Genomic DNA, 61,487 nt, shown 5'->3' on the forward strand with positions numbered 1-61,487 from the left:
CTAAGTTCTTTTAATCTATGATTGGTCTAGTTGTTCTCACATTTAAGTTCTCTAGATGGTCATGAAGTTCTAATCTAATGTTGTGGGTCCAATTAAATAGGTTCTAATGCTTTCTTCCTGATTGTTCAGGTGGTGCTCAGAGTCGGCTCGTTGGTTGATTTTAAATGGTCAACCTGATGAGGCATTAAAGACTCTTCAACGTGTTGCTCGAGTCAATGGAAAACCAGAGATGATTGATAAATTGACAAGAGAGGTAACTTGTCTTTCTAACTACCTGCCTACCATATATATATATATAAACATGGATGATAAACACCAGAAACTAACATCAATCCAATGTAACCTGCAGATTTTAGACTTTCACATGAAAAAAGAGATCGAGATGAGCCGTTTGTCGTTCACAGCGTACGACCTGATGAGGACCAGAGGAATGAGACGAATCTCCCTTTGTCTGCTTGTCATCTGGTCTGAGAATCCACCTTTTTTTTAAACTTAACTGCACTTCATAATACATACATGTAGCTGCACACAGAGGTGTGATATCTCTCTCTGCGCACCAGTCTACCTGTCCTTATTCATTATGTCTTCTTCTGCAGGTTTTCCACCGGTTTTGCATATTATGGACTTGCAATGGATCTTCAGCAGTTTGGAGTGAGTGTATCAAAGGATCCCCTTGTAAACCCTGAAATAAAATTGTTTCAGTGCTTCCAGGGTCTCCCCTGGTTTCCCCACACATGACTGGGTCTGCTATTCAAAGACCTTTAACTTTAAACAACAGGCTAGTACACTTTCTCCATTTTACCTTTACTTTGAAACAAGGACCCCAAGCATGTGAAATCCTGCACTTGGGACAGCCGTTCATTTATATCCTGGAGAAAGCGATCGTCTATTTTCCAACTCAGACCCAAATCCTCAGTCGTGGAAGTGCTGATTCCTTCCAATCAGTTCCAACCTGGAATAGTGTTCAGCCTAATCCTTTCAAGGAGCAGAGTTCCAGAACCTATCCCATGCATCAAGTTGAGCCCAATGCTGTCAAGCCAGTATTTTCCAACCTAATACACCTGCTTTGGTTATTTCCCAATAAAAGAGATTACATTTCATGTCCCCCCAAGCCATGAGGCAGCTCATGATCAGTCCAGCAAGGCAACGTCTACTACTCTTTGCTATTGAAGCCACATCACATCAGACTCCAATGGTAACATGGTTCTCTATGGCAGCGGGCCCACTGGTCAATGGATCCTGCCAGGGAAAATCTTCAGGTTCTATGGGAATTACTAATTCTCTGAATTGTTTTACTTTTCAGAATACAATCAAAGAAAGGGCAGGTTATGAACCACTAACCCTAACCCAAATTATTATTCATTATTATGAAGCTGCTTTCTGTCTTTGATTATTCCAGGTGAGCACCTACCTGATACAGCTCATCTTTGGAGCAGTCGATATTTTGTCCAAATTGACAGTTTTGGTCGTACTTTCCTACCTGGGGAGGAGGATATCTCAGTCCTCTTGTCTTCTGCTGGCATCTATCATGATCTTTGCAAATACCTTCATCTCCAGGGGTGAGAAAAGCACCGACGATGATAAACGTCATTCCAACAACTCACTCAGTTTTTAAGACAAGGATCTGAACACAGTCAAAGCAAATCCTCATCGCACCTGAACCCTCAAACAGTACTGAAGTGCAGAGCAGAAAGACCACATGTTTGATTCATAACTCTGCCCACAGATTTGAAGGCCATCAGGACGACTTTAGCATGTCTGGGTAAAGCGTTTACTGCATCAGCCTTCAGCACGGCCTTCTTGTTCAGCGGAGAGCTCTACCCCACCGTCATCAGGTGAAACTGCAGGTTCAAACCCATATACCCATTTAAGACTATTTATTCAGTGCAGGACTGTTCTGGCTTTATTTTTATGTATGTATATTATAAACCTAAATTTTCTTTAAATCTGGGCAACGGAATGAGAATCTTCTTAGACTCAGAACAGAGGATAAGATGAGTCTAATGTAAGATGCAATACAAAAACAAATTGTGTTGACTTTTATCTATTCATTTTTTTACTGTGTGCTTCAAGCCACATTTGTAAAACACTACACGGAACACAGACGCTGCTATGTTTAACATATTTTGTTTGCTTTAGGACAAAACCACCCCATATATGAGAGAGGATGTCTTTATATAAAAGGACCCTCCAACAGAACATATCTGTGCAGGTCTGCGCATTTAAGGCCGACAACGGAAGTGTTGTCATCTGATAGTTGCGTGATTGGTAAAGCTGGGGTCATCGCTATTAGCGTGAAAGCTCTGACTTATTGAGTCAGTGAGTGATGAGGTTAACATTATTGGTTTGTTGAGTGATCTATTTTAGTTAACTAGATCACTGGAGATATTCCTTATCTGTCAGACTTGTCTCATAATGTGTGTTGATGTCTTTTCAGGCAGACAGGAATGGGGTTCGTCTCGACTATGGCAAGGGTCGGCAGCATGGCAGCCCCTGTCATCCTAATCCTGGGCGAGGTGACATTCCTCTTGTTTATAAAATTAAAAGTATAAAAATAATTTGACAATTTAAGTTATTTCATACTGTTTAGATTCAATCCAAAAAACTTTATTTGTCCCCAAGGGGACAATTACCCCTCTTGGTGTGATATGCTTCCCATGGATACAAGGCATACGTATGGGACCATCAATGTGGTATTAAAGAACCGGGCCTCCTTCTTCTGTTGCTCTATGGTCCAGTTGTGATGCTCACATGCCCTTTGGAAACCTTCTCAGTCATCCAGCATCACAATTTGACCCAAACACACTCAAATCCTTACGCTCATTTTTCGTGCTTCTAACATAACAACATTGAAGATCTGGATACTGAGACTATTTGTGTTATTGTCTTCACTTGTCAGTTACGTTATGGCTGTTTGGTGTATGTGCCTTCAGGATAATCGAATTTGAAGTCATCAAAACAAAACTAAAAAATCTTAGTCCATCAGTCTGTCGGCTTCTGTCAATGTCTGGTTAACTGATGTCTTGACCAGAAACCAGATAACAAATCCATGCTGACATTATTGGTGACTCCATCTCCCAGGTTCTCCCTGCTCTGCCTGGTTTAGTGTATGGAGGGTCAGCGATGGTGGCCGGATTCGTTGCCTGCATCCTGCCGGAGACGCTGAACATGCCACTGCCAGACACCATAGATGATGTGGAGCAGAAATGGTGAGCCAATAACCAGCATTCAGCTTTAGGACCACTGGTATATTACAGCTGTACTGTGTTTTCAATGTTAGCGTCATTAGCAGCTGTAGTTTCATGAACAGAATTAGCTGAGGGTGCGACCCTCGTGCGCGACCCGTCACTCCGCCTCCCTTGTACCTCTGTATGTCTGCTCTGTCTACTAATTGCATGCCCACAGGCCCCTAGTGTGCCCTGTGCTCAGGGGCCTGTGACCTGTAACCCCCGTGTGTAATTAATAAGGGTAAAGGGTAAAAAGAATTTCCCCAAGAGGGACAAATAAAGTACTGGTTATTATTATTACATTTGGAGTTTTAGGAATATGTGTAGTGTTAACGTTTTTGACAGTCCATTCCCCTGCTGTCTTCCTTCATTTATGTGTCCAAAGCTTCAGTCATAACTCACTGAAATATTTGTGTAATGTACCTAAAAGCCCCTGTCATGGCTGGTATGTGGTAATGTTAACAGCACCCTCAATCACTACTCATTCAATCCCTACGGCCATGGTCATGGTTATCAACAACCTGGTCATTAATAATTTCTTTCATTTTAATAACTGAAAACTATCTACCTTTAGGTTTCGGGGGAAGGCTGGCCCCCAGGGGAACACATCATTATGTGAAGGAGGAGCTTCTGAGTGTGGGGGCGTGGTCTCAGCAGAGGATCTGCCTCTAAAAGTACTGAACGATGTAGAAGAAGCTGGACGCAATGCCTTCAGTCCAATCAGTCCCCTCAGAGACACTGAATGATCAACTGATGGCTGGATTGTATTTTGGCTCAAGTCTTTGATGAACAAAATAATGAACCAACGACAATCCAAAAAGTATTTCAATGAGAAAATGTATTTTCAATGATTTGTCAAGTACTGTACTTGACAAACTAATTTTGTGAGTTACATGTAAATGATTCAAAACTTAAAAACATCAGTCAAGCTTGATTAAACCTCCCACGTTTAGAATTATCACAATTCTGTGCTCCGTAAAAGATTCAGGTTAGTCCAAAAACTTTGTCATGCTTTTTCATATCTCTTCAACCAAAATTTCTTCAGTGTTTCTTTGTTTTTCACAAACTGGCAAACAAAAAATTAAATGTTTAAGGCTTTCTTAAAGATGTCCATTTAATATTTAACAGGAAACATTTTGTATGGTTAATCTGCTGTTGCCTGAGGTTCTGTCCTTCCATAGCAGGTCCCAGGATTGTGTATTAGCATCAACGAATTACAGGTTGACTTTGTTCTGTTAAGGTTCACCATCTCAGACAACAACTTTCTCTGTTCTACATGATCATTCTCATATTTCAGACACATAAACTGACAAATTGAACAGCAAACATCAGTCTCTCTTTAGATTCCCAGGAGTGTATATATTTTCAAATATCAAGTTCTTTTTAGTTCCTAATAAATGGTTGGAGAAGTTTTTGTTTTTAGTAATTGTTTTTTATGCAAAAAGAAAATACCTATACGTGGGTCTCAACAGGTTCTGTGACATAGTTCAGATGAACACAAGAGTGCTCATTCCACTGCTTCTTTTTCAAGTGACACAGGCCCTTCAATAATTTGAACATGTGGAATTTTTTCACTTTAGTGTAAATGTACTTGTTTGCTCCTGTTTACGTTGTGTGAGTAAAAGATCATAGTGTTAAATTACCTTGCAGGAATCAAATATAAGGTAGAGTTGCTTTTGGGCAAGTTTTGTTTGAGAACATGATGCAATGATTACCAAAGGATTTATTACTGTGTAAATATTATTCAAAGTACTACTAAAATGTAGATCTCCTTTCTTTGTCTTCTTTCCATTGTAGATTACCACTTTCGTCTGTGTAATATTACGTTTTGAGTTTACTATAGTGGCTGAGTCACATCAATACGACAGTTGGTATTTGGTATCAAATTGCGGCTATTTAGGTAGGAATAAGAAATAAATGTAAAACCAAGGCTTCAGCACTTCGGAATAAATGAGGAAGCAACCAAGGACATTTTAAAAGACAAATTGTGAGTGTTTCCTCAAGAGAAGGGAACCAACACAAGCAGTTCTTGAAAAACTAGTCATGGGTTTGTTTGTTTTGTTTTTTTAATTTTATAATCTGATTATGATCCCCACAAGGGAAATTAGTGAAACACTCCAGTTAGTATCTAAATCATGCATATAAATACAGGCCCTGAACACACACATACGGGGGAGGTAGAGTGACGGGCAGCTCCTTCGTGGTACGACCAAATGAGCAACTTGTAAGGGGGGACGACACCTCCCACTGTCAGCTCACCTCTGGGTGGTTTTTTGTTTTGTTTTTTGGCGTCAGCGGGAATCAAACCGCCGATCTTGAATCATAGGATGACAGTTTTAAAATTTAAATGTTAAGGACAAACACAAAATACACAAGTAAGGCTAGAAGCCATTGATGCCCTGAGGAGCATCAATGATTCAAGGAGCATCTTTTTCTGGCAGGCTGAAGATCTGAAGATTACCTTTTATGACTCCCCTCTCTCAAGGGGGCAAAGAATGGAGACACTGATTTGCAAGTCTGCAAAGAGGACCTTGGTCTGTTGGGATGCCCTTGTTGCATCAACATGGGAAAATCATTGTGACTGAGAAAGTGCAAGAACAAGAATAGAGAAGTGTGCAAGAATTGGCAGGGCAAGAAAGGCAGGGCTGATGGAAACGATGTCCTGGGAGCCAGCCTTACATTAAAGGAACTTTGGGATGGAAATGGATGCATTCTGTACCAGCAATATATTTATATAGATGTATAGAGGTGGGCTGTAGGGATGGCAGATGGACATCAGAATACCAAGGATTCAATTCAAAGATGCTGATGAGGGGACTCTATTGTGGCCTGATGGCCTGGATCTGACCAACTTCAGTGTAGAGAAGAAAGGCGGAGACCTGAGCACAAGAAAAACTGAGGGTCGGTGCAAACTTTCATTTTTTTTACTGGAGTTTTTCAACTGCCCCACCCACTTTCCCACCCATTTCCATGATTCTAAACACATATTTTACACATGTGCATATGTCATCAGCTCTCCAGTCATTGATCACGCAACAAACTGTAAGTATGTTTTCACTGATATTCAGAGAAAATTCTCTTCTGTTTTTGTTGTGGCCACATCAATCCTATGTGTGTCTTTAGGAGGTTAAATATATTGAAATGTGCATGAAGTGAGAGTTTGAATAATTTGAACAGCTTTGGAAAATATTTTGGGTAAATTGTTGGAGGTTGTGACTGACCAAGAAAAACTGCAGAAATGTGTTCAAATTAATGCATTAATATTAAGTAATGTACAAATTTTACTTGTTCAACTTTAAAAAATTTTATACATTTGTTCTCAGGTTCATTTGGGTGGCAGAGAATCTCAAATTTTATAGCAATAACAACAATGACATAATTGTTATTAATATAACTAAGATTACATCAGCTTTGATGTAGGACCTAAAACATTTAAATTCAGTTCTAAAGAAAAGAGTATCTCATTAAAAAAAACAAAAAAGAGCAACACAGAACTCAATAAATCAACAGAAGACATGGGTTTCTCTGAGCTCCTGGACGAGGTGAGTGATGTATTATGAAAGCATTATTATGAATGTAGTTCAAGTCACCATTCCAGTTAAACCAAGAGTGATTCAGATATGTAACACACATTTTCTTTTTCTGCCGTATTTTTTTTGATGAGGCTGGTGGTTTCGGGAGATACCAGTGGATCCACATGACTATAATCATCTTTCCTAGTTTTCTATTAATGAGTCAAAACCTACAGAACAACTTTGCTTCAGGAGTTCCTGCCCATCACTGCAGCCTACCGGCCAATCACAGCCTCATAAATCTGTCACATGTCCAGGTAAAATCTGTAATGCTGCAAAGTTAACTTTCCAGCACTACAAGGAAGACGCTTACCTTAAAGCATGTTTCTAACACCCCCAGGACACCTGTGTGACTTCTTTACATGTCTCATTAACTCGCAACATGCCTGATGTTACCAGGTAAACTTGGTAACCAGGTAACCATGCCAGGAAATCCATTTCACAATCAGAATACTGGTGTGAAACTGTCACATAACCTGTCTACTACCAATAACCTGTTTGATACAACCACATAGCCTTTCTAAATTTCATCCAGATGAACTGAATAACAACATTCCTTTGATGAATGTTATTGGTTTTACATGATCTGATGACTGGTTGAATTTAGGTGGATGAGAAGCAGCTCCTGAAAGCTTTCATCCCTCTGGACTCAGGAAATAGACTAGACCGCTGCATGAGGTAAAGATTGTTTTTTGTCCGGCTCTGTGTTCATTGATAAAATACTCTGGTGTAATATCCTGCTTGATCTGTTACTGCTGTTGCTAAGGTATGTGGAACCTCAATGGCATCTAACTACTGCAAATAGTTCAACCAATGTTAGCCAGCAAAGGACTGAAGAATGTTTGGATGGATGGACGTTCGATCACTCTGAGTTCCTCTCTACCACCATTTCTGAGGTATGATATATGTTCGCTAATACCCACCTTGATATTAATTACTGTACTTTAAAAGATATAAAGTATGTCATAAAGCAGTTTCAGTGATCATCAATATGGTTATCACTGATCAGTTTTGACTTACATGGTACCAGAGACTGACTGAATGGTCTATGAAATGATCCTAATATCATTGTGAACCTTCAGACAAGTTTTTTAAAAAAAAAAGTGAGATCACTGTTCTTTGGGCAAAGTGGAGATAAGAGGAGTTCCTGTGGTTTGTTAATTTAATAGAAAAGGATACTCCGCCCACTCAAGCCAGTGTCAGCACAATAACCAGCAGTTCTCCGTTTTCCACTTAATAGTTTCTCTTGGCCAGGGATAATCTTTGAGGAAAGAAAGAACAGGAATGTAGCTTGTGGTCTCAAGTTGAGTGCTGGTACAATAAAGCCCCCACCCCAGAGTCTGATGCATCAAACTCCTCTGCTCCAGGTGAGCCAACACAGGAGCCGAGGAGAGTAAGGCCTTTAATTTGGTGAATGCAGCTTCAATGACAGCGGGTATTAATTTCTAAGGGTAATGTCATTTAAACTTCTGCAATCAATACAAGCAAACCTTGGTTTTCTAACGCTTTAGACATCGAACGAATCGGAATTCTACCAAAAAAATTTGGAATTCTTTTTGTCTTGGAAGTCGAACAAAATTTGAAAGTCGAACGCGAAATAATCGCAGTAACATCCATCCTCCTCCTCTCCCTATCCAACATTCTCATATACCAACTGCTCACCACAACAAAGGGAAAAATTCTTATCTTTATTGTTCTCATGCTTTAACTGTAATGTGCTTTTTATTTTAGTTTACTGTATTCAATAATTTTTCACTTAATTTGCGTTCCATTGCCAATTGTACGAGTTACGGTACCGACAACAGTAACTCGTACTTTAGGCTAACCTGATTACGATGAGTTTTTTTTTTCTTTCTTTCTTTATCGTGTTTGCTTCTTTCTTTTACATTTCTTTGATATGTTTCATTACTATACAATTTGATGTATAAATGATATTATGAAATAACATATAGTACGCGGATACAGCGGCAGAAAATGGATGGATATTATGTTGAAAAAAGGTAGTTTTCTAGCGTCCTGGAACAGATTAAGACCATTTACGTTATTTGTAATGGGAAAAATGTATTTGGAATTTGAACAAATCAGTATTCGAACAGCCTCCCGGAACGAATTGTGGTTGGAAACCGAGGTTTGCCTGTACATGGTCGAAGAGTCTTATCCTTCTTGTCGACGAAGACGAAACTTGCACCTAGGATGGATGGATCATGCCTGAAACCGAAGAGTCTGAAATTTAACTCTCCATAGCCTCCTTTTGTGGTTTGGACAGGTTGTAAAGCCTACTACTGGGTAGAGTCATATGGTCGGTGTGGAGGTAGAAAGAGACTTATCCTTACAAAAAACTTCCTGCAGACCATGATATTCAGGGGGGCACCGAAGATCTATTGGTTTAGGTGAATCTGTGATGGAAGAGCTTGTAGATTGGACAGAAGAATGTAGGTAATGAGAATGGCAGAATAGACTTGTAATACAAACTGTTTACCAGTCAACAACTTGGTTGTGTAATTTTAACCAAGGTAAACCCGAAACTAATGGTGAAGTTGTGGCAAACGGAGAACGATAGACTCGTGATGGTTAATAATAATGAAACCCGGACTGTGCATAGGGACACCTTTTGGTTGATGAAAACAGACCTGTAGGTGAAAACAGGCTGCAGAAAATGTATTTAAGGACCTGCATGATGTTCTCTGTAAATTGATCTCTCTACCAGGATGTCTTGGTGAAATCTTCCTGAAAAAATAGGAATTGCATAGTGGATCATACGCACTGTGCATGATGTGGTATAGGTCACAGTTATTTTCTATGATAAATGGCTTAAACGTCATTCTGTCCTTGTGATCTCTTTTTTCTTGACTAAACCTATTGACCAAAAATTTGAAAGTAAATAAAAATTACAGACCATCTGCTTATGTCATCTGATCAAATTTTTTTGGTGGGTCTCAATGAGGCCTGAAAAAAATGTCCAGGGGAAACGCTACTGCAATAAGATTTATATAGAGCTCATTTCGGCTTTTATCTAACCTTGTCCTTCAGTGGGAGCTGGTATGTTCACGGCGTCCTCTCAAACAGATGATTCAGACCATCTATATGGGTGGAATTTTAGCAGGAGCCATCATCTTCGGAAGTCTGTCAGACAGGTGACCTGTAAAAAGTATACACATGTATTTATCACTAGAGCTTTAAACCTGTGAAAGTCTGAATAGCTGGCAGTGTTCACATGATTGTGTCCATGTTTTTTCTTCGTCTGCTGTTGGAGATGAAGTATAAAATCAAACCAGTCTGGAGTTTATCTCTGTCCTTTGTCTCTCTCTCTCTTTCAGATTTGGAAGACGCACCATTATTCTTTGGTCTCACCTTCAGCTGGCTATCATTGGTTGTGTCTCGGCCCTCTCTCCTTCTTACGTCGTCTACTGCATTTTTAGATTCCTCTGTGGAACGGCGGTGTCCGGACTACTGATCAATACAGTGTCACTGAGTACCCATCTTTCTTTCTTTTTTTTTTGCTATAAACTGCAGTTGTAATTTTTAACAAGACTATTGACTTATTACTTCTCTTTGCAAACAGACACTTACATTTTCATAGATGCACCAACCCATGTTTACCTGTCTGATTGTTTTTCTGTCTGTCTCCAGATATGGAGTGGATCCCGAGTAAGGCGAGGGCAATAATATGCACAATAAATTCTTCCAATATTGCATTTGGTCAGGTGGTCTTGGCAGGCATTGCCTATTTACTGAGAGACTGGAGGAAGCTGCAAGTTGCCCTCGCTGCCCCACATTTCATATTCTTTGCTCTGACTTGGTTAGTACATAATTTAAAAATAAGTTTCTCTAATCCTTTTACTCTAAAGCTGGCATTGTAGTCCTGATCTTTGTTGTCATGAAGTTATAATCTGATGTTTCGAGTCCTAATTAAATAGGTTCTAATGCTTTCGACCTGATTGTTCAGGTGGTGCTCAGAGTCAGCTCGTTGGTTGATTCTAAATGGCCGATCTGATGAGGCATTAAAGAATCTTCAACGTGTTGCTCGAATCAATGGAAGACCAGAGATCATTGATAAATTGACAAAAGAGGTAACTTGTCTTTCTAACTACCTGCCTACCATGTTTATGTATACCATATACCATGTTTATATATATATATAAACATGGATGACAAACACCAGAAACTAACGTCAGTCCAATGTAACCTGCAGGTTTTAGTCTCTCACATGAAAAAAGAGATCGAGATGAGCCGTTTCTCGTTCACAGCGTACGACCTGATTAGGACCAGAGGAATAAGATGTATCTCCATTTGTCTGCTTGCTGTCTGGTTCGGACAATTAATCTGTTTCAACTTAACTCTTCTTGTGTTACTTTTCCTTCGTAAGATACACATGCCACTGCACACAGAGGTGTGGTACCTGTACATCTGTTCATCAGTCTACCTGTCATTATTCAGTTTGTTTCCTTGTGCAGGTTTTCCACCAGTTTTGCATTTTATGGACTGGCGACGGATCTGCAGGAGTTTGGAGTGAGTACATCAAATCATCCCCAAGTCGAGCTTGAGAAACCATCCCTCCAGTACAAAGGAAGCTCTTCAAACAAAGTTTAGATTATTGTTGATATTATGATGCTATTTTGCTATTTACTATTCCAGGTGAACATCTATCTGATGCAGCTCATCTACGGGGGAGTCGATTTGATTGCCAAATGTTCTTCGTTGGGCATTCTTTCTTTTCTGGGGAGGAGGATATCTCAGTCATCTTTTCTCATTGTGGCTTCATTCATCATCTTCACAAAAATCTTAATCTCCAGGGGTAAAAAAAAACACCAAGATCAGATTATCACCAAGATCATATCAGTTGGTCTTTAAGACTGAACATAGTCAAAACTAATCCTCACTGCATTTAACCTGAACCATCAAGCAAAACTGAGGGACAGAATAGACAGACCACATGTTTGCTATATCAAAGTCAAAAGTCAAAGTCAACTTTATTGCCAAACGTACCATATATGCGCGACATAAAGCACAGATTCATTTTGTAGTCCTCTCTGACCTTCGGTAAACAGGCAGTACAACAAAGACAGTACAACACAGGTAGAACAACAGGAAGTACAACACAGACAGTACAACAGGCAGTACAACACAGACAGTACAACAGGTAGTACAACACAGACAGTACAACAGGCAGTACAACACAGACAGTACAACAGGTAGTACAACACAGGCAGTACAACACAGGTAGAACAACAGGAAGTACAACACAGGCAGTACAACACAGGCAGTACAACACAGGTAGAACAACAGGAAGTACAACACAGGCAGTACAACACTGGCAGTACAACACAGGCAGGCCAACTCCTATAACTTTCCCACAGATATGCAGACCATTAGGACCACGTTAGCATGTCTGGGTAAAGGTTTCATGGCAGCCGCCTTCAGCACTAGTTACCTGTATACCGGAGAGCTCTACCCCACTGTCATCAGGTAAGACTGCTATTTCAAACCCATTAACCCATTTAAGACAGCCGATTCACAGCAGGACTGTTGACTGTCCTTTGTAAGCATTACAATATAGTAGTACTTTGAGATTCGAGTTTAATTTGTTCTAAGACTGACCTGCTAAGTCAAAGTACTTGTAACTGAAATGAATTATGTGAGAAAACACATTTTTTAAAATCAATATAGTATGTGCATACTGTTCCTGTGCATAGCTAATTATTTGTAAGTTATGTAAACAATGATAAAATATGAAAAGAAATGTAAAAGTCATGAGCAAATATGAGCTACGTCTCGACTTCGTGGATATGTGGGAAAGAACAAGATATGGTTTGAGCTGATGTTGTATCCATCCGCCAACTAGCAATGGCGGATGGATATTTCGCATTTTCGCTCGTATATCAAACACAAATATGGACCGAGCGACTGCTTGTATCTCTAAAAACTTGTATGTGAAGTCGCTCGTATGTCAAGGTGCTTCTGTATGTAATGTACAGACCTTTTCTGAGCATTTGAGCTGGCGGTGGAGGGAATATTAGAACAGAATCACCCTCTGTAGAAACAGTGAGCTGGTGAGGTGGCAGAGCAGGAGGAGGGAATAAAGTTTTGAATGTGTTTTATCTATGTTACCCAAAGCTAAGAGATTAAAAACATGTATTAGCAGTAACTGAGAGAAGAAAACAATAAAATAAAATTGTTTTGAATTTTCATTTTAGTCATAGAGTTGCTCTCTCTTGCTGGATTGTTATTGTGTAAGCACCTATCTATCAGGTTTGTTAACTCCTGATGTGTGTTGATGTGTTTTCAGACAGACAGGAATGGGGTTTGTCTCCACCATGGCGAGAGTCGGAAGCATGGCAGCCCCCGCCATCCTAATCCTGGATGAGGTGACGTTCAACTTCCTGAACCTTGTTGAAGAAGTTTTTTGTTTTTTTTTAGCAAATAATCATACACATTTATTTCATCATGAGCAGCTTTTTAAGTTTCTCTGCGTACAAATTCAGCTAACAAATTAATACTAAAACTGTTGATGAACTACATCTCCCAGGTACTCCCTGCTCTGCCCAGTTTGGTGTATGGGGGGTCAGCAATGGTGGCCGGCTGCTTTGCCTGCTTTCTGCCAGAGACACTGAACATGCCACTGCCAGAAACCATAGATGACGTGGAAATGAAAAGATGAGCTGAGAGTTCCTATTTGCACCATTCTTTGCAGAAATCCCACCAAAATTTTTATTAGCCCTTAAAGAAACAAAACAAAACAAAACAGAAAAACTCCCAAAATTTTCACTTTTCCAGCAATACCCATATCATGTTTCCATTCCTAATTAAACCAAAGATACGCATCTTCAGAGATACGTATGTTCAGTTACATATGAGATGTTTTAAAATGCACAGGACCAACATGGCAGACGAAACAAACTCACCCACATCCAGTCAATAGAAATACAAATTACTGCCATGTGCTTTTGCTTTTAACAATGAAAGTGTGTTGAACATGTCGTCTCGTAAGTAGGTCAACACAAAGGCTCATGAGACTGTTAATGTCCCAGTTAAAAGATGACGTTTTAATGCTGTCGCGTTAATGTTCAAGTCTGACATGTGGGTTTCTAGGTTTGTGTGGCTGGAACAGTGTTTTATTAGTAATGCGGTCACCGTGACTAAGACTGCTGGTAGGTCAGGGTAGATCTTGGCTGGTTTAAATTCAGTCTTTACACCCCTAGTTATGGTAATCACCACCGTGAATTTTATCACACATAATCACATTTCAATAACTGAAAACTTGTCTGCCTTAAGGACTGGAAGGAACCCTGCCCCCCAGGAGAGCACGTTATTATGTGAAGGAGTGGCTTCTGGGTCTGGGGCCATTGTCTGAAGAGATGTGCCTCCAAAGGAGTCAAAAGATGTTGAAAGGGCTGGACTCATGCTTTCGGTCCAATCAGATAAGTTAGAAGCACTTTCAGTTTAATTAATCGATTCACCAATCAAATGGCTGGACTGTACAGAAGTATCTTGAGATACAAGTTTAATTTGTTCTGTAAGTGAGGGAGTTTTTCCCCACCGCTGCTTGCTCTGGAGGGTTCTGTTGGGTTTCTCTGTCTATTAAAGCACTTTGAAATGTCTGTTGCTATGATTAAGCACTTTATAGATAAAACTTGATTGATTGATTGATTGATTGATTGATTGATTGATTGATTGATTGATTGATTGATTACTTGACAGCCAATAGACATGCATAGTTTGCTTTTACATAATTAATTACACATAAGTTATGTAAACAATGACGTATGAAACGAAACGCAAAAGTCACAAGAGCACACGAGCTACATCTTTACCCCACCAACGAGAAGGAGATCTGCACAGCTGATGTTGTATCCATCCGCCAAAAAGCGCTGGTGTCCCGAAACACGACTTGTACCGTATCTCAGATTTTCACTTGTATGTCTAACTAAAATAAGGACTGAGCAACAGCATATAACTCAAATAACTCATATGTTTAGCAGCTCATATCTCAAGGTACTACTGTAGTTTGACCAACCAGACAGCTCGGGTCTTTGATAACCAAAACAATCATCCAACGAAAATGAGAGTGATAAAAATTATAGCACTGCGTTTCAGTGACTCTCATTATATCTTAAGTCCCTTAAGCCATTCAGGACTGAGCAACAGTCTGAATGAGAGCTGAAATGTCTTCCAGCTTTTCCTGACTTAACTTAAAACACGTATCCAGACGTTAATAAATTAATGGGTTACATGTGACTAAAGTAAAAACAGTGATGAGATTCATGTGACTTCCTGTACATTCTCACAATAAATCTTGAATCAATATCACATGACGTGTCAAAGTCTTTTTTGAGTGGATATTGTGCGTGAGGCAAAAATGTGGACTAGGGTCCAGGACAAGAAATTAGACAAAAATGATAAATGTGAACACTGCTCTCTTGTAGTCCGTGGTTTAGAACAGACCAAATTGTTACAAACATCTTAGACAAATGATGCACGACTCATACGGTATACATACAAAAGTGTTGATTAATTAATACAACGTAACAACATATGAACATTCTGATACAAATGACAAATATTCTTGGACTCCATATGCCAAATGTATTTAGATGCACCTGCACATGGGTGAGTTCCGGTGGATTTGTGCCCAAAGTCACATGATTTCTTTTGTACCGGTATGACATGCTGAAATTCTGACTGAAACATACTGAAGTAGAAATGTGGTAAAACATGTTCACTTATTTGGTAGACACTTTTTGTATTTTGTAAACACACTAGTGTGTGAATTCTTTTGTATTTTATAAGACAGATTATAGGTGAATTTAACTCCATATCCATCACCAAGCATTCCAACATGCAGTACATGCGGAATACATGAGGGCTCATAATCAGCGCAATGATCAACAAACACAAAGCTTCGAAACAAAACTACAACCTTGACTGTAACCACTGACCACTGTCACACTTTTCAGCCATACAATAAGTGAAGTGTGTTGTATGTGTTCAACTTCCAGCAGTAATTTACCTCATCTTGTTTGCTGGTAGCGGGACAGAACCTGTTTCTGAGGCGCAGCAGGTGTAGAGTTTAACCCCTATAGTGATCTGAGTTGTGACACAGGTTTGGCCAGTATGCAATTATTGTTTTCTCATCGCTAACAAGAAAGAGGTCATTTGGGATTAATACAGCAAAGATATTGTGTTTAACTTCAACCATTTTGAATGGTTAATCTACTGTTGCAGGAGTTTCCGGACCCAAAGCAGGTCACAGAATTGGGTAATTACAGCTATTGTAGATTGACTATGTCCTGTTAATGTTCACCATCATAGGACATCTTTCTCTGTTCATCATGACTCATCATCATATTTAAGAAGTGCAATAGTATCGTCTTGATCCACTCCGATTTTTAGGTTTGACTTGATTTGACTCAGCAGACAAACAAGATGCTGAATGACAGAAACACACATACCACATACTGAACTGAGCACTCGTATTGGCTCAAATGGATGTCTGCTTCAGAGGTTTGTGTGGTTGTGTGAAATTGCACTAGTGAAGCGCTCCAAGCAAAAATGTGGAAGGCTGAAACCCTTGGAGAAAGTTAGGATCCTCCTCAAGACCTCGCAACAGATCCAGGCAAAAAGATGACCACAACAAGAAAGCCCCATGTAATTACGTAGTTACGTCATTTTCTTCGGGATTAATAAAGCACTTATCTATCTATATATCTAACCCACCTCTGGCCTGTAGACAGCTGGTAAAGGCTCCAGCAGAACTTCTAAACCGTCACCTCAAGACAGCAGCTGAGGACAAAATGATAATGATCATCAGATGAATGGATGAATGAAAAAATGTGCTGGATAAGAAAATCTAGTCAGATTGAACATTAAACAGATGGGGGGGGTGGACAAATCTTTTCCCCTCCCACATACCCCACCCATCTACAAGATTCTACTCAAATGTTCCCATCTTATCAGTCCACCAGTCATCTATCAGGCTGCAAACTGTAAGTACATTTCCAGTGATTTTCAGAGAAAATCCTCTTCATTCTATTTTCATTCAGTTGATAGTAATCCTCCAATCATCTTTTTGGATTTCATTGGAAAATTATTTATTTAAAATTATTTGCTTTGATAAGGGTATAGCAACCACATTGCAATGCTTTTAAGACGTAAAATGTGTAGTGAAACGGTATTTGGAATAATTTTGAAAAGGTGTGTATAATGTTTTTGTCTGGAGGTCATTAAGTTGGATGGACATTGTGACCTTTCACAATCTGATCATCAAGCAATCAATCATTCAATCAACCTTTATTTGTATAGCGCTTAATCACATCAGCAGTACATCTTCTGAAAACCTCAGACTGTATAAAAGTACATAATTGTGTGCCATGACTGTGCCCTTTATCTACAGATTACTTAATGCCATGTTTAAGTGACATAGCGATGTTATTACGTTGACATCCTAATATTGCTTTTTTGTTCTATTACTGTACTTACATATTTATGCTATATTTATTCCCTATCAATAGGTTGATGCTACTACTACTGTGTCTGACTACCAAATCCACTGGTCTATCTACCCACCTACCAACAAATTTGTTCAAATGATCAGATTAATATGATCAGATGATCAGATTAAAAACTTTTTTTTTTTAAATATTTGTCTTCTCAGGTCCATTACACTGGAACAGGACTTTAAATACCGAAACACAAGTTTTAAATAAAAACAATAATGATGCAATGATGCTAATAATTGATAATTAATATTATTATTAATGCTAAGTTAACACCAGTGTTAATATAGGAGTTAAAACATGTAAATTCAGTTTGAAAGTAAATAAATAGGGCAAATTTGTTTGATTGAAACAAATCCCAGAATTCAATCAAGCACACAGAAGAGATGGTTTTCTCCGACCTGCTGGAGGAGGTGAGTGATTTTACTGTTATACTGTTTTACTGTTTGTTACTGTTACAGTATAATATAGAATTTAGGTCAGCTGAAGTCACCTGTTCAGGTAAACTAGATGTAATGCAGGTGTGTAACACATATTTACTTTTTTGCATGATTGCCCGATGAGATTGGTGGTTTTGGGAGATACCAGTGGATCCATGTGACGATAATCAGTGCTTCTGGTTTGCTACTGTTATGTGAAAATGTAGTGAATAACTTTGCCTCTGGAGTTCCCACCCACCACTGCAGCTTGCCAGCCAATCACAGCCTGTATAATGTGTCACATGTCCAGGTAACCCAAAAACACTCTCAAAACAGGTAACCTGCCCTAGTAGTAGGATATGTGATACCACCAGACAATCTGTCTCACTACCAAAAACCTGTCTACCACTACTAGAAAGCCTTTCCAAATAGAAATAACTTAAATGCAGCTGTTTTACTACCGCACATCCTGTCCAGACTAAATGAATTAAAACTTTCCTGTCATGATTGTCATCTGTTTCAATGTCTGTGTTTGGTTGATTTTAGGTGGATGACAAGCAGCTCCTGAAAGCTTTCATCCCTCTAGACTTCTCAGGAACTAGACTAGACCAGTGCAGAAGGTAAAGATTCCTTTTATTTGGTCTGTTCTTCATTACTGTCCTTAGTATGTGTCAAGGCTAGAACACAACTAGCAAGGGGAACCCAAAAGCACGACAGAGCAGCGGGCAAGTTAAGTCTTAGAACAGGTTTAATAATACAGGTAGGGGTCAGGTACCGAGTAATCAGTCCAACAAACCAAACGACAGACGAAGAGGCAGAGTCCAAAAACCAGACAAGGTCATACACAGGAAGGCAATACAAAACCAGGCAGACAAATCCAAAGAGGGGTCGACGGAAGGCAGGGTCCGGGAAACAGGCTGGGACAAAAACAGGAATCAGAACACTAAACAATCTGGTAGAGAGCAGAATTTTGAGCTGGCATTTGAAGGGTGACGACAGATTGGGGAGAGGCTGCAGGTGTGTGGAGGAAGGCAGGTGCAGGGAATGAACTGATTCTAGATGAGGCAGGATCTGGAATGATATGACATGTTAGGAAAAGAAAACAAAGAAAAGGAAAGCTTAATTGTCCGGAGACATGACAGTATGATTAGCATATGATAAAAACATTGCGAATTGTGTGATAAAATTAAACGTACCACCATTTTCCCCACCTGAGGCACCGGACGATTTGCCAGAATTTCTTCAAGACTGACTGATAGTCTTCCTCCCTAGCCTCCAGTAACTCCTGCCAGACCCAAGTATTTTCCTTGGGCTGCAGTATGCCTGGCCTGCCAGTACCTGTTGACTGCCTCCAGAGTGTCATAAGTCAACAGAGCTTGATGACTCCTTCAACATGACAGCATCCCTGGGTTTGGGGGTTGCCACTGTGACAAGCACTGGAGAACTTGTGACCAGAGCTCAGGGTAGCTGTTTCAACAACGGAGATGGAGAACATTGGGAGGCCATTCTTCCGGGTCACCCCCACCACATCTTACCGTCACTTTCCACTTTAGCCTTCTTGTTTAGTAGCCCAAGAAGTCCGGGTCTCTGCACCGCCATTCAGCTCGTAGGCCAAAATAAGGCACATGGATGCGACCCTCTCATTCATCAGAGTAAATTCCCACACATGGTGGCTGAGCTGTGGGGCTATAAGCAACATTATACCAGCCTGCCGCCTCTCACCGCGGGCAACACCAGAGAACGCGAGAGCCCAGCCCTTCTCAAGGAGCCGAGTTTCACAGCTCTGGCTTTCCAGTTGTGCTGGCAGGTGGTGAGTCCACCAGAAGATGGGCTCATTTTGTCCTTTCGGGCTAAGTCCAGACGCCCAACCACCAGAGCAAAGATAAAATACAGTAACATGAATAAAAAAGCCATAGCAGGTCTATATGAACCGTTACCAAGCACTTCACAAAGGGCTTATCAGGACAGATTGGAGTTGGGACATCTATTAGCTAAAGAAGGTGATGTATGTGCAGTGTGGTCAGGAATGCGTTTTTCCTAACGATACAGGTCTAGATGGCTCTGTAATCAGAGTCCTCAATGGCCTTAAGGCTCTTTCTGAATACCTGGCTGAAAATTCCAGTGTTAACAATTCTTTACGTAATTGGATTAACAAAATGTTTGGTAAATGGAAAACTCTGATACTTTCTACATTGATTTCTATCGTGATAGCGCCTCCAAAACTATCTTTGTGATGCATGACAATTTTCAATTGACACCATGACTGGTGAAATACCCCCGCTTCATTTGTTGCTTTTATGCAGGTATGTGGAACCTCAATGGCATTTGATTGCCACAAACTCTTCAGACAATATTAGCCAGCAACAGACAGAAGAATGTTTGGATGGATGGACATTCAATCGCTTGGACTTCTACTCCACCACTGTCTCTGAGGTACTGTGTTGTGAGAGGATATTTGGTCACTAACCTGATTAATTGCTCTCTGTCTCTCTAGAGATTCTCTACATTCTCACTGAAAGCAACAAAACTTTGAATGAACAGATATGGAATTATGTAGTAAATAAAAATGTGGAATAACTCAAAGTCATATTCTATATTTTACATTCTTAAAAATCGCCACCCTTTGCTTAGATGACTGTTTTGCACACTCGGCATTCTCTCAATGAGTATCTGTCAATGAGTATCATGAGGTAGTCACCTGAAACGGTTTTTCTAACAATCAGGATGGACTTACCAGAGGTGCTCAGAGGTGTTGTCTTAACTCAGCCGTCCAACTCATCCCGAACCATTTTGATTGGGTTTAAGTCAGGTCTTCCGTTTCTAGGGACTGTCATTTCTCTGTGCTTAGGTGATTCATTCTTGCCATAATATGGATTCTAACAGTTGTGAAATAGGGCGATGAACTCTGCAAATAACTTGACTTCTATACAACACAACTAATGGTCCCAAACCCATTAAGAAGAAGACAGGGAAATCCACCAATCAACCTTGACAAGGCACACCTACTGTAGTTCTTTACTCAGTTCAGTGTGTGTCAAGAAAAATTGCTACATAGAGCAAGAAAGCGTAGCAATTTACAAATACACACACAAATAATTATATACCCATAATTGTTGAATACTGTTAAATACCTAGCATTGACAAAACTCTGAGTTACAAGTTCATGAACAGGCCAATTTACTAATCACATCTTCTATCTTCCAATATACGCCAACATCAACATTATGGAATTACTGTCCTACAGTGGGAGCTGGTGTGTTCACTGCATCCTCTCAAACGGATGATTCAGACCATCTACATGGGTGGAGTTTTAACCGGAGCCATCGTCTTTGGCAGTCTGTCAGATAGGTGACTAAACTGCCAACATACATTTAACCACTAGAGCCATGAACTTCTGAAATTGGCAGTGTTTATATGACGTGCAAATGTTTCAGTCTGATCTTCTATCTTCATTGTCTCTTGTAGCTGTATTCTAAAATCAAATTCCTTTCTCTCTGTGTCAGATTTGGAAGACGGACCATTATTCTCTGGTCGCATCTTCAGCTGGCCGTGTTTGGTTGTGCTTCAGCCCTCTCTCCTTCCTACATTGTCTATTGCATTTTTAGATTCCTCTGTGGAATGGCAGTGTCTGGACTTCTAATTAATGGGTTTTCTCTGAGTGAGTCCCTCCATCCCTTAAACTGTTGGTACAGTCAGGTGGCTCATTGATTTTCTGCTAGCCATTTCTCAGATATCCATTAACCTATCTGTCTACCTATTTTTCTGTCTACCTGACTGTCTCCAGATGCAGAGTGGGTCCCAAGCAAAAATAGGGCAATAGTGAGCTCAGTTCTTTCCACTAGCATATCATTTGGTCAGGTAATCCTGGCAGGGTTAGCCTATATTCTAAGAGACTGGAGGAAGTTGCACATAGCTCTCGCCATCCCGCAGTTCCTGTTCTTTGTCAACACCTGGTTAGTGCTGAATTTAAAAATAAATGTTTTATGTACTAATCTCAATTTATAGTTGGCCAACTGGTTGTGGTGTTTATGTTCTCTAAATCAGTGGTCCTCAAACTTTTTTGCACCACAGACCGGTTTACCGTTAGACAAAACTTTCATGGACCGGCCTTTAAGGTGTGGCAGATAAATACAGCAAAATAAAAACATTATTAGAAGGCAGTCATGTGACCGAGCAGTCATGTAACCGAGGCAAGCATGTTGACATAGGTGAGTGAGTCATAGACAGATGTGGTGGAGAGAGTACGATAATTTTCCAAAACAAGACATCGTTCAGAATCATATAATAAATAAAGATGAAATACTGTAAATTATGTCTTCTTTCTGTGCGGTCCGGTATCAACTGAGTCGTAGACCGGTACCGGTCCGCGGCCTGGGGGTTGGGGACCACTGCTCTAGATGATCATGAAGTTATGATCTAATGTTTGGGCTTGTAATAAAGTTGTAAAGTGCTTGCTTGCTGATTGGTCAGGTGGTGTGCAGAGTCGGCTCGTTGGTTGATTCTGAATGGCCGATCTGATGTGGCACTAAAACATCTTCATAGAGTTGCACGAATCAATGGAAAACCAGAAATGATTGATAAATTAACACGTGAGGTAACTTGTGTTATCTAACAATCTGTTATATGTACAAAAATGTGTGACAAATATCAGAAGCTGAGACCAATTCCATGCAATCTGCAGGTTTTAGACTCTCACATGAAAAAGGAGATCGAGACGAGTCGTTTGTCGTTCACAGTGTACGACCTGATAAGGACCAGAGGAATGAGACGCATCTCCATTTGTTTGCTTGTCATCTGGTCTGAGAATCCATCTGTTTCAACTTAACTCTTCTTGTGTTACTACATAAGACACATGTGTAACTTCACACAGAGGTGTGATATCTGTCCATCTGTGCACTAGTAAACCTGTCCTTATTCAGTGTGTCTACTTCTGTAGGTTTTCCACCAGCTTTGCATATTATGGACTGGCGATGGATCTGCAGCAGTTTGGAGTGAGTGTATCAACCCTTGAGATAAAATTCCTTCAGTGCTTCCTAGGCTTACACCGTGGGTGTCCTCCCAGTGGGACATACATGGAATAACTTCCTGGAGTTTCTTAACCATAATGCCTAAACTGCCTCAGCTGATTCCCCTTGATGTGGAGGAGTAAATGTATCACTCTGAGTGCAAGGGTGAACCCATTTGTGGTTTTATTCTTTCGATGACCACAAGTGAGGGTAAGAAGGTAGATCGACCATTAACTAAAGGTCTTTGCCTTATACATTATCTCCCATTTCACTGCAACAGACAAATTTACCATCTCCATTCTTCCCTTACTTAAAGACCCAGGCTCAGAGACAAATGAAGTCCACCACTTGGGGCAGCAACTCATTTTTTAAATTTTAATTTAATATACTGGTTTGATCCCCGAAGGGAAATTAAGAACACACACTCTAGCTACTGATTACAAATGCATGCATACATATATATTTGTGAGTACAGGCCCCTGTATCACACACATACACAAAGGGGCCTGTAGGCATGCAGGGGAGGTAGAGTGGCAGGCAGCTCCTTCTTGGTGCGCCTCAAATGAGCAATTTGTAAAGGGGACGGCACCTTGCTCAAGGGTGCCTCAGCAGTGCTCCGGAGATGAGCTGACACCTCCCACTGTCAGCTCACCTCCGGGTATTTTTGGGGGGGTGGGAGCGGGAATCGAACCGCCGATCTTAAATCATAGGACGACCCACTCTACCGCCCGCTTTACCACTGAGCCACTGCCGCCCCTCATATTAAGTAATTCCCCATATTTCAATTCAGAACCAAGACTCCCAACTAAATCCCTCAAATTCCAACCTGGAATATGATTTAACGCTATATTAAGGAGCATAGCTTGAGAATCATAACAAGTTGAGCACAACTACATCAAGCCAGGGTGTGATCTAAGTGAGTAAGTCAAACTCACTATTAATTGCACGTCTTAGTAGTTTGCTCAATCTTATTTTCCTCTCCATCTCATCTGATTTTACTTCAGTTTACTTCATTGTACTATACATAATGTGCTGCTGGATACTGGATAAAAAATTGGGATCTTTCTGCATAGGCAATTGTGGTATCTCGTATTTAGGTTTGTACAGTAAGAGAATCTTTGGCTTGTTTCTTTGAATTCCTTTTGTGTGAAGCACTTGGTGCAATTTATATCATTGTTGTGAAGCACTTTAACCAGAATGTTTTATCTAGTATGAAAGAAACATACTGGATAAAATAAAAGTATATTTTATTCTATTATGTTATTATTTTTGATTTTATTCTACATTTTATTATTCCAGGTGAGCATCTACCTGATACAGCTCATATTTGGAGGAGTGGATATTTTTTTTAAAAGTTTGGCTCAGATTGTTTTTACTTTTCTGGGAAGAAGAACAGCTCAGTCTTCTTGTCTGCTGCTGTCAGCCATTATCATCTTCGCAAACATCTTCATCCCCAGGGGTAAAAAAAACCAAAAACCACCAAGACAATAACACACAATTCATCACCACATATCAGCTGGTCTTTCAGACTAAACACAGTCAAAGCAAATCCTCACTGCATTTAACCTGAACCATCAAACAAAACTGAAGGGCAGAACAGAAAGACCACATCACGTTTACTATATTACTGCTGCACAGATATGAAGACCCTAAGAAGCGCTTTGGCATGTCTGGGTAAAGGTTGTACTGCAGCCTCCTTTTCTGCTGCCTACCTGTACACTGCAGAGCTCTACCCCACTGTCATCAGGTGAGACTGCTGGTTCAAATTCATTAATTTAGCCCATTAATATAAACAACCAATAAGCCCTATGAGCTTAAATTCTGACCAGTTTAACATTCATATTTTATACAACTTTTAATATAAACCTAATTACATGAAACATTACATTTTCTGTGCCGGTCACAATGTGGAAGATGTCTTAATTAGGCTTCAGGACCCTGTATAAGGGCTGGTCATGCCAACATGGATAAAATTAAGTTTGAGACTTTAAACAACATGTTGATATCTGACAATAATGGAATGTGTAACTGTATGCAACAAACTGGTTAATTTCTGTATAAACACCGTCTGCCGAGAGAGGTTAATATGGTCGTTACAGTATATTCTTGTGAAGAACACTGGCAAGGTCAACTTCTTGTGACAGATCAACATAGAAGGAGGGTTAAACTATATAATTAAATATAATGTAATGTAAACTTTTTTCTCATATCTTCTCTAAGATTCCAGATAACACATTTTTGTATTTTTTTTTATTTTATATACTATAATAATCCCCATGTGATGTGATTTCAGGCAGACAGGAATGGGGTTTGTCGCCACCATGGCGAGAGTCGCCGGCATGGCAGCCCCCGCTGTCCTAATCCTGAACGAGGTGACATTACCAAAGATCATGTTTGTTTGTAATAGATTTCAACAATGAAGCCCTAATTCCAACTTAATATCAGCAGATAAGGAGTTTAACAATTAACTTTTAAAAAGAACAATAGATGATTTTGATAAATCCTTTGCCTGCAAAGTCATAAGGTTAACAGAAAGGTTTTAAAGAATGTCAACAAGGCTACCAAAACTTTTTATCTGTCTTTCGGCTTCTGTTAATATCTGGCAAGCGGACCAGAAACCAGATAACAAATCCAACAAACATTACTGATGACATCTTCTTTCAGGTTCTCCCTGCTCTGCCTGGTTTAGTGTATGGAGGGTCAGCGATGGTGGCCGGATGCGTTGCCTGCATCCTGCCGGAGACGCTGAACATGCCACTGCCAGACACCATAGATGATGTGGAGCAGAAATGGTGAGCCAATAACCAGCTTTCAGCTTTAGGACCATTGCTATATTACAGCAGTACTGTGTTTTCAATCTTAGCTTCATTAGCAGCTGTAGTTTCATGAACAGAATTTGCTTCATCAGGTGCGCCAGCGTCTTGAGTGACATTTACAGTTGTAGGAATATGTGTAGTGTTAACTTGTTTGACAGTAAGGCATGCAGTGAATGTCTCATCCGTCCTGATGGGGTGTTTGCTGCAGGCTACATGAGGGACTCTTGGGTGGAGTGGAGAGTCATATTTATTACCACTTTGGTTATTCAATGATTGATCATTAACTGAAATCTTTATGCTTCAAGGTCTGGAAGAAAGCCTGCCCCGCAGGAGAGCGTGTCATTATGTGAAGGAGGGGCTTCTGAGTGTGGGGGTGTGATCTCAGCAGAAGGTATGCCTCTAAAAGAGCCGAAGGATGTGGAAGAGGACGGACTGAATGCCCTCTGACCAATCAGACCAGTCAAAGACACTGACAGTTTGATGGATCGATTGATCAATCAGATGGCTGGACTGTGCCACATCCAACCGGATGTCTCAAGTCTTTCAAAACCAAAATAATGAACCAATGAGAAAGACTGATGCATCCCCGTGTTCCTTGGCTAAAAGAGTATATTGCAGTTATATTAAGAATCTTTCTAGATATTTTCATTTGAGTGATTTGTTAGATATTTAATTATGAAAGTGCGGGTTAAATGTGAATTGAGTAAAACAGTGATTTGTTAAATCTGATGTTACAGCTTCTAATGTGAGAATGAATGCAAGGTGTAAATATGAGTCTGAATAGTTATTTGTCTCTCCAAATGACCCTGCATCGAAGTGGTGAGCTGTCCATAATATTTTTGAATTTTGTTTTGAATTTTTTAAACTTTGTATTCTTTGCCAATACCCAAAGGGACATTAAGAGCACACACAAACACATGCATATACTGTGTGTTAGTATGTACAGACCCCTGTAACACACACAAACACACACAGAGTCGCGGGCAGCCTACTTCATGGTGCGCCAAAAATGAGAAACTTGTAAAGGGGGGAAAGCGCCTTGCTCAAGGGCGCCTCGCTCAAGGGCGCCTCGACAGTGCTCAGGAGGTGAGCTGACACCTCTCACTGTCAGCTCACACTCCAAGCAGCTTGGTGGTAGCGCGGATCGAACCGCCAGTCTTGGAACGTTGGACATTTGACATTACTGCTGAGCCACTGCCCTCAATATGCACTGCTTCGCACCTAAAATTCTTTGGACTAGGCTCCGGGACAAGAAGAAACAACTCGTCTTGTTGGAAGTGACGGTTCCCCTGAGAATTCCAGTGTGCATGCTGATTGCTCCTCGTACACCAGATTCAAGTTGTAGTAGTAGTTAGTTGTAGAAGTTATAGTACACTGCCAGGATAAAGTGTCTGGTAAAACAAAGGGGTGGCTGGTAGACAAAAGTTAATTTCCAACCCTGGTGTTCTTATTTATTTTCTAAATGAGATTAACATTACTGACTGTAATGAACCCAGGGAGACTAACATTATGGGGTAGTACATTAAACTGTAACTTGCACCACCGTCTGTGAAAACAAACCTTATGCATCGGGTGTTTTCATGTTGCTTTGTCATAGATTACACTGTGAAATGAACAACAAAATATTTTTACCTCAAAATCCCCTACATCAGGTTCACTGTTGGCTTCAGTGCTGCTCACTTCATGTGGATCCCTCCAGCTCTGTAACATTATGATGTACAGGTTGCAAAACATTAGTCATGCTGGATTACTGTTAGCAATCATTCTTACCAAAAAGGTTGGAAAACTTCATTATTAGGGGTTCACCTAATCCAGGGTTCATTTCAAATTTCAGTTTTTGGCTCACGGTTGGTTCTATCCCCGGTTTTCAAAGCTACTAAAGAAATGTTTTGAATATTTCCAGAAAAAAAAAAAAGTCTGGATTTTATTTACATATTGTTAGATAGATAGATAGATAGATAGATAGATAGATAGATAGATAGATAGATAGATAGATAGATAGATAGATAGATAGATAGATAGATAGATAGATAGATAGATAGATAGATAGATAGATACTACATGCACATTACTACAACACTTTTATTACCACTTCACAACAAAAATAACTTCTGTTCACACACACACAAAAAAAAAGAAACGCAAGGTGTCAGTTGAAACGCTCTTTTAGACATCAGCAGTCAATGTGTGACGTAATCGACAAACACGAGGACAGGACCCAAAATAGGAGCTGAGGCCAAAGAAAGGTATAAGAAAATAATTTTATTGTGGGCAAAGCTGGCAGCTAGTGAAGGATGTAAACCAAGGAACATGGGTGGAACTAAACTCCAGGTTCAGAAGTTCTAGAACAGGGTGCAGATGCAAGGCTGAGAGACAAATATGAGCTGCATTACTCAATCAGCTCACAATGGGGAAGAAGTTGGATGGGAATAAGAAGAGAAATGTTGATGACAGATAGAAGACAGGTGTGGAAGTAGAGATCATAGAAAAAAAACAGTTGGTTCAAAACCAGAGTCTCATTAACAGCACACAAGGAAGACACTCAAGTTGCTGGTGTTGACATTCTTCAGAACTTTAATTATGACTTTTCTCTGCTCCACACCCATCCACATAAATCTCAACCTGTTGAAACATCCTACCTGTCATCAACCAGCTTGCAAACAGTAAGTACATTTTCACTCATTCTAATTGTAATACCCCTAATTTTCTTTCCCTAATTCTTTAACAACTTCTTACCAGACTTCAAATTAATAGATTTTTTAAAAATTCTTTAAATATTTTTAAAAGCCAAACTACTGGACCCCACTTGTCAAGTACCAAGTTATGGTTAGGATACAGCTAGAACTTTGTTAAAGGCTGCAGTTTTTCAAAAGCTGACTTTTGAAAACTGCAGAATGTGTTTAACTGATGAATTAGCTTTAACTGAGTAAATTAATTAGGATTATTAACATTATTGTCTATTATTATGTGTGTTCTCAGGGTCATTCAAATAGAAAAGAAGCACAAATTCAGAAGTCTGTATTTATTTTTAAACTTTATTTTTATAATACATTAGCGGCTGTGTTGGCCAAAGAGCTGAAATATGTAAAAGTTATAAAATCATTGTAATTTTAAAACGTTTCTTGAAAACTAAACAGAACTAAATCACGCAGACTGAAGAAATGGGTTTCTCTGACCTTCTGGAGGAGGTGAGTGATTTTTATATTATACTAACATTATTGAAGAAAATAAAGAAGAAGCATTGAGAAGTTAGTTCAGCTGAAGTCACGTGTTCAAGTAAACTAGATGTAATTTTCAATGTATAACATAAATTTTCTTTCCAACCTGATTGCCTCTGTCAGATTGGTGGTTTTGGGAGATACCAGTGGATCCATGTATCAATTATAATTTTTCCTAGTTTGCTATTGGCAAGTCAAAACCTTCTGAACAACTTTGTCTCAGGAGTTCCCAACCACCACTGCACCCTGCCTGCCAATCAAAGCCTTAACAACCTGTCACAGCAGGTAATACTCTAATTCTTTCTGACACTATAAAGAAGCAGCTACATTCCAGCACATAATCCTTCTGACACTCCGAGGAAACCTGACTGACTACCAAGCAAACTGGTTGACTACAAGGAAACAAATCTATTTCTAAAAAGTAACCAGTTCCATCACTTTGTATACTAACTATACACTATCATGAAATCCACCTCACAGTTAACACAATGACCTACCTGACATTGCTGAGTAACCTATGTCACTACAGTGACGTCCAGGTGACCTTTCTGACACTCCAAGAACATGTGTCGATAGTCAAACAATCAGATTAGCTGTCTGGTACTATCATGTTGTTTGTATTACCAGAAGTGCCTTTCTCATTGCTAGCTAATGTGTGTCGCTAGCAGGTAAGATGTCTCATTGCTAGGTAACCTTTCTCAGCACCAGGTGATGAGTTAGATATCTCCAGGTAACCTGTGTCACTGGCGGATAACCTGTCTTACTACCAAATATTCTGTATGACAATAGTAGAAAATCATCTCATTGCTCAGTAACCTGCCTGATACTTTCAAATAACCCGTCTTATTAATCTGTTAACCACATTACACTCAGTAACCTGTTTCATGCTACCCACTGTGGCACAGTGGTGGAGTGGGCAGCACTGATGCCTCACTGCGAGACATTCACGGGTTGTCTTTCATATGGCTCCGCGGTGCATTGGCGTCGTGCTCGGAGTGTCTCCCGCCTCTCACCCATAAGTCTGCTGGGATAGGCTCCAGCAACCCCAGTGATTGGCAAAGGCAGAAACAGGGGCAAAGAAAATGAATGAATCAATGAAGGGATGCATGGATGGATTGATCAGTAAATGAACGAATGAATGAATGAATGAATGTTCTGGGTTACACTATGAGTAATTTCATAACTCCTGCAGGCTATGAAATAACCTGTTTCACTAGACACATACTTTGTAATGCCAGTTGACTTGTCTCACTAAAAGTATCCTGTCCCATGACAAGTGCTTTTGCTTGTCTTGTTTTTAGATAGATGAGAAGCAACTGCTGAAAGCTTTCATTCCTCTCGACTCTTCAGGAAATAGACTAGACCGCTGCAGAAGGTAAAGGGAATTCTTCTCTGTGTTGCATTTTGTTGTTAATATTTTTTTCTTGCATAATTTCCTGCCTCAGATATTGTTCTGTTGTTCAGGTTTGTGGAGCCTCAATGGTATCTAATACACTCGAACAGCTCAGTCAATGTTAGCCATTTACAGACAGAAAATTGTTTGGATGGATGGACGTTTGACCGCTCTGAGTTCCTCTCAACCACCGTCTCTGAGGTAATGTGAGAAGAAACAAGCTCCCTGGTTAAAAAAAAAATCTTCTTTTCATTTTGGCTTGTTCTGTAAGGGGTGTGTCCACAGCGTGTCACTCTTCTCCATCTTCTGCATCCTCCTCTCTAACACCAATTGTCCTCATGTCTTCCCTCACTACATCCATCCAATGTCTTTGGTCTTCCTCTTGCCCTTTGGGCATTTCTCTGAACTAATTTCTCAACCTATCCAAGCTGGTCCTTGCCTCAAGAGAACCTCAATATCTTCATTTTTGCCACCTCCAGCTCGGCTTCCTGTCTTCCTTTCAGCTGCACCATCTCTAATCCATATTTCAAGACTTCACCACCCAGTCTTCTGGGAGCCTCTCCTGTCTACCAATAGTCTGTCTCACCTCTTGTTGAAAAGTTACATGACACTCTTCCTTTCTCAGCTTCCACCACATGGCTCTCTGCAGGGGTACAGTGTCCCCAATAGACTCAATGATGTTAATAAAGTGATATTTCGTAAAAGAAAGTTTGAGTTATCTTTAATGAAACTGCAATAGTCTAGGAACAATTTTTCAAAGCAGCATTGATCGATTGAATTTATAATTGGCACACTCTCATTTCTGTTTCTTTGAAACATTGTCCTTCAGTGGGAGCTGGTGTGTTCTCTGCGTCCACTCAAAAGGATGATTCAGACCATCTATATGGGTGGAGTTTTAGTAGGAGCAATCATCTTTGGCAGTCTGTCAGATAGGTAACCTGTCCAAATTCTAACAACACATTTGCTCTCTAAACCTGTGAAAGTTTGAATCAATGTTAGTGACTGTGTCCATATTGTTTCTAAAATTAAAGAAATCTTTCTTTGTTCCTTGTCTATCTGTCTCAGGTTTGGGAGGCGGTCCATCTATCTCGTGTCATACCTGCAGTTGGCCGTGTTTGGTTCTGCCTCGGCCTTCTCTCCTTCCTACACCTTCTACTGCATTTTTAGATTTCTCTGTGGGATGGCGATGTCTGGAATCATGATAAATACATTCTCAATGAGTACCTGTCCTCCAGTCAAAAATTTCAGGCTCATCTTCAATGATTTATGAATTCTCTTGGAAAACAAACTGATGTCATGTTCTGTCTACCCATCTATCTGGCTGTTGTCTCTAGATGTGGAGTGGACTCCAATTAGAGTAAGGACAATAGTGGGCACACTCGGCTCCATTTCCTTTACATTTGGTCAGGTGGTCATGGCAGGGATTGTCTATTGGCTGAGAGACTGGAGGAAGCTGCAGTTGGCCGTCTCAGCCCCAAATTTCCTATTTGTTGCCCTGACATGGTCAGTGCACAGTTTCAAAATGAGTATTTCTAATCATTGTAATTGATGAATTCATGAATTATCCATATGGCCTCAAAATGGTCAGGAGGTTTTAGTGTTTGGGATTCCAATATAAATGGTTTACTCGCTGATTCTTCAGGTGGTGCTCAGAGTCGGCTCGTTGGATGGTTCTAAATGGTCGGACTGATGAGGCATTAAAGAATGTTCATCGAGTTGCTCGAATCAATGGAAAACCAGAGATGGTCAACAAAATAACCAAAGAGGTAACTTGTCTTTTTAACTACCACACACACACACACACACGTGCACACACACACGCACACACACACAAATGTGTAACAAGTATCAAAACCTGAGATCAATTCCTTGTGACTTGCAGGTTTTAGACTCTCACGTGAAAAAGGAGATTGAGATGAGTCGTTTGTCATTCACATTGTACGACCTGCTAAAGACGAGGGGAATGAGAAAAATCTCCATTTGTCTTCTTGCTGTTTGGTAAGAAGAAACTTAAGTATACCTGAATAATTTACTTTTAACCGTTTGTTTTTGTGACTGTATATACAGTATATGTGCAATAGATATCCATCCATACATCAGTCCACCTGTTTGTTACCAGTTTGTCCTCCTTTGCAGGTTTGGAACCAGTTTTTCATATTATGGACTGGCACTGGACCTGCAGCAGTTTGGGGTGTGTTTCTTGATTATTAACAAAGCTAAACTGAGCAAACAAATTCTGATCATTTCTGGTCATTTCCAACTCAATGTTATGCTTGAAGATATGGCCTTTTTGACGCCAGAGGTTAGAGGAAAGTGGACTGGTTGTAGCTGATAGAAAAGCAGCAGAAAATCACATTACCAGTTGTTACAATTGGGGTATGAAGATGAATAAACACATGAATCTCTGTATAGCACATGGACCCATTCTGGGTTACAGCAGAACAAACCACATCAAGTTCCATTTCTGTCAGCTAATAACAGGAACTAGGGTTACATTTCTCTCTCACATACCCATCAAAATATGACTGTAAAGGATTGGAATATGTTGCATAATCTGATGAGCTTCAGCCTCTTCCATAACATTCACTAAATTAGTAAAATCAAAATATGGCAATAATGACAGGAACTGTTAATGCGGGTGGTGGTGATGAAATGGTGTTGGGGATATTTTGGCTGGTTATTTCAATTGAGCATCAGTCAAATGTCAACTTCCTGCATATTGTTGTTAAGTTGATTCTTTATGGCCTCACTGTACCCATCTCCTGATGGCCAAAGCATATAGATTTTTTAAATAATGTTTAAATTTTATCAAGAATGTTGGACCTTCAGTCAATTTGCCTTTTCCTGTTGTTGTTTTTTTATTTGTAACAATTTATGGTTGCAATGTTTTTGTTGTTAAACACTAATTAAGATAATAATACTAGGAATACGTATTAGTATAATTCATAGTATTATTGTTATAATTATTCCTCTCCTGCTATATATTATTCCAGGTAAATATCTACCTGATGCAGCTCATCTTTGGAGTCGTCGATATTCCTGCCAAATTTGTAGTTCTGATCGTTCTGTCTTTCCTTGGGAGGAGGGTCTCTCAGGCTTCTTGTCTCTTCCTGGCAGCCCTCGTCATCTTTAGCAACATCTTCATCCCGAGAGGTGTGACACACTATGTATATTGTATGTTCTTTCCATGTCTGCATGGGTTCTCTCTTCCCCCCACGACCACAAAACAGTTTCGTTGGACTGGTCATGCCACAATTGCACGTATGGTTGTTTGGCTTTCGTGTGGCTCCACAGTGCACTGGCAACATACCCCAAATATATCTGAGCCTTGCGCCTGTAGTCCGCTGCAGTCCACGTGTCTTTCAAAAAGCAGTAGTGGAAGAAAATAGATGGATGGATAAATCTGCAATGGCCATTTGAGGTCATTTAAATGCCATTGCCACTCTAATAGGAGAGAGTTATTGCCGGTGAGAGGCAAAGCTGGAGAGATTATTGCCATTACCACTATTATCACTTGCCTAATGCAATATTCAAGGTATGATGCCTGGCACACTGAGATGCTCAGAGAGACATGTACAAGAATAAGCAACAGGAGATGTCCAAAGCTGTTTACGTCAATCCAGTGGACGTTAACGTCCAGTGAATAACCATGACCTGGATAACTGAGAACCTACACAGACAACAGGAGATGATTGTTGAAGATGCACGTATGCAGCAGTGCTGCTCAGTACAGGTTGTGGCAGAATGAATAACTACAGTAGTTAGCTATAGCACCGCGTATATAGTTGTTTGTTTGTATGAATGTTCATAAGTCAGATATTTGTACCCTGATGACTGACTGTATATTTATTACATGACCCCCCCTACAGACATGCAGGCCATAAGAACCACCTTGGCATGTCTGGGTAAAGGACTGACTGCAGGCTCCTTTGCCACTGTCTTCCTGTACAGTGGAGAGCTATTCCCTACTGTTATCAGGTGAGTCTGTAGGTTCAAATCCAATAAACCATTTAAGACAGCCTATTCACTGTGGTGTGTGTGTGTGTAATGTGTTTTCAGGCAGACAGGAACAGGGTTTGTCTCCTCCTCGGCAAGAGTCGGTAGCATGGTTGCCCCCATCATCCTCATCCTGGACGAGGTGACATCCTTCAACCTAAATAATTCACCTATCCCTCCATTTTCTTGACAATTTGACGACCATAATAGTCTCACCTTCATTCACTTTTTCTGCCTTGTGCGTCACAGGTTACATTAGAGGCTAGTAGCTAGCTAGGGACACTAATGCATCACAGGGCATCATCCTGAGCCTTGTTTTTAAAAATAAATAGGAACATAAATTAATAGTTGAATGGCAAGTACCTTGTTTATGATTTAGTCATAATGGCATCGGTCTATATGAAATGAACGAGAAGAAGAAAGAAAACGTACATTAATTAATTAATATGTGACTCAATTTTGTGTCACAAGTTGCTTCAGACTTTGGTTTATATATTCAGTGAGGTTCATGACCCAGATGAAGATCAGGTCTTTTTTAAGACCCAAGGTCACAGCAAGACTTTCTTGCTGCGAGACAACAGTACCAACCACACACTCCATTACGCTTCCCATTGCCTAAAGCATGCCTGTATCATTGGGATATTTATTTGCAATTGAGCATTAAAGGATAGATGGATGGATGGCCTTTAACATGGCGGTGTGATATTAAAGATATTTTTCAAATGGTGGGAAGAACAGCTGGTAACAAACTTAGTAGCACAGATAACAAATGCATGCTAACAGCACTGATGGACTACATTTCCCAGGTACTCCCTGCACTCCCCGGTCTGGTGTATGGGGGGTCAGCCGTGTTGGCCGGCTGCTTTGCCTGCTTCTTGCCAGAGACGCTGAAGGTGCCACTTCCAGACACCATAGAAGAAGTGGAACAGGAATGGTAATGGCTATCAGTTAGCTATTTTACCAGTCACAATGACAGCTTCATTAACAGATTTAGTTTAATGAGACCCATTTCGTTAACGTCATTAACTTAATCAGCTTGACAAGGCCGTCTGCAGTACATAGAGTGACCTTTTGTTGTACAATGTCGTGCAACAGTGTCACAACAATGTCACTTCATCACATCCTTTTGTTCACACTGATCAAGGCAAAAGTAGAACATCACTCCAGTGTGTGATTGTAAATAGTGACCCAACGTTCCCTTGCATCCATTACAGCAGTGTCAGGGTGACATCTAGTGTGTACATCGTAAACAGTGAACTGAAATGATGGAAAATTATTTTATTTGATGATCTAGAGATCCAAAACCTCCTTTTGTTGCTTTGTCTTGAAGACATTTTTGATTGATTTGCTAATAGCTGCTACTGGAGCTCCATTTTAAATCACCGGGTTGGGCAGCACACATCTGGCATATTTGAAGATGTTTTTGTCTGTGTTAAGGTTTGGAAGAAAGCCCAGCCTTCAGGAGCGTGTGTCATTATGTGAAAGTGAGGCTTCAAACTGTGAGGGTGTGATCTCAGCAGAAGATGTGCCTCTAAAAGAGATGGACCCAATGCCTTCTGACCCAAATCCGATCAGCCAAAGGCACTGACAGCTGAATTGAGCAATTAACCAATCAAATGGATGGACTGCACTGCAACCAACCACATGGCTTAAGGAACCAAAAAAGCAAGATGTTTAAAAAAAACTGATGAATAATGATACATAAATAATCAATAATTTACTGTAAAGTGCTAATAAAACTGTTTATTATCAGATGATTGTTGATCTCTTTATTTGACACCATAAGTATATGTTTTTTGAGCTAAAAGTTAGGTAAACAAAACTCCTGACTCCACCTCTTTACTCTAGTGGTTCCCCTTTTTTAGAATGGGGACCAGAGACTGCTCAGCCTCCCCAGGACAATCTACTCCATGGTGGGGAGGAAAGTCCGGCTGTTAGTGGAAGCTCAGATCTAGGAGGAACAATGCAGATTTTCCCCTGGTTGTATATGACCGTGCCCCCAAGCAAACTTTGGGCAGTGCCTTGGGACTATGGGGTGGACTGCTCTGTCCATTCACTGTATTCCTGGAGTCAGAGTTTGGTTGTCATTGCCATCAGTAAGTCCGGGTCTTTACCAGAAGCGAATGGACTCGCTACTGGACCAGGGCTGCCCCTTGTTATTGGTCTCTTTGTTGGGTTCTCTGTAAAAAGCAGAGATGGCCTTAGGAGTCCATCTCTGCTTTTTGCAGATGACATGGTCATACTGAAGTGTTGAGCAGTGACCTTAAGTTCACACTTGGAACAGTTTGCAGCTGCGTGTGAAGCAGCCAGGATGAAAATCAGCGTTCTCTTGCATCCATATTCATGCAAGATCATCGATTAAATCTGAGGCTCCACCCTTTTTCAGCTGAAAAAAGGGTGGAGTTCATGTATCTCAGTGTCTTATTCATGAGTGCGGGAACAATGGAACGTGAAATAGAAAGGCAGATCGGTGCAGAGTCCACAGAGATGCAGTCACTCAACCAGTCTGTGAAAAAGAAAAAAGAAATGAGCCTCAAAGTGGAGCTCTCCTTTTACCATTCAGTATATTTTTAAACCCTCACCTATGGTCATGAGATCTGGGTAATGACTGAAAAGATAAAATTGCAAGTATAAGCCGCTGAGATTAATTAACTCTGTATGGTATTGTGACTCAGCCTTAGAGATATGGTAAGGAGCTCAGATATCCAGGAGATGCTCAAGGTAGAGCTGTTACTCCAGTGTCCAGCTGAGGTGGCATCCAGCAGACATCTGTGTGCAATTTCCTCCAGGATTAATAAAGTATATATCTATCTATCTGGTCAGAATGCCTTCCTGGAGAGGTGTGCCAGGCATATCCATCTAGGAAGAGATCCAGAGGCAGACCTAGAACTTGCTGACGAGATTATATCTCTTGGTTGGCCTTGGGAATGCCATGAGATCGTCCCAGAGGAGTTGATGGAATCGGCTGGGGAGAAGTGTCTGAACTTCCTGCTCCGACTGCTGCCACATGCGACCCAGATACACTATATGTCTAACCCTGCCACAGACTTATGTAATCCTGCAACAAAGCAGAAAAAGCAGTAAACTAGAAAGATACTCAGTCGAACTCTGCCATGTTAATTAATGTGCAGTGTAAACGCAGCTGCTCTCCGGTTTCTCACAGTATCAAAGAAAGTGGGAAAAAAAATTGATGACAATACTATATCAATACTTGGTCCACATATGTTGTGGTTCCATCATGGATTCCAGCATTCTGTAAATGAGGAAGTTGTTCATCCTTTCAGAGAACTGGTAGATGGAACAAACCTGAACTACTGAAGACTATCTTCACTTGAATTTTCCTCATTGGTTCTGGCCTTCAGATTTGATTGGAAACAAAGCTATGGTCTTCACTGTTTTCTGCTACTGTAGCAATTTTCTTGCCAGTCAGCAGATCATTATTTCATCGATGCTGATCATAAAAATGGGTCGTTGATTGAATGAAAATCTGTGTCATGATAACATGATTTGAAGTCAGTCTTTGTTACAAAGTTAAAACAAAAAATACAGAACATTAATTGAAACAGGATTCATGTTTAATTACCAGCAGTCACTTATGTTCGTATTTAATGGTATTAAAAACATTTTGAATAAAATTGATATTTTGTTGATTTAATATATTGATTCTATATGATATAAATATTATAAATTCAGATCAGAAGTAAATTTATTGTTCATCTTTTGCTTCGTTGTTTTTGTCTCGTAAAACCAAGCGCCCTCTGGCGGCGGCTTAGCGTCACACAGACTCAGATAGAATCATCCAATCACAGAAGAGTTTCGTTTGAGTGACGTGACTCTCTGCCAATGGCAGCGCCCATGCGCAATGAGCAGCGTTTCGGGAGGGCGGGGCAAAGTGCTTCTCAGCAGCATAGCGGAAGAAAATGGCGGCCGTGGCTGCAGAGCCAGGAGCTGCGGCGGTACCGACAACAACAATAACCGCGGCTACTGATGACGAGGGCCCACCAGAATCGGGTCCAGTAGGGCAAGGACTTCCAGTAACTATGCCTGAGACAAACGAGCCGCGGGAGTACGGTCCGGCTGTTGAATCAGTTGTCCCGCGGTGTGAGGATGGTGGGGACGGGGAGGAGCGCCGCCATGTCAGGCCAGAGCTGGAGCCTGCGGCGGGAAAAGCGCTCTCTGATAACGCCGCTCACGATGAGCTGATAAATAACTTTCCGGTGGATCGGATCACGATGGACCGGTTCTCTCCTGGTGTACCAGGGGATCCGGAGGGCGGCGGGAACGTGTCTGTGCAGGCGGTGTACCGCAGCATCCTGGCAGACCCCCAGCCTTCCGCTGTCTTTCTCCACTCCTTTCCGGCTCCTCCTGCCGTCACCGAAGCCGGGCTATCTCTGGCGGAACCGGCGGAACCGACCACCAACGTGACGACGGACCGAGCCGAACCCGCAGACCGAGATAGGGGATACACTGCTCTGATCAAACCGGAGCTGAGGCCCGGCCCAGCTGATGACGCCGCGCTCGACGGTACCGCTGAGCGGCTGTCGGTCGCAGACTGTCTGGATCCGGACGTGGGGTACGGTCAGAACCCAGCGGGGACCGGGGAGACGCCGGACCGCGGCCTTCGAGACTCTTCCCCGCCCTGTCGGTCCCCTAAGAGGCGTCTAGTGCCGGACACCGTGAAGCAGGAGAAACCCACCGCGGTAGACTCTTCCCTGCAGGAGACCGGTTCGGAAGCCGGTCTCGGTGCTCCGCCGCACGCCTCCGTGCAGGATCTGAGTCCGGGGTCCGAGGTCCGGGTCTGCCTGGATCACGTCATCGATGACGCGCTGGTGGTGTCCTTCCGGTTGGGTGAAAAGATTTTCTCCGGGGTGTTGATGGATGTCTCCAAAAGGTAAAAAAAAAACCCACTGAAATAGGATGAAAACTAAATAATGATATTAAATCTATAAAACAAATGATCTCAATAAAGCTTTGTCAAAACCATTTATTCAGCAATTTAATTAGCTAAATATCAAGAACATTTAATGAATTAATATTTTTGATAAAACTGAATATGATATGATGTAAAAAAAAAATGTATAACCAGGATGTACATTGCTTTACGAAAAGGTTTCAGTCAATTATTTTTTCTTTCCATCAGTAAGGGGACATAAAGGGCACAGACAAGACACTGTAGTGGGTTTAAACCATGATTAATCAGTCAGTGATATATAAATCTGATGTAAACTGCTTTTTCTTTTTCTATGTCGAAGCTTCAAGACCAGCATTGAAGAATCAAAACGCTTCAGCAAACATTTCAGTCAAGGAGTCAGTCGTGGATTTTTTTTGATTTTTTTGCTCTTAATCGTGTCCCTTAAAATGACATCAGTTTGACCCAGCGAACTTTCTACAACTTAGGTCAAACACACGGACCTGTCTGTAATGACGATGACTGATATAGTAATCAATTTAAAGAGATCAATGAAGACGTTCTATTTTCTGGTAAAATTCAGTAGATTTATAACAAGGAAAAATAACTTTGATTTCTTGGCGACATTATGTAACCCAGTGGGTTATAATTACAGTGAGCGTTTAATGCGTCTTACAATGATCAGGTCTTTATGATTAATATTATTAAAGTAATTATTCAACTAATAACTGCTACAGTTGATAATTATCATAATTTGATGTGTGAGAAACTTTTGGTTAATTATTCTTTGGTCAAATGTGTACAATCACATCTGGAATAAACATTTATTTTAAAATACCTGCAGGTTATTTTCTTTTTGGCTAGGGAAGGAAAATCTCATTGGTTCTTCAGGATCAGAGATTTTGCAGTGGCAAAAGAAAGTCTCGTCAGACTTTACTTGTTGTTTCAATCTGCAGCTTACCTTAAATTCTCCTTTAGCTACTGTTGTCATGGTAATACACCAAGGCCTTTTTGACTAAGGTATTCCTTAACAATGTTTAAGATGATAACTGTAAGGTTACATTGTTGACTGTTTCTTTAGTCTCAGATTGGATGAAATAAAACACAGAACGTTCAAACAGATTTTAGTTGTTAAACAACGTTTTCAAGCATTTAAGTTGAGTTTTTGACAGAATTATGAGTCAAAAATGTAATCACCTGATATCCAAAGTCTCCCAACTCCCTATGATTTGAAATGAGCCATTTTATTTGAGAAGATATTGAAAACCTTTTCCGTCAGCCCTGATCAGCTTTTTAGATCTGTGCTGAGTCAATCAATTATATACCGTTCAAACCTTTTTCTTTTACAATAAAAAGTCTAATTTTTACAGTTGACCGCGTCGTCGAAAACCAACATTTCTGAGACTAGTTCCGTAACATCCAGGTATTGCTTAATACTTTTATATCCATACAATCAGTATATTTGAGAGTTTTTGTTCGTATTTTGTTTTCTAAATGTGTTTTTCTGTATATTTATACTCCACAGTAGATCAAATAAGTGCTGGGTGTAAAAGGTCTTTATTTAAATTTGCACTTGAGGTTATGCTCTTATATTTAACTCATTGGCTGCCAGTGCTTTGTAAGAATTGATCTCCTTCTGCGGATTTTGTCCGATGCTCTGGATATTTATATATAGCAAAGTTTTCTTTGCGTTCTCGATTAGATGCATCATCATGTTCGCTCGCGGGTGAACGCCGACATACGCACACTTTGTTGCTGCACAACTTCTCCATCTTCCACTGATTCTCCATCCACTGGATCAGTCGTCATGGACGCTAAATTCTATTATTAGAATCCTGATTTTTACTGACAAGCTCCGGCGGACCGTCCCCCAGCCCCCCCCATGTAAAAAAACGTAACTGGCATCAATGGCAGCCAGTGAGTTAATCATGTCTGACTGTGTTTTAGCCTCTGACGTTGTCGCTCTGTGTGTTCAGGTTCGGCCCGTACGGTATTCCCATCACGGTGTTTCCCAGACGGGACGACCGCAGTCGACCTCAGGTGTCCGTGCCGTCGCAGCCAATCACCGACGAGGATCCGTCCACCAAACAGGAAGAGGTCACCAACAGCTGTCCCTCCCAGCCCCCGCCCCAGCCACACCCTTGGACCTCTAAACCGCCGCCACTGTTCCAGGAGGGCGCGCCGTACCCCCCTCCTCTGTTCATCAGGGACACCTACAACCAGGCCTTACCTCAGCCGCTGCCGCGTAAGATCAAACGGCCCAAGCGGCGCTACCGCTGCGAGGAGCCCACGTCCATCATGAACGCCATCAAGCTGCGACCCCGCCAGGTGCTCTGCGATAAGTGCAAAGGCGTAGTGGTGTCAGGCGGGCACAGGGAAGCCCGGCGGGGTCCGGTGGATTTGAGGGGCGATGAGGCGTCGCGGCGGCGGCGACCGGCCGACGGCCCGATCTCGTCCGAAGTGAAACGCCTGAGGAGCGACGACAAGGGGGGACGCGGCGCCGTCGACAGGCGCTCATCATCAGGGATACGTGTGTCGTCGTCGTCAGCCTCGTCCCCTCGCGTCCTGAGGGGCGTGGCTTCGTCGTCCTCGTCAGGATCCTCGTCCAGTCGAATGTGTCTGAAGCTGAACTCTAAGAAGGTTCTGGCCAAAGGTTCTGCCGTGGAGCGCTCCAAAGCGCGTCAGGTTCTCAAGAAGCTCGCCAGGAATTCTCAGTCGCCTTCGCAGCATCGCCGGCCCAAAGTCCAGAACCAGAATCAGAACCAGGGTCAGAGCCAGAACCAGGAGCACAACAAGGCTGTAACGCGAGCCGCGGCGCTCCAGAACCACAACCAGAAGGTCCACTTCACGCGTCGCCAGCACCTCAGCGGTACCGCCGTCAGCTCCGGCCCCCACGCGCCTCTTCCTCCCCGCGTTCGCCTCAAACCGCAAAGGTATCGTACCGACGACGGCCAGGTGTCCTGCTCCTCCTCCTCCTCCTCCTCCCCCCCGCCAAACCACAATGTTCGATCTTCACCCCCAAAATCCGCTTTAAGCCCCGCCCTCACGCCCACGTCTAGCACAGCCCCGCCCACTGGCACCACCCCTCCCTCAGCCACGGCGCCACCTCCAACGCTCCACCCCGCTGCTAGTGTTTCCATGGAAACGCTGGAGGGTCACCCCACTGAGGAGAAAGGGGCGGGGCCGGGGGACGAAGGGCAGGTCGTGGATCCGCCCCCCCACTGCTCCCTGGACTCCTCTCACTTTGAGTGCAGCTCCACAGAAACCTTTGACCCCCCCTCGTCCTCCCCCTCCACCCCCGCTCCTCTTCCCTCCTTCTCGGTGGGACCGCAGTGTCCCTCCTCTTCCGCCGCCGCCGCCGCCCCCAAAGCCGCCAGCAGGGAGACGCCGGCGGGTGGCGAGGAGGAGGAGGAGGAGGAGGAGGAGGGAGGCGAACTGAAGAGACGCCGCAAGTCTTCCACGTCCTCCTCCTCCTCCTCGTCCTCGTCCACGTCGTCCGTCTTCTCCAAGCTGGTGTCCAAGTGTTTGCTCCCCGACGGTCGGACGGTGTGCGTCGGCGACATCGTCTGGGCCAAGATTTACGGCTTCCCCTGGTGGCCGGCGCGCGTCCTCGGCATCACGGTGTCGCGGCGCGGCGACACGGGCCTGGCGGTGCGGCAGGAAGCGCGCGTGTCCTGGTTCGGCTCCCCCACCACCTCCTTCCTGCCGCTCACCCAGCTGTCGCCCTTCCTAGAGAGCTTCCAGTCCCGCTTTGACAGAAAGAGGAAGGGGCCGTACCGCCGCGCCATCGCCGAGGCCGCCAGCGCCGCCAAACAGCTGACGCCCGAAGTCCGAGCGCTGCTCACGCAGTTCGAAACGTAGCATCGGCTACCGCTGCCAAACACCTCCCTGCTTCTACGTGTGTGTGTCCCCCACCACCCCACCTTTACACACCCCCCTTCAACCACTTCAGGAGGCAGGAGTATCCCCTCCCTCCCCTTCCTTAGACTAATACCTGTCTGTCTGTCAGACTGAATGCAGACAGACGGCGATTTTTCATGATTCTGTTTCCTGTTTGGAGGGGAGGGGCTTTGGAATTACCTGTCAGTGTTCAGGGGGGGACGTGGGCGGGGCTTTTCTGTTCTGGGGTTACGTTCTCCCTTCTCCTGTTTCCGACAGGGCTCAATCATCTTCAGCGTTTCCACTCACCTCAGCCTGTTCAAGGGTCATTTACACCTTTTTTTTGTGAGTTTAAAGCTGTTGCTGTTTCAAAATGAGTGTCTCATGTTAGACACTTTCCAGAGGCATTATGGGAAATGTAGGGTCTGAATCTTTTTTTTTTTTTTAATTTTCTCACCCGAATTGTGCTGCTCTGATAATTCTGCTGAACCGATAGGGCTTGTTGAAACGGTCAAACTGCTGCTTTATGAAGACCTTGCACCTTTACATCGGTGCACATTAAGAATAAATTATCAAAACGCTAATTAAGATTCAATTGGTAGAGCTATTAGTGAAGCTAATAGTCATTGAGCTTGGCTCAGCTGTCCTGAACGCCAACAGCCGATTAGTTTATGAATGAAGTGTTTGATGAAAATGTAAGACACTAATATTTGCTCTTTCATAATAGGAGTTTTAATTACTGTTTGATTGGATGCTTTGGTTCAACATGTTTGTCCAGCGTCGGTCTGGCAGGCGTGGCGGTGTGAAACGCTGTGGCATGCCGACCTGTCACTTCCTGTTGTGTTGGTTCTCCTGGTTCCTCCCGGCTCTGCTGAAGAATGCCCACAGACTGAAGACGTTCTCTAGTACCTGATTAAAAACTGTGAAGTAATGTTGTTCAAACTGAGGCCGGGGGACCCAAACAAGCGCAGCTCAGTAAGCGAGACGGTTTTTCTCGTCTGTATTTATTTTAATTGAAATTGACTTTTTTTTTTTTAATTCAGCAAAGTCGGTTACTAAATTCTACCACTCTGTGGTGAAGTCACCCACGAGCCAACGGATCAGAGGCCTGAACTATGAAGTTGGATTTATGGTTGTGGTTCATTATAAAACAACTTTTAGCTTTACGACGTGGCTTCATTTTGTCGTTCTTGCGCAGGAAGATAATTTATAGGAACAAAATAATATCTCTGTAAAACGTCGGAGTACGTCTCTGCGTTCATACTACATACAGAGACTGTTTGGACCACTAGCTTGTGCTTTATCATCAGTTTGCCTCTCTGGTCTAATTGAAATGACCAGAGTGGCATCTGAGAGAATAAAGCTTGAAGAGATTTTGAAAATGCAATTCCAAAACACGTCCTCTGATTTGGACATCTGGGTCGACTTACAGTCGATAGCATTCGTGACATTGGTCTTTGTTGAGGTTGGTGAAGCTGCATGACGATAAAGGACCTTGGAGACGTTCAGTTTCAGACGTCTATGGTCTGGTATGAGATCAGGTCCCTGTAGTCCTGCTGTTTGGGACCCCGGAGCTTCAGTTTAACAACATTAGACTGACAGACGGACAGGTAGGACACACTGACTGTTAAACTGGACAGCTGCTCTCATGATGATGAAGATGAAGGTAGATTTTTCCCTCTCTGCTGTTTGTAGTTTCAGCTGTCAGACTCTCTTTACCGTCTGTTTGCAGATCAGATATCCTGAACTAAAAAAAAAAAAAAAAATGTTGGGACACAGTACAGAAAAACACAGACAAAAATAAAAAGTAAAAATACGAGAATCCGTCTGAGAGTTGATCTGTGTACTTGTTCATTTTCTGTTGTTTTTAAATCTATTAAAAAACTGTCAAACTTCTCTTTGAATCGTCGTCGTCGTCATTTTAACCATTTTTCTGTGATGATTTCACTGTGGGAGTTGTAGTGGTGCCTTGCTCAGTGGCACAGTGGCTACATGTGTCAGTCAGATTTTCTCACCTGCAAACAGATATTTGGTAAACGGGTCTGCAGAGTTGCTCCTACCAAAAATATCAGCGATGAACGGGTCTAGATCAGACAAATGAATTAAATGTTCTGAGATTTTCAATCATTTGAAATTCAAATTGAGGTGTTAATGACTTTGTAAAATTTGGTCAATTTGTTGCTGATTTTTTTGGTAAAATCATCTCTTACAACCAGAGTGGGAAAATACCTGTAGCTACTGACGAGATACCGGAATAATTGATCAGATACATGATAAATAACTTTCATATTAACAACTATTGGTTGAAAAAAATCCTAGATGTGTAAGTAGTGTTTGCATATTAATTCAAAGCTGTTAATGTGGTTGTAACTGCTAAAAAGCATAGTTTAATTGAAATACAATCATTGAACAATATAAGATAATACCCCTGAAAAGATGCAACAAATAGACTAGTGCATCTACTTTATTTTTTTGCCACAAAAGAACCTTTGTGTTGTGAATTCCATTTAATTTAGTAATATTAAGGGTGAAAGTACTTCTCTAGTTAGCAAAATGCTTCACACAGGATTTAGTGTAACTTCAAAGGTGTTTCAATGGAAGCCCCTAAGAGGAAAAATGAATAATATAATGTGCTTAATGCATATTTTTCACAGATAACCCTTTAAGTCACCTTAAAAATGATGTTTCTATAGAAGCAATGAAATCTTGACACGCTGATCATTTAAAACTACAGTAGGAGCCCAGATTTTTCAACACCATTAAGCTAACATTCAGGAAAAGTGTTCACTTCTCAGGTTTACTTGTATTTCAGAAAAATTAAATTCATGGAGATACAGAAATATAGCTCTGCTGACATCATCAGTGATGCATGTCTGCTGACATCATATGTGACACCTGTGTCTCCTCTCTCTGCAGCACAACAATGAAGAGTTGCTGATGCTGAGAATCCTGCGCTCTGATTGGCCAAGAGGCTACGTGCGGAGTCAAAGCAGCTGGTCACCGTTCACGTGGACATAAATAACTAAGTGAAGAGTTTATATTTATAAAGAGAACAAAGCTTATACATCACTTTCAGCCTATCACTAAGTGTTGTCATAGATACTAGATTCAAATTGATAAATCATGCTTAATTGTGCGTCCTCCAATCAGCTTTCATATCGTTTATCAATCAGGTCAGGCTGTGTTAAAATATCAGAGCAAAGATGGGTTGCCACGTAAACTTAAATTAGCATTAAGAGTGGTAATGGGGTACCTGTTAGCCTAGCTTAGCGCAATAGCTGGCAGTTAGGGAAGGTATTTGTAGCTGTAGTTAATGTCATGACGGGTGAATATCTGATTATTGATCAGATTTAGAATCAGCTTCATCTGTTTGTATTTGCACAGGTGAGACAAATATAAATTATGATTTAAAAAAAAGTTTCCTTGAATTCTGTTTTTTTAAATTCAGAGAAAGCGAGCGTCTGCTCTGATGTTTAGTGTGAGATTTAAGTGATGATTTTATTGAATCAATAATAAGGTGTAACAATACTTTGTTTTTTGTTTTTCTTCTATCAGAAGAAATGAAATGTTCTGCTGTCGATTTTTAGAATGAATATATAAAGCTCCTAAAATGGTAAGTTAAAAACCTTCCTGCTCTAAGTAATTATGTAGTGGAGCTGACCTCCACTGGAACCAGGCGCCCTCTGCTGGTAGAACTGGTGCAGGTGCAGCTCGTCCCTTACCTTCCTGATGAATCCCTTGAGCTGGCAGTGGAGCGTGAACAGTTGCATTGTGGACCTATGAAGATCCAGATTTCCTGGAGTTTTAATCACATGACTGGATTTAGCACATCACTAATTTAACTTCATACTCATCTGTTAGTGAGAGTTAGTTATTGGTAAAGAGCTACTGAATCAGTCCTGATCTGAGGTCAGAACTGCTTTAAACTGGTCTGAACTGGTTACCTGAAGGTTATATTTTGATTTAAATCATCTTTCCATCCTCACAGTCATTTTTATTTTATTTCTCTGAACTGAAAATGATGCAAATATGTGATGACAAAACTTTATTATAATATTGTGTATAAAATCCAGAAGATGAATGCAATAAAAAGGCTGCATGTGTGAAACCATTTTGTCCTGTTGCTGGATTATTGGTTGGTGTTTTTGAGTTACACTCCAATTTTGTTTCGTTCATTCCTGATGTATTTTCTGAACTGACGGTGTCTCCAGATGGAGATTAGTCTCAACATGTCTGTAGATCCTGATATATTTCTTCAGAATTAGAAATAATTTAGTCACAATTACATTTCAGAAGTAAAAACACAAGAAGTGTCTGTCATATTTTATAACTCAATGTTTCAAAAGTACAATTTTATTCCTCTTTCATTGGTACGTGTCATGTAATGTGTGGAGGTGGAGGTGTTCTTCATGCTGAAAGCTCTCTCACGAGAAGACATGCGTAAACTTTATTTGTCTAGAACAATGTAGAGGAGCTGCATTACCTCAGTTACGTATTACGGATTAGGTGTTTTTACTTGGATTGGACTATTATACATTATTTTTATTGTTATTATTCATGATATTGATAGTATGAAAAGACCCCATAGTGGAATGTTTAGTCTTCTCACCTGTGTCTCACCTGAGTCTGATCATTACTAAATACTATGTGTGTGATTGATCTCTGTGTTCTCTGTGATTGACAAAGATCTGAACATCTTTAGGGCAGATATAATTAAATATGAGAATAGACCCCTGGAGTGGCCACCCCTCCCCAAGCCCCTCCCTTACCGAAAAAAATGTGTACTGGTGATAAATATAAGTCAGTTATTGATAATCAGTGATCTTGTCACATGTAGTGTGTGTGTGTGTGTGTGTGTGTGTGTGTGTGTGTGTGCATGCGCGTGCACATGTGTGTATTGGTTAATCTGTGGACTAGCTCTATGGACTTTCACCCTAGGGACTCTCTCTCTCTCTCTCTCTCTCTCTCTCTCTCTTCTCTCTCTCTCTCTCTCTCTCTCTCTCTCTCTCTCTCTCTCTCTGTCTCTCTCTCTCTCTCTCCCCCCTTTATGTTCAGCTCTCAATTATCCAGGACACCAAAAAGCTGCAATGGAAGACCACTGTAAGGTAAACTGATCACTGTTTGATTATGGACTCTAAAATACTGTCAATCAAAAGTTTTGTAATTTTAACAGTCAATCTTAATCTCACTGAGTGAAAACAGGAAGGTCGTGGAACCGGGTTATTCCAGGGGTAGAAAACAGGAGGACTAGAGGACCTGAGACCAGAAGAACTAGAAGACTGGACAACAGGAGGACTAAAACATAGGAGAACAGGAGGATTAGACAATTGGAGAACCAGAGGATAGAGGACTGGAGAACAGGAGGAGTAGAACATAGGGGAATAGGAGGACTAGAAAACAAGAAAGAAAACTGTGATATCTGTGTTTATTCATAGTATCTTTGTGTAAACATAATCTGACCCCCTTGAACATTTTGCCTTGAATGAATTTCAATCCAATAAAGAATCACCATAAAAAGCTCGGCTCTTGAGATGACGTACGACACACTATAGATTTAAATCCTGCACAGACAGACTGGAGGCTTCGCGGGCGAATGAAAGGTATAAGATCCAGTTCTTAATCTGACCAATACATTAGGAAGATTTCAATGTCATGGTAACGCAGATCAACGAGATTTACTATAGAAATTTTACAAATAACGAGACGACCGGTCAAAAAGTCCAGTTATAGAAAGATCGAGTTATAATAGGCAGTCTAGCAGGAAAGATTCCACTTTCCACGATAAAGAAAAAGTTTGAGGAATAAAGCAAATATCACCATGATAGAAGAGAGTTTATTTCCCTGTGTGTCAGCTCAGTGATGAAGTGGTGATTTGGTTCTGGGTTCAGTGTCACCTCAGGTCAGCACAGGTCCCCAAGGTCATGTAAAGTGGTTATTGAGGAAGGATGGGCTCCAAGCAGCATAACGTTGTTTCATCTAGTTTACAATTTACAGCATGCGAGGAAATGAAAAGTCATAAAGGAATATGAAAACGACAGTTTCAAAGCTATTGTTTTACATTTCTGTTAGATATTCCTGCCACATCCTGGATAATTTTCAAAGAGGGCAAAGTTGATGCTGCACAATTTGCTTGAATAGCGCTGTCTTTTAGTCACGTGATGTCTCTTCTGTGTCAGTTTGATGGTGATTCATTCAAAGCATGTCTGCAGACAGCTGTAAATAATTGACAGAGTTTACGATCCAGTTTTAAGCAAACATTTTGATATCATTTATGTTGACAACAATCCAGAGTGATCAAACTGATGTATTTATTATCTAAAATCATTCTGTGTTTGTTCAAAAATAGAAAACACTGACTGGTAAAGAATTAAATTGGAATTCTATTCCACTCTTGCTTGGATTAAAACTTCAGATACACATAATTTGGAGGTCTTCAATGTTGTTTCTGCCGCTTTATAATCCAGATCTGTCCAGATAAAGGACCGGTCTGGACTGGCTACAATCACGATACCAGTTCATCCATTAACCTCTTTACTCAACAATTGTCAATCGGATGTTTGTGTAATAGTAAATCTTGTAATCTGTCCAATCAGAGACATGATTATCTGGAAGAAGAGCCGGAACAAAAATCAGAGGGAGACAACTTTCCAATGGAAGAAATCAAAGTCAATGAACAGCCAATGGGAGTCCAGAGGATGAGGTCGGACATGATTTACACGATTGAGGATGTCCCTCCCTGGTACTTGTGTATTCTACTGGGACTACAGGTAATAAATCTGAGATTCATATTCAGGGACTACTGGATTAGACAGATTAGGTATAGGATGGGTTAATTTGGTAAGGTGTCTAGTTAAGTTTCCATGTGGTATCCCCTGTCATTTGTTCTAATCCATCCTCAGCACTACCTGACGTGTTTCAGCGGCACCATAGCGATACCGTTCCTTCTGGCCGAGGCCATGTGTGTCGGACAAGACCAGGAAACCATCAGTAAGCTGATCGGTACCATTTTCACCACTGTTGGAATCACAACTCTGATCCAGACCACTGTGGGAGTCAGGTGAGTCAGTGGCAGTCACGTGAGTGTGTGAGAGTTGCGTAACACTCACACATGTGTGTTTGTGTACAGACTTCCTCTGTTTCAGGCCAGTGCTTTAGCTTTCCTGATTCCAGCACAAGCAATCCTCAGTCTGGACCGCTGGACGTGTCCCAGTGAAAGTGAGTGGGCCATGAATTTACATAACATTACATTTATGATAATGACAACGCATCTTTTTGTTGTCGTATACCTTTGCAGAAGAGATTTATGGGAATTGGAGTCTCCCATTGAACACGTCACATGTCTGGCAGCCACGCATCAGAGAGGTAAACGACACTTATTTTTACAGCGGGTTTGGTTTGGTCCAGGTTGTATTATCATTACAGAGCAATCAGGAAGTCATGAAGACGGCAGCTTCTGTGATTCAGGTAATAAAAAGTGGGAGGAGGTCATGTAGGTCAAGGAGAAAGACTTTAACACCACTGTTGTACAATAACACACTTCAGATGAAGTCGTTCAAAGTTGACAACAAATAAAAAAAATATTCCACAATTTCCTGTAGAATCAGTCTCACTCCAGCCGTCATCACTAACATCACCACAACTCATTTATTTGTGGGTTTCAGATCCAAGGGGCCATCATTGTTTCCAGCATACTGGAATTTGTGATTGGTTTGTGTGGGTTGCCAGGTTTGCTCCTGAAGTACATCGGCCCTCTTACCATCACCCCGACGGTGTCGCTGATCGGCCTGTCTGTGTTCACCACAGCCGGAGAGAGAGCCGGGTCCCACTGGGGACTGTCGTCACTGTGAGCCCAGTTCTGTCCACCTGAAGACGTCTTTATCTCTGCTGCTTCTGCTCCGATAAGCTAAATATGCATTTACTGTTTGGCAGATAAGCTGATCTCTCACTCTCTTTCTCTCTGTCTTTATCTATACAGGTGTATTTTGCTCATTGTACTGTTTGGTCAGTGCCTGAAAGAGACATCACTTCCTGTTCCTGTTTACAAACGAAAGAAAGGACTGGCCACCACCAGAGTCCAGATATTCAAAATGTTTCCTGTAAATGCAAAACACAAACGCAAACAATTCAAGATTATGAGAAATTACAAAGATCTAAAAAAAAAATTTTAAAATAAGAGAACAATTTTAGAATGATGTATTTAAGACTTAGAGGATATTCCAGATTCCTGGAACAGTAGTTGAGTTTGTGAGTAGTTGACATGAGGCTCGTCCATGTGAATTCAAGACAGAGTATGAAGTTAAAGGTCAGCGATGCATTCACGAGATCATCAATGTAAAGCTATAAAAAACAAAGGTTAAGATTTCAGTCGTGGTTTCATTTTCCTCATCCTGGTCGTGAGTACAGCTGCTGCAACAAACAAGATTACAGTACATAATCAAAACGTGATAGAAGCAGGATAAACTTTTTAAAAAAGCAGTCCTTCACACCCGCGCTAGTTTTCACGTGCTTTCCTCTCTTTCAGAGTTCCTGCGTTATGATTGGTTTAACCTGCCTCACTTCCTGTTTGCGTTTTTTCGACTGGTTAGTTATTTTAACTTCCTGACGTCCTTCTCAGATCATTCTCTCCATCATGCTGGTTTGGCTGGTTTGCTATGTTTTCACTCTGACCAACCTGTTGCCAACGGATCCTGATCGCTATGGACACAAGGCCCGGACAGATGCACGTGGTGACATCATAAAATCAGCTCCCTGGTTCAGAGTCCCCTACCCTTGTACGACACCAAATCACAATCCCGGCATCTGGAAAGAAACAGTCAGAAGTTAATCCAGGTCAGCACTGGACAACCTCCTGTGAGCTCATACATTTCTGGTCTCTGATAGGCCAGTGGGGATTGCCGGTGGTAACGGTTGCCGGGGTGCTGGGGATGCTGAGTGCTACCATGGCAGGTATCGTGGAGTCAGTTGGAGATTATTATGCCTGTGCACGTCTGTCTGGGTCTACGCCCCCTCCAGTACACGCCATCAACAGGTGAGAGGACACACAATGTTGTCCTATCGGACAGACTCCGCCCACAGAAGTGTCTGATGTTTTGTTTCGTTTTTTCTTTGTCTCAGAGGCATCTTCATTGAAGGCATCTCCTGCATCCTTGCTGGCTTTTTAGGGACAGGAAATGGTTCCACCTCCTCCAGTCTAAATATAGGCGTTTTGGGCATCACCAAGGTAACAGAAGCCATGCCAATGGGATGCTTTTTTATTTGAGTTGAAACATGCATTTCTCGACATCTGTAACTCCCCTCAGGCCCCTGCAGAGCATTCCTAGGCCTCATAGCACAGATCAGACCAATCAGAGAAAGTTCTTTCAAAATGTCAAAGTGGTTGAACTCTTACCTGTGTCAAATAGACATCCATCACCCAGAACTAGGCTTGTCAAGTCACCTGTAGGCCATTTGAGGATTTAAGGCTGGAATGCATTCACTTGCAAGGAATGCCAAGCCTCTCTGCTTTTAGCTAGATCAGTTTAAGACCTGAGGAAAACCAAGGAGCTGTTCAACATGAAATCTAGACCTCAGCTTTGAATTTTTATTTCACTAGTTCACTGACTACAACATTTTCCTCTAATCTGCACAATCTCTCTCTCTCACTCTGTGAGTCAGACTCACTACGGTGTCTGACGGGTATCTTTATAGTTTTATAGTTTTACAATCTATTTTTTATATATTTATTACCCCATTGAACATACCTGTTTATATTGTGCATGTCTGTTTATTGTGTATATAGTGTTAGTGTTGGCTTTCTGTGTATTGCACTCTGCATTTCGTTTTTGTGCACCAACCCTGTCTTTTGTATAATACTGCTTTATGTGCCTTCAGCTGCCGCTTGGGGACAATTTTTTTTTTTTTAATTTAATTGAATTGAATAGAAACTTTTTGCTTTTGCTGTTTCATCAACGTTACAAATGGATCTCAATCGAAACAACTTTTAAAGGTGGCCTCTTTTCACATTCACTTTGAAATTCACATACACACATACACACGCACAATCTGGTATAAACTGGTTTCCATGACCCTGAAATCCTGTGAATTGCAGCTCTTTTCACACATCTTTCCTCTGATCTCAGATCTGCACAGATACGTTTATAGAATGGATGTTTAAATCACGGACCCTATGTGCAGGTGGGCAGCAGGCGGGTGGTGCAGTACGGAGCCGGCATCATGATTGTGTTGGGAACAGTTGGGAAGTTCACAGCTCTGTTTGCCTCACTGCCAGATCCCATCCTTGGAGGAATGTTCTGTACACTGTTTGGTGAGTCAGTCACTGGTTGTGTGCCGGTACGGGTGTGTTAGCGACATGTTGATAATCCGTTTGTGCTGGTGTTCCTCAGGGATGATCACAGCTGTCGGTCTGTCCAACCTGCAGCTCGTGGATTTGAATTCCTCTAGAAACCTTTTTGTTCTTGGGTTTTCAATCTTCTTTGGGTTGACTTTGCCAACGTACATGGACAGACATCCAACCTCCATTAACACAGGTGTGTGCATGTGTGTGTGTGTGGTGGTGGTGGTCGGGTGTTTACAGTGTATTCACTAACCAGGAAGCAAATATTTGCTTTACTTTACCCATGTTAACGTCACTGTTAAAGCATTTGCAAAACACAAGCCCCCAAAGTTCCTCTCTGACACTTCGTATTTGGTTTCCTGGATCTTAAGATGTTGATCCTATAGATCGGTTCTCTGTGTTCAGGTCTTGCAGAACTGGATCAGATTCTGACTGTTCTTCTGTCCAGTGAGATGTTTGTTGGAGGTTTTATGGGTTTCTGTCTCGACAACTCGATACCAGGTAACATGCGAACATACAAACGCTCCATAATCTGCATCAACAGAATTTGTTCCACGGTTCTGTTCTCTATATTAATGCTATAAACACATGTCTTCAGGCACCAGACAGGAACGAGGTTTAGTCCAGTTGAAGCCTTCCTCTTTGTCCTCTACTTCCTATGATCTACCTCTGGGAATGAATGTGATCAAGCGGACTCGTTGGCTCAAGCGGTTTCCTATCAGCCCCACCTTCGTCGGGTTCCGGGGCCCAGACAATCCACCACCAACTGAAGAGGACAAAGAGGAAGAGCCTTCTAGCATCAGCACACACAGCGCTGACGTATGAGAGAGCAGGAAGAAAAACCTTTTATTTCCAAGTGTCGAATGGAAGTGAATGTGAAGTCACATCAGATGTGAAAATACTCTCAATGCTTTAATAATGTCAGAGAAGCAGTCGAGAAAATGAAAAACAGCGTCTTTTTTTCCATTTATTTTTATTTATAACATCAAAAATAGATTGCTTTGCTACAAGTATCAGTCAACACTATAAAAAATGTCAACAATTGTGCAATATAGGGACCAAACAGCAGCATGTTTATTACATAATTACATGTTTCAGTATAATTGGGTTTGTTTGTTTTTTCATTTTATACAAGAGATTTATTTAGACATTGAGTAAAAAATACTTTCAATAATATGTATTTGTACATCATTTTGTGGATGCTGTGATGCATTTTACAGTAATATAGAAGTGATAAAATATGTTTTGGATATTTTCAAATAATGAACTCAATCCTCCCGAAATAAAATATTGGTGATTGATATATTAAAAACACACAAGTCATCAAAAATATTTCTTTTCCTGTTATTTATAAGATATTTGCAGTCTGAATCTGAACAGTCTAAAACTGCATAGCTCTGGCAAAAAAATCTGGAAATGAATCCGATCCCAGAACAACACCCTCTGGACCATCATGTGTTTTATGGCTTTAGCTAATAAACTAGATGAAACTTGATGAAAATCATTGACTTTTTTTACACAACTATGTAGAAATAAGCTTAAACAAACCAAACCAATCTGCAGTGAATACTATTATACTTAGTGGTGGACATTTGTTTTTGTGTGCAAAAGATTACAATAAAATTAAAAAATTAAAAAAAAACACTCAAATTGTGACAACACAGCAGATGAAGATGCTCCATTATAATTTTGTAATTTTGTACATACGTGATCCCCTGCTCACGTTAGCAGGTCACGAAACAGAGCAGCAGGCAGGCCCTGACCCTGACTATTAAAGTCTATTTTTTTAGAATTGTTGAATAAGAGATTGCTGTCTTCATGTTATTAATGGAGTCAACACTGGGTATGGAAAGTTTCTAGACTTCACGACAAAACTTTAAATAATTAAATGTTCTCCGGTGAGGGTATTTTGCAGCCTTTTCCTTAATTTCACAAAAACAACTGAACCAATTTCCACAAAATGTGACGTTATGCGGTTCAAGCAGGCTATGGGGACATGAGAAGGATTGTTCAGCTTTGGTTTAGGTATGTGTGTCATCCTAGACTTAATGCTTTACCATAACAGCTCCAATTAGTCCCTGAAGTCCAACACATGCTACTGTGATCCAGCTCTAAAAAGCTCAACCCTCAAATCACATTTAATGTCGTTTATGATCCTTTGGGAAGACTTTCACAATGAGGTTCTAAAGATAGTTGACGTGGCTAGCTAAGTGAATAGCATGCCACCCCCCTGGGCACCTCCCTGGGGAGGTATTCCAGGCATGTGCCACTGGTAGGAGACCCTGGGGTATACCTAGGATGCACTGGAGGATTATATGTCTTTGCAAGTTTGGAAAGGCCTTAGGGTACCCCCGGAGGAGCTGTAGAGGGGTTCTCTGAGACTGTTGAAACCCTGACCCAGATCCAGAGTCTAGTGATAAGGCCTCGTTCAGACTGGTCACCTATATCCGATTTTTAGCCCATCCAGATTGATATCGGATGTCTCAATTGTGGTCGAGTCAGTCCCATACCACATGATATCCGATTTTTGCGGAACAGATTGAAACCACATTCTGGAGGTAGTTTCATATCGGATTTGGACAGATCCGTCTCAGTGAGAACAGCTCCAAATACTCCGATTGGGTATGGCGGTCTGTGACGTCAGAACAATTGCCAGAATGAACAGCGTTTCACATTACAGAGTGGTAAAAAATGGAAGAACAAGTTGGCAATGTCTGGTGTGTCATAGATTTTCTCCACCTCTACCAGACAGTGATATTGATAATACACTAAGGTAACAAAACTTCATGTTCGTCGTTGTTGTTGTTGCCGCCATCGCAGTTTTATGACCTCACACATTACACGCACAGAACGACCCCTCCACCCCGACGTCATTGTTACGGCACCCCGTCAGATCGGCCGATAATGTGGCCCAATCTGAACACAGCCAGATCGCATTGGGACACTTGCTGAAAACAGTGTGAACAGTCTGCCCTAAAAATCAGATATGGAAGGAAATCCGATATGCCTGCAGTCTGAACACAGCCTAATCACCAAGCTCTTGTTTTCAGACTTAGATTAAATAAAACATAAACAGCATTGAAGGACAGTTGTTGTCAGGCTTCAGCTCCACTGAGACGGTTGGTTGATATTTAAAATGTTCCTGGCTGCAGTCAAATCTGGCATGTCGTCCTGCATGTCCCTGGTGGATGTGATCACAATGCAGTGAAGTTCACCGATGGTGTTTGCAGGGTGAATGGGAGGCAGGGAGTGCCGTACAGCGAGGACACAGCAACTGCTGGCTGTAACTGCATCACCGACAGGACAGCGGGTGTGGGGTTTATCACGGGAGGGGCAAAGTGAGCCGGGTTGGCAAAGCTCACGGGTAAAACGCTGTTGTTTGGGGTGGAGTTGGACACGGGAAGGAACACCTGGACATACTGGCCAGTTTCTGGATCCAGCAGCATCTTCCTCTGAGGTTGTGGGGGCTTGTCCACATAGAAGCAGCGCCCATTTGTAGGGTCTAACATTACATGACAAGAGGCGGCATCTCTGAGGAGAATGCCAGGTGCAGCATTACCACCTGTGATGTTAACAAGTAGGTCCCCACCCACCTGTGCAGGTAAGAGGCCCTGAAACTGCTGCTGTTGATGTTTCTGGTGCTCCGTTTGCTCCTGTGTTGGGGGGGTATCTTTGTTGCCAATGCTCTCCTTGGCTCCCGAGGTCCTAGTCTGATTAGGTGGGCATGTCTGGTTGAAACTGTCTTTCTGGTTGGAGGTGTTTCCAGTCAAACTGGTTTGGTTCTCCTCAGACCTCCTCAGCAGATGGAGGGTGGGAACATTTGGGACATGCTGCAATCTGGTCTGGATGTAGCTCAGGGGGGTGTGCATGTAGCTGACCTTTCCCACATGAGGGCGTATGGAAGTGGGGAAGGCCGGCAGGGCAGTAGGGGTGAAAAAGCAAGAGTGGATGATCTGTTGGGGGGAGTTGGAGGCTAACTGTGAGGTCACACCCTTGACGGAGCTCTGGTCCTGTGCAGACAGCAGAGGCTGTGTCTCCTTGCATGGTCCAGGTTTGGATGGAGGGTGAAGTGGAGGTGGAGCCTGGACGCAGATGGCATGGGGAAGTGAGATCTCTATTTGGTGATGCTCGCTATCAACTCTCTCTGATTGGTTGATCTCTGACAGGTCACTGCAAACAGGCAAATTTTCAGGCAGATCTGACAAAATGTCAGAACAAGCGGTGTTCTCCACTCTACTTTTGTTTGTAATTGGCTCTTTGCCTCGTCTTTGCTGTACAACTGGACGGCTGAATCTGTTGCTCCGGTTATTATTCTGCTGTGATTGGCTGAGAGACAGTGGGATCCTGTTGATCTTCCCTCCAGAGGAGCTACTGTAAGCTACAGCCTTCGTGCTTTTACTGATTTCATCTTGACTTTTGACTGCTACAGCCTGCTGGTAGGTGGGTGGTGGGCTTTTGTCTTGGCCAATCATCGTGATGCTTTTAGACTTACTGTTTTCAGGTGTTGTTGTTGGAGCTGTTGGGAACGAAACGCTGTAGGAGTTTTTCACTAGACTCCTAACGTCTCTCACTACATGAGCTGGGGCTTTAAACATGCCCCCGGTCTTACCTCCTTCCCCCTCCCTCACCTTCTGGTCTACAGACTTCATGAGGCCAGGTAACACCGCAGGTTTCTTTTGTACATATGAGGTTTTAGAGTGGTTCTGCTCTTCTTGCATCTTCTTAGACAAAACATTCTTGATGATGCAGGACGCCATCTTTGTTTTAGTTTCATCCAAAGAGAAGGACTTCTGCAGTCGTTGCCTTGAGGTTCCTCCAACTTGAAAGCCTACAAACGACAAAAAGACAGAATTAAGATATTTCTACAGCAGAATGAAATTTAATCTGGAGAGGGGGGGGTCTTTCTTATAGAATCAGATATGTGTACCTTGACCAGCCCCTGCAATCATGCCTTTGTAGACCCTGTAGCTGTCAGAGTCAATGCTAGTCACTGAAGGCCCGTGCAGGGAGGCAGGCATACTGTGTTGACGTATCAACAGATCGGGGCGGTGACCAACGTTGTGACACAGAAGCTCATTTGCTGAAACCTCACTGTTGGAAATGTGGCCTTTCGCAAGTTCGTCCTTCATCGTGACCTAGAAATGTAGACAGGTAAACAGACAGGTGGACGTACAGGCTTTGGAGACGCGAGCAGGTAGAAGTCATGCCTGTTCTACCTCTACAAGCAGGTAACAGTCATACCTGTACTTCTTCTGTTTTCTTGTCATTAAAGATGTTTTCGACTTCTTTCTTTTTCAGTTGAATCTGACGTTTAGGGACCATCTTTAGCCCCTCCCCCTCCTGACCTTTTTCCTGCAGGACAACAAATAGAAATATACAAAATAAAAGATTGAGCAATAAAATGACCAAATAATAATAATAATTCAGAATTTCAACCAAACTGACTTTTGAAAGACACATATCTGTGGTCCTTTAAGACATCAGCTTCCAGGACTCTCTGATGTCAGACTTCTATACTCATGGACTTATTATGTGCATTATTATTGTTATTACTGCTTCACACACCACAATGCAGTACCTTGAATGTGAAAATCTGGTTTCACAAAGAACATTCATTAAAAAAGTCTTGCCTGGTAAACCTCAAATTGGCTAATCCAAACTTTTTTTTTCCTGTTGCTCCCCTGTGTAAAGGAGATGTAACACATTTCCATATCATTAAATTAAAAAAAAAAAGTAAGGAGTTTATTGATTATAGGGCTCACCAGTGTTTCCATCGTAATGTCAACACACTCAAAACTGCTTTCTGGCTCGGACTCTTCATCATCCGATGGGTGGATGACTGAGGGAGAGAAGTGGAGATAAAGATCCTCCTCCGACCAGTCACTGATACTTCCCTCTTCCTCCTCCTCTTCCTCTGAGCGATTGGTGGAGGACACATCCAGATAATTCGTCTCAGACGTGCCGTTGCTGGTGAATTTAGGTTTCTTTTTACCAGTAACAAGTATTTGTGTGTCTGAATTGTGGTTAGGAAGAATGTCGACTTCTGGGCAGCGGTGAGCACTGAGGAAGGTCTCCGTCCTCCTTCCTTTTCCTCCTCCTCCTCCATCCTGTCCTGTGCTCATCCTATTTAGCTTGATCTGTTCCAGATTCCACCTGTTTGTCTTTTGGAGTCTCTGAAAAAAGATTGATGATTGGTGAAACATGAAAGCACACATTGCTATTAGATGTTCAATCCTCAGGTTGGGCTTATATTCCTTAGTTTCAAGACAGATGCAGAAGTTCAGAGTATATTTATACGCAGAAGATACCTTTATTTACAGCTGAGAATACATTTGTATGCAGATGATACTTTTATTTACAGCTGAGAATATATCTGTATGCAGATGATACTTTATTAAAAACATGAGAATATATCTGTATGCAGATGATACTTTATTAAAAACATGAGAATATATCTGTATGCAGATGATACTTTATTAAAAACATGACCAAAATAGACTTTGTGCGTCACATTTGCAAAAATGATCATGTCATGACTAACCGGCACTGCTGATAAAATATTAAGCAGATTTTGATATGATGATGGATTTGCTTGTATATTTTTAAATTCAAAGGAGATCATGGGACAGTTCTGCCTGTCTGGGAGTACAATTAACACAGCTGGTTTGAATGTCAACGATTTAATGGATCTATAATTAACATTTGATATTAAATGAAATGAAACACATGAGAGGCATCCGTTGGCTTCCGTTCAACACCTCACCATCTGCGTTGCCAATTTGTCATCAAAATGTTTAGCACGTGTGGCTCCAGGTTCACTTACATAAACCCACGTCCTTGTAAATCCCAAATTGTGCTTGTAAAGTGTTGTGTACACATTTCAACTAACGCTTCATGCGTACAGAATATCATGAAGGAGAACCTGGTTTGTTCCCACAGGCCACTAATCTGATGCAGTTACTGCAGTCATACACAACAACAAACACATACATGTTACCATTCAGCGTCACAGGTTTTATAACTCCTGTGTATTCTATGTAATGTTTATGGCCTACCGTTTTATTTACATGACATAAATATATTGCATATGATGATAAATGCTTACTTATACACTGTATACTTATTTTTCACATAAAAGGTGAAATCGCCTCTGTTGATGTGCTGTAGTTGTCTCTCACATGATCCTGATTCTTACCTCCACTGAAAATCAGGATGATCCTGGTTCTGGCTCCTGGTTAAAGACGAGGCTGGTAGCAGGAGTCCAAGATTATATCTAGTCCAGTTCCTGAACCTGTTGGAGGTTTTGGTCTATTTAGTTATTGCAGTGGAGTTCAATCTCAGAGCGCTCCGTATGTGACTGTGTGCGTTTTAGTTCAAACTTGTTGCAACACCGGCTTGATGTTGGGGGTGATCGACGCCCACTGTCCTTCTGGAGAGAGAGGGAGGTTGAGTGTTGGTGACAGACTGCAGGCATAGACAGAGAGAGGACCGTTAGGAACCATGGAGATAAACAGACAGAGCCAGTATCAGACTGCAGCTTTCTATTTTAAGAGGTGATTGACAGACAAGCCTGCAGCTCAATTCCCCTGTCCACCCGACCTCTCTCTCTGTATGTGTCTGTGTGTGTGTGTGTGTGTGTGTGTGTGTGTGTGTGTGTGTGTGTGTGTGTGTGTGTGTGTGTGTGTGTGTGTGTGTGTGTGTGTGTGTGTGTGTGTGTGTGTGTGTGTGTGTGTGTGTGTGTGTGTGTGTGTGTGAAACCTCCAGGGATGAAAAATGAAGCCAATGCCAAAGTGCCAAAACCTGCAGTTCCTCAAATGGCGACACAATCCTTACGGAGCGCCACGTTAAAATTCCCTGCGCAATACAAGAAATGGTTTTTGTATCTACTCATACTCCTCCTTCACAACAACTGCCTGGGGGGGGGTGATTTGTTTTAATGCTTTGAATTATATTATAGCTTAACATTATGCAAGATCATGAATCGGGTCACCTATTTTCAATTTTTTTTTGGTTTTTGCATTTCCTTGGCAACAAATAATACTATTCTTTAAGAAAATAATGGGTATTATTGGGGTTGTCAATAATGATGAGAACGGTATGTTTTACTTTTCCTTCACATCATGTTGGCACTGATTCTGATCTATAGGGATCTGAGCTGAGCTCAATACAGTCAGCTATCCTTCATGGGGCGGGTGAGGTGAAGTCCTCCCAATGGTTGTTGTTGGA

General features: G+C 41.6%; 7 protein-coding genes across 7 annotated transcripts in view; 6 read left to right on the top strand and 1 right to left on the bottom strand.

Moving 5' to 3' along the window:
- Positions 1–4,989, top strand: part of LOC137606501 (solute carrier family 22 member 6-like) — an 8,147-nt gene extending 3,158 nt beyond the window's left edge. Inside the window, exons 8-15 of the mRNA XM_068331767.1 lie at positions 130–253; positions 350–465; positions 597–651; positions 1,400–1,559; positions 1,727–1,835; positions 2,438–2,516; positions 3,082–3,209; positions 3,802–4,989. Coding sequence (XP_068187868.1) covers positions 130–253; positions 350–465; positions 597–651; positions 1,400–1,559; positions 1,727–1,835; positions 2,438–2,516; positions 3,082–3,209; positions 3,802–3,973 — 943 coding nt within the window. The 3' untranslated portion in view covers positions 3,974–4,989. The remainder of the gene's footprint in view (positions 1–129; positions 254–349; positions 466–596; positions 652–1,399; positions 1,560–1,726; positions 1,836–2,437; positions 2,517–3,081; positions 3,210–3,801) is intronic.
- Positions 4,990–6,742: 1,753 nt separating this feature from the next.
- On the top strand, positions 6,743–13,457 carry LOC137606503 (solute carrier family 22 member 6-like). The gene is made up of 14 exons (XM_068331769.1): positions 6,743–6,769; positions 6,892–7,056; positions 7,422–7,477; positions 7,566–7,695; positions 9,830–9,933; positions 10,117–10,271; positions 10,430–10,598; positions 10,746–10,869; positions 10,992–11,107; positions 11,254–11,308; positions 11,435–11,594; positions 12,157–12,265; positions 13,086–13,164; positions 13,326–13,457. Exons 1-14 carry the CDS (start codon positions 6,743–6,745, stop codon positions 13,455–13,457), a joined length of 1,581 nt encoding a protein of 526 aa, XP_068187870.1.
- A 4,221-nt stretch (positions 13,458–17,678) lies between these two features.
- LOC137606502 (solute carrier family 22 member 6-like) lies at positions 17,679–26,289 on the top strand. The gene is made up of 15 exons (XM_068331768.1): positions 17,679–17,705; positions 17,857–18,021; positions 18,258–18,331; positions 20,015–20,144; positions 20,956–21,059; positions 21,215–21,369; positions 21,496–21,664; positions 22,182–22,305; positions 22,393–22,508; positions 22,648–22,702; positions 24,017–24,176; positions 24,356–24,464; positions 25,011–25,089; positions 25,382–25,509; positions 25,839–26,289. Exons 1-15 carry the CDS (start codon positions 17,679–17,681, stop codon positions 25,978–25,980), a joined length of 1,737 nt encoding a protein of 578 aa, XP_068187869.1. The 3' UTR covers positions 25,981–26,289.
- A 2,405-nt stretch (positions 26,290–28,694) lies between these two features.
- Positions 28,695–35,745, top strand: LOC137606287 (solute carrier family 22 member 6-like). Its single transcript, XM_068331482.1, has 15 exons — positions 28,695–28,721; positions 28,875–29,036; positions 30,053–30,126; positions 30,216–30,345; positions 30,974–31,077; positions 31,210–31,364; positions 31,479–31,647; positions 31,787–31,910; positions 32,027–32,142; positions 32,281–32,335; positions 33,138–33,297; positions 34,014–34,122; positions 34,204–34,282; positions 34,947–35,074; positions 35,578–35,745. The coding sequence occupies exons 1-15, from the start codon at positions 28,695–28,697 to the stop codon at positions 35,726–35,728; spliced, it is 1,743 nt and encodes a 580-aa protein (XP_068187583.1). The 3' UTR covers positions 35,729–35,745.
- A 2,077-nt stretch (positions 35,746–37,822) lies between these two features.
- Positions 37,823–44,825, top strand: pwwp2a (PWWP domain containing 2A). The gene is made up of 2 exons (XM_068331527.1): positions 37,823–39,031; positions 41,026–44,825. The coding sequence occupies exons 1-2, from the start codon at positions 38,061–38,063 to the stop codon at positions 42,908–42,910; spliced, it is 2,856 nt and encodes a 951-aa protein (XP_068187628.1). The 5' UTR covers positions 37,823–38,060; the 3' UTR covers positions 42,911–44,825.
- Positions 44,826–47,995: 3,170 nt separating this feature from the next.
- slc23a1 (solute carrier family 23 member 1) lies at positions 47,996–54,099 on the top strand. Its single transcript, XM_068332164.1, has 14 exons — positions 47,996–48,033; positions 49,522–49,695; positions 49,828–49,985; positions 50,055–50,143; positions 50,223–50,290; positions 50,590–50,771; positions 50,904–51,024; positions 51,543–51,699; positions 51,809–51,956; positions 52,043–52,148; positions 53,102–53,231; positions 53,311–53,454; positions 53,667–53,762; positions 53,860–54,099. Exons 1-14 carry the CDS (start codon positions 48,016–48,018, stop codon positions 54,084–54,086), a joined length of 1,818 nt encoding a protein of 605 aa, XP_068188265.1. The 5' UTR covers positions 47,996–48,015; the 3' UTR covers positions 54,087–54,099.
- A 2,344-nt stretch (positions 54,100–56,443) lies between these two features.
- Positions 56,444–60,626, bottom strand: LOC137606751 (uncharacterized). The gene is made up of 5 exons (XM_068332163.1): positions 60,457–60,626; positions 59,024–59,434; positions 58,503–58,613; positions 58,189–58,396; positions 56,444–58,089 (listed from the first exon to the last, which is right to left on the bottom strand). The coding sequence occupies exons 2-5, from the start codon at positions 59,381–59,383 to the stop codon at positions 56,456–56,458; spliced, it is 2,313 nt and encodes a 770-aa protein (XP_068188264.1). The 5' UTR covers positions 59,384–59,434; positions 60,457–60,626; the 3' UTR covers positions 56,444–56,455.
- Between the last annotated feature and the right edge of the window lie 861 nt (positions 60,627–61,487).

Source organism: Antennarius striatus, chromosome 13 (assembly GCF_040054535.1).
Source record: "Antennarius striatus isolate MH-2024 chromosome 13, ASM4005453v1, whole genome shotgun sequence".
Classification (NCBI taxonomy): domain Eukaryota; kingdom Metazoa; phylum Chordata; class Actinopteri; order Lophiiformes; family Antennariidae; genus Antennarius; species Antennarius striatus.

Excerpts from the sequence above, each read along its gene's own strand:
- LOC137606503 (XM_068331769.1), top strand. The coding sequence starts at position 6,743 with ATGGGTTTCTCTGAGCTCCTGGACGAG. Across the intron at positions 6,770-6,891 it reads TCTCTGAGCTCCTGGACGAG|GCTGGTGGTTTCGGGAGATA; the intron begins GTGAGTGATGTA and ends TTTTTTGATGAG. Across the intron at positions 10,272-10,429 it reads GATCAATACAGTGTCACTGA|ATATGGAGTGGATCCCGAGT; the intron begins GTACCCATCTTT and ends GTCTGTCTCCAG.
- LOC137606502 (XM_068331768.1), top strand. The coding sequence starts at position 17,679 with ATGGTTTTCTCCGACCTGCTGGAGGAG. Across the intron at positions 21,370-21,495 it reads AATTAATGGGTTTTCTCTGA|ATGCAGAGTGGGTCCCAAGC; the intron begins GTGAGTCCCTCC and ends GACTGTCTCCAG. Across the intron at positions 22,509-22,647 it reads ATTTGTTTGCTTGTCATCTG|GTTTTCCACCAGCTTTGCAT; the intron begins GTCTGAGAATCC and ends CTACTTCTGTAG.
- LOC137606287 (XM_068331482.1), top strand. The coding sequence starts at position 28,695 with ATGGGTTTCTCTGACCTTCTGGAGGAG. Across the intron at positions 29,037-30,052 it reads TTAACAACCTGTCACAGCAG|ATAGATGAGAAGCAACTGCT; the intron begins GTAATACTCTAA and ends TCTTGTTTTTAG. Across the intron at positions 33,298-34,013 it reads CAACATCTTCATCCCGAGAG|ACATGCAGGCCATAAGAACC; the intron begins GTGTGACACACT and ends CCCCCCCTACAG.
- pwwp2a (XM_068331527.1), top strand. The coding sequence starts at position 38,061 with ATGGCGGCCGTGGCTGCAGAGCCAGGAGCTGCGGCGGTACCGACAACA. Across the intron at positions 39,032-41,025 it reads TTGATGGATGTCTCCAAAAG|GTTCGGCCCGTACGGTATTC; the intron begins GTAAAAAAAAAA and ends CTGTGTGTTCAG.
- slc23a1 (XM_068332164.1), top strand. Across the intron at positions 51,700-51,808 it reads GTTCAGAGTCCCCTACCCTT|GCCAGTGGGGATTGCCGGTG; the intron begins GTACGACACCAA and ends GGTCTCTGATAG. Across the intron at positions 53,455-53,666 it reads TCCAACCTCCATTAACACAG|GTCTTGCAGAACTGGATCAG; the intron begins GTGTGTGCATGT and ends CTCTGTGTTCAG.
- LOC137606751 (XM_068332163.1), bottom strand. The coding sequence starts at position 59,383 with ATGAGCACAGGACAGGATGGAGGAGGAGGAGGAAAAGGAAGGAGGACG. Across the intron at positions 58,614-59,023 it reads ACATTACGATGGAAACACTG|GAAAAAGGTCAGGAGGGGGA; the intron begins GTGAGCCCTATA and ends GTTGTCCTGCAG. Across the intron at positions 58,397-58,502 it reads AGAAAACAGAAGAAGTACAG|GTCACGATGAAGGACGAACT; the intron begins GTATGACTGTTA and ends CTACATTTCTAG.